The 72089-nt window shown below is 33.0% G+C and overlaps 11 protein-coding genes across 13 annotated transcripts; 5 read left to right on the plus strand and 6 right to left on the minus strand.

The window, feature by feature from the left end:
• Positions 1-3267: 3267 nt before the first annotated feature.
• Positions 3268-9767, plus strand: LOC108204718 (phospholipase D beta 1). 2 transcript variants are annotated; one of them, XM_017374285.2, is made up of 11 exons: positions 3268-3673; positions 3779-4808; positions 6265-6381; positions 7117-7311; positions 7612-7857; positions 7948-8016; positions 8089-8236; positions 8344-8492; positions 8655-8828; positions 8942-9139; positions 9277-9767. In XM_017374285.2, exons 2-11 carry the CDS (start codon positions 3846-3848, stop codon positions 9568-9570), a joined length of 2553 nt encoding a protein of 850 aa, XP_017229774.1. In that variant the 5' UTR covers positions 3268-3673; positions 3779-3845; the 3' UTR covers positions 9571-9767. The 2 variants fall into 2 exon arrangements, with proteins under 2 accessions (XP_017229774.1, XP_017229775.1); XM_017374286.2 differs by having other exon boundaries at positions 3535-3673; positions 3774-4808.
• Positions 9768-10682: 915 nt separating this feature from the next.
• LOC108212528 (large ribosomal subunit protein eL34) lies at positions 10683-12453 on the plus strand. Of its 2 annotated transcripts, XM_064091506.1 has the most exons (5): positions 10748-10766; positions 10797-10900; positions 10979-11058; positions 11954-12063; positions 12183-12453. In XM_064091506.1, the coding sequence occupies exons 2-5, from the start codon at positions 10822-10824 to the stop codon at positions 12274-12276; spliced, it is 363 nt and encodes a 120-aa protein (XP_063947576.1). In that variant the 5' UTR covers positions 10748-10766; positions 10797-10821; the 3' UTR covers positions 12277-12453. The 2 variants fall into 2 exon arrangements, with proteins under 2 accessions (XP_017239745.1, XP_063947576.1); XM_017384256.2 differs by having other exon boundaries at positions 10683-10900.
• A 9557-nt stretch (positions 12454-22010) lies between these two features.
• LOC108216975 (ripening-related protein grip22) lies at positions 22011-22430 on the plus strand. The gene has a single exon (XM_017389837.1). It carries the CDS (start codon positions 22011-22013, stop codon positions 22428-22430), a length of 420 nt encoding a protein of 139 aa, XP_017245326.1.
• A 1912-nt stretch (positions 22431-24342) lies between these two features.
• Positions 24343-24762, plus strand: LOC108216985 (ripening-related protein grip22). The gene has a single exon (XM_017389839.1). The coding sequence runs from the start codon at positions 24343-24345 to the stop codon at positions 24760-24762; it is 420 nt and encodes a 139-aa protein (XP_017245328.1).
• Positions 24763-29024: 4262 nt separating this feature from the next.
• On the plus strand, positions 29025-30962 carry LOC108205323 (bifunctional dTDP-4-dehydrorhamnose 3,5-epimerase/dTDP-4-dehydrorhamnose reductase). Its single transcript, XM_017375244.2, has 2 exons — positions 29025-29589; positions 30330-30962. The coding sequence occupies exons 1-2, from the start codon at positions 29143-29145 to the stop codon at positions 30780-30782; spliced, it is 900 nt and encodes a 299-aa protein (XP_017230733.1). The 5' UTR covers positions 29025-29142; the 3' UTR covers positions 30783-30962.
• Positions 30963-31066: 104 nt separating this feature from the next.
• Positions 31067-34366, minus strand: LOC108205322 (subtilisin-like protease SBT4.3). The gene is made up of 10 exons (XM_017375243.2): positions 34225-34366; positions 34054-34142; positions 33866-33963; positions 33636-33776; positions 33452-33551; positions 32833-33346; positions 32419-32741; positions 32222-32333; positions 31926-32139; positions 31067-31822 (listed from the first exon to the last, which is right to left on the minus strand). The coding sequence occupies exons 1-10, from the start codon at positions 34297-34299 to the stop codon at positions 31170-31172; spliced, it is 2319 nt and encodes a 772-aa protein (XP_017230732.1). The 5' UTR covers positions 34300-34366; the 3' UTR covers positions 31067-31169.
• A 3357-nt stretch (positions 34367-37723) lies between these two features.
• LOC108216993 (transcription factor TCP19) lies at positions 37724-38188 on the minus strand. Its single transcript, XM_017389848.2, has one exon. It carries the CDS (start codon positions 38186-38188, stop codon positions 37724-37726), a length of 465 nt encoding a protein of 154 aa, XP_017245337.2.
• Positions 38189-50230: 12042 nt separating this feature from the next.
• LOC108217002 (transcription factor TCP20-like) lies at positions 50231-50770 on the minus strand. The gene has a single exon (XM_017389855.1). The coding sequence runs from the start codon at positions 50768-50770 to the stop codon at positions 50231-50233; it is 540 nt and encodes a 179-aa protein (XP_017245344.1).
• A 7098-nt stretch (positions 50771-57868) lies between these two features.
• On the minus strand, positions 57869-58333 carry LOC108217011 (transcription factor TCP9). The gene has a single exon (XM_017389865.2). It carries the CDS (start codon positions 58331-58333, stop codon positions 57869-57871), a length of 465 nt encoding a protein of 154 aa, XP_017245354.2.
• Positions 58334-65826: 7493 nt separating this feature from the next.
• Positions 65827-66378, minus strand: LOC135149914 (transcription factor TCP9-like). The gene has a single exon (XM_064086060.1). It carries the CDS (start codon positions 66376-66378, stop codon positions 65827-65829), a length of 552 nt encoding a protein of 183 aa, XP_063942130.1.
• Positions 66379-68473: 2095 nt separating this feature from the next.
• Positions 68474-69013, minus strand: LOC108217028 (transcription factor TCP20-like). The gene has a single exon (XM_017389883.2). It carries the CDS (start codon positions 69011-69013, stop codon positions 68474-68476), a length of 540 nt encoding a protein of 179 aa, XP_017245372.2.
• Between the last annotated feature and the right edge of the window lie 3076 nt (positions 69014-72089).

Here is a 72089-nt window from a genome sequence, read left to right on the forward strand (position 1 = left end):
TGATAAAGAATATTTGATTCAGCTAGATACAGATGAACCAGACAGTACATTTGTGTGTCAGCTACTCAGATTAAATATTCTGCATCAACAATAGGTGGTCGTTCAATCAAGACAAAGAATCAGATCTTTTAAAGGAAGACAGAAGACCTGCTACTGAAGCTGTGCTCAATATAATTATTCTTTTAATTAATCCACATCTCAAAATAATTATATAAGTTATGTAATTTATTTATTAAATTAATTCACACTCGAATTAATTTAATTTATGAATTTATATAATTAATATAATTAAGTGGATAATTATTGAATTAATTATATAGGAAAAATCAATTGTAATATGGTTTTTGAGCACGGTATGACAATCTAATTGATTGTCATACCGCACTTTGCATTCTGCCTTAGTCAGGAGGCATGACAAACCAAAGGTTTGTCATACCGAATGACTTAGGCATGACAATTGATCATTGTCATACCGAAGTCACAAGGTATGACAATGCCTTGGATTGTCATACCGTTTGTCATACCACCTGATGACTTAGCCTCCAAGGTTCGATTGTCATACCTTCCCATGATTGTCATACCGTTTGTCATACGGATGTCATACCTATTCAAAATCAGCATGACAATGCTTGTAATTGTCATACCTTCCCACTGATTGTCATTCTGATTGTCATACCTTCCCTTAGATTGTCATACCTTCTCATTTGTGCCATGACAATGCTTGTAATTGTCATACCTTTTGTCATAGCACTTGTGTAATTGTCATAGAGCTTCCTAAGGGTTGTCATGCCTAGCTTTGTCATACAAGTTCAATGGTTTGCCTATATATATGGCTTCACCACTTCATTTGTTCAATGTTCATTGCCTTGTAAACTTTCAAGTTGTTTGTAACTTGCTATTCGTTAAATCCACAGTTTCCTGTGCTTTGATCATTCGGTTGTTTTAATCACTAAACTAGAATACATCCTGTCGAATTTATTCTACGAACTAGTGGACATTAAAACGAACCATATTAATTATATAACGACTTAAAAATTGTTATATTAATTAATTTAAATCTGATTAACAAGTTAAACTCCAATCAGATTATTCCGCCGCGATTATTTTGTGACGATTGTATTCAACCCCCCCTTCTACAATCGTATCTGGACCTAACATTATGACTTGATTCATATTTCATTTTTCATGATTCGGTATAATTGTGGGCTTAAATCTATTTTTGTATGGATTGGTTTGTATACAACTTCATCTTTTCATCCGTTTTAGTCCGATTTTGAGTAGTTTTGGATATGTGTTTTTAATCTTGTATTATATGATCAGTTTTTTAGGTATTCTATATCTTTTTTTGATTCTTTGTTTCGCTAGTGTTCATGATGTTTGCAGTTCTTAGATGGTTGTAGGGGAGATGGTGACCTAATTAGTGGGTGTGGTGTAATTAGATTTTTCAAATTAACTAAATTTTTGCTTGTTTTTAGTTTTAGTTTTGTAATTTGAATATTGTTAGGTTTTAATACTAGTAATTGTAGATCATAATTTTAGTATTTTTTGAATGGTAAGTTGACTTATTTAAATTCATTTATATGTGGAATTTGACTTTTCTCTTAATGATATGATTTGAATTTTGTTTCCTCATTAAAGATTAATTGATAGCCTTTATGGTTAATTTTTGTACCTGAATTTCATTATTCATGGGGGTCATAAAAGATGGCTTTATTGTGCCTTAATGAGGTATTACTGCGGCATTAATGGCTGTTTGTTTTATTGGTGTATACCAAATATATATCGTGTTGATAATGATTTTGAGCTAAAATCGCATCTTATGACAAGATTTTTGTCATTTATTTGAATAGATATATCTTAGCTATATTTTAATTTCAGTTTTTTTTCTTATTTATATTTTAAATTTTTATTATTATATCCATCAATTATTTTCTAATGAGATTTATATTTTAGATTTATTTTCTTAAGTATCTAACCAAAGAGATCTCATCGTCTCTTTGGTGTAGATTTTTTGACTTGTTTTACATATATTTTCATATTATATTTCCCTATTCTTTAGAGTGATATTATTTTCATAAACTTTTCTAAATTATGAGTTTGTTTGAATTTTTTCATTATCGTTTATAAGAATTTTATTATTGTATGTAAGAACTTATTATGTTCTTTTATTTTGTTGTGTTTTTTCAGGGTATGCGAGTGGAAGAAAGGATGGTAGCGGAACCTTTAGGGGTGTTTTCTTATCGAACATTAAAGCTTTATTGTCTAAGTGTCCCCGGTCATCTTTGCATGTCCGAGGGTTAGATGGTAAACTTTCTTGAACGAAAGGAACTCCTGGCAGCAGCTCTTGTATTCTGATACAATTCGTTATACGAGAAAGTATCTTGTGACAAAAAAAAAAAAGAAAAAAAAAAGAGTCTGTTGGAGGTGCTCTAAAGATACAGAGTGTCGAGCTTATGAGCAAAGTATTTCCCCTTTTAAATTCAAAAAAAATGAAATTAATTTGAATGTCATGTAACAAAATTTGAAAAGAAATGAGAATTATTAGAATATATACTAATTTGTAAAGCATGTAAGCCTGCATTGTCAAAAAGAAAAAAGAAAGAAATGAGTTTTGGTTTTGCTCTTGAATAATTGGATTTTCTTGTAAGGTAAATAATTAGATTTATAAATCTTATAAATTCATTAGAAGTGAAAAGGAAGAATTTTTTTTTTTTAATCCATTACCTGCAGCACTCAAACACAATATTCATCGTGATAACATATTTTTTAATTTTACTCTAATGAGGACTAAGTTTAAAAATATAACTTATTACGTTATTAATGTATTAAATTGAGAATTTAAATGTCTGTTTTGATGATTTTAAATTAATGATTTATGGATTACGAAAAATATAACAATAAAAATAAAAATAAATTATGGGTAATTTTTAATTTATGAATAATTTTTTTTATTTTTAAAAACTAAGTCACTGAAAATTATGTTTGATTTATTTCTAATTTTAAATCAATCTTAACTTTATCAAACAAACACAATTTTTTCAAAATCCTCATTTTAAATTCAGATAAACATGCTCTAGTAGAAACTAGAAAGGTTAGGCCGGAGCAGGACCACAAGATCTAGATGGATGATGAAACAGGAATTTCCGCGGAACTTTTGAAGTTAAGGTTTTTAATCCACCGTTTAATAAAATTTGCCAATTTGGTGTACTTTTATCACTTTACGTGGGCGAAGACACGTTTTATAGACTTTGTGTTGACGGACAAATCAAGAAAACAAAGCCAGTTTTTGACTCACTCTAACCGATGATGCATTAATAAATCTTGATGCTCTCATATGTCTTTGTAGATCACAATATTAATTTATTAAACCCACTTTAAGATTGATTATTTAATAATAATTCTTGCATATTCAGAGCCATCACTCCATTCAACCTGAGCCTGCTGGTCATCATAGAGTACAATTTTGCAATTCCACATTTTTCACTCTTTGCAGACTTTTACTCATTCAATTCCTTAGTGATAACAAAATCCACCTACATGTTTTCCATCTAGAAGAAGAGTAGTTGAGACTTGAGACCCTTCTTTCTTTCTTTATTAGATTTCCAAGAATTTGTTTTGGATCATCTGGGCTTTTGTTATTTGAGCATTCTCAGCTTTCTTTGCCTGATTTCTGGTAATTTTTTTGCTAAAGTTTGGAATTTTATTATAGTTAGCAAAAGGGTTTTTGTCAAAATTTTGTTTTGAGTTCTTAATTTGCTTGAATATTGTGTCAGTACAGATTGTTTACAGTTTGGCAGATCAGTGTAGCTTACAGGAAGTTCATATTCAGAGGAGGATCAAATTAGATGGCTGAACCTGTTTTTGCACATTCACAATCTGATGTCTCAAATCATGGCCAAGGTGTTCAAATTTTGCCATTTAAGACCTCTAAAGTTTCTTTAAAGGTTTTGTTGTTACATGGAAATTTGGATATTTGGGTAAAAGAAGCTAAGAACCTTCCTAACATGGACCTGTTTCATAAGAAATTAGGGGACATGTTTGGCCTGTTACCTGGTAATTTAAGCGGAAAGCTTGAAGGGAATGTGTCTCATAAGATAACAAGTGATCCTTATGTCACAATTTCTGTGGCTAATGCTGTGATTGGTAGAACTTTTGTGATCAGTAATAGCGAGAACCCTGTGTGGATGCAGCATTTCTATGTCCCTGTTGCACATCATGCTGCAGAAGTGCAATTTGCTGTTAAAGACAGTGATGTTGTGGGTTCTCAGATCATGGGAGCTGTCGGGATCCCTATCGAGCAATTATACTCTGGTGCAGTTGTTGAGGGTACTTTTCCAATCCTCAATGCAAGTGGGAAGGCATGTAAACCTGGGGCTGTTTTAACTCTTTCAATTCAGTATACCCCTATGGAAAAGGTACCCCTTTATCACGGCGGGGTTGGATCAGGTCCAGAATATCAAGGCGTTCCTGGTACTTATTTCCCTCTAAGGAGAGGTGGAAAGGTTACACTTTATCAAGATGCACATGTCCCAGATGGTTCCCTTCCAAACTTGAGGCTTGATCACGGTAAGCAGTATGTGCATGGAAGTTGCTGGCGTGATATTTTTACTGCTATAGGTCAGGCTCGTCGTCTTGTTTACATTACCGGGTGGTCAGTGTATCATCTGGTCAGACTTGTTCGTGATACTGATGATAAAGTTGACACCACTTTGGGATCCCTTCTCAAGACAAAGTCACAGGAAGGCGTCAGAGTGCTGCTTCTTGTATGGGATGATCCTACTTCAAGGAGCATTTTGGGCTATAAAACGGTAAGAGCAGATAATCTAATATATGTCTGATGACTAATTAGGTCATACATCTAACTTGTGCTATGTTCTGCTGATGCTGGTGAATGTGCATTATCAATATTTGTAACCCATGATGAATGTTGCATTGCTGCTCGGTCCTAACAAACATTAAATCACTAACTTGTGAGAACTTTATCTTTATTTGTTCATTTGCCATGTGAGTTCGAGAAAACACCATCAGCAACAATGGTTGTCTTTTTGGCGGTCTTTTAAAGGTATATAACTACTATTGTGATGATCTTGAAAATCGATCTATGAGCTGCAGATCTATGCAATGCACCAGTCCATAATTATGAATCCCATTTTGGAAGGCATCCAGGCTCTCAATTGCTAATTGATTATATGTTTTGTAATACTGTCAATATAAGAACATAAAGTGACAACCTTTTACTAGTGAAGAAGCTTATTTATATTTACTTCATGTTCTTTAGATTTTAAATGAACAATTTGATAAACTTTCTATGCACGGAGAACTTGTCATGCTTGTAAATTTTTATGAACAGTTAATCTCTGATATTTAGAATCTACATATACTGCAATTTTTGAATCATAATGGAATATTGAGAAATTTAGTTGGGGATAGTGAAAAAGGAAGAGATGAAAAAAAAAAAGGTATGATAAATAGATATAATAAGGAAAAGAGTTATGTTTTGCAGGTAAGTTGTAATGATTCACATTTGTTACTCTCCTTCTATTGATGAAACAGCCAAAAGGAATTAGCACCATCTATGATCTTCTCTGTATATTGTTCTATTTTCTCCATCTTTCCTTCTTCGCTATTGCATTTTTCATGTAATACAGGATAGTGCATATAAGTAGTCGTGCTTAATGTTTGGGCTTGCTTGAAAGACAGAAAAATAATGATATTATAATTCATAGATGGATGTTTGTCATTCACAACTGTACTGGCAATGCCAGTGAGGTCTTATGCAGAGTATTAGGGACTACCCTATGATTTTGTTACACATTATATCTATCCTGAACATTATAATATTCTGCAATATCATATCCTTCGTCGTCATTACTCTGATACTCTCCATATTGCTTGGTCACCATGCACAACTGAGTGATTTGGATCACTGAAAATTTTAGCTGAAAAAAAAGATGTACATAAACTGCTTTATGACTTTATCTGTCAAATAGCTTAATGTTATACTCAGAAAGTTTTTGCATGCCATCTCTTATGTCAACATGGGAAATGGCATGAAAATTGAATTCATGGGACAGGAGAAAGATTTCCTATTCTTCAGTACTGTAAAGTGTAAGTTGTATGCTTCTATTCTCTTAGATGTCATAGGTAACTTAATTTCGTCATATACTTGGACTTTTCTTGAACAGGCATCAGTTGGACATCTCTGTTTTATTGTAATGTTCTAGGTTTGTACTGAAGAGTTCTCATGACTATGATCATATGCAGGAAGGAATTATGCAAACCCATGATGAGGAAACAAGACGCTTTTTCAAGCATTCCTCAGTGCAAGTGCTTCTCTGTCCCCGAGCAGCTGGAAAGGGGCATAGCTGGGCCAAAAAGCAGGTTGGATACATATCACTAGTTGCTATTTCTCTTCTACTAGTATTAAAAATAATATAGGAACTATACCTATATAATGAAAGATTTAAAGTGTGAAATGTGCACTTTGGCTTGGCTGAACTTTATATATAGACCTCGGAATTCAGGTCATATAATATTTAAAACCAAGTGTACTTTTATAACAGTAATAAAAATGAAAGAAATAATTTCTAGTGTCGGTCCATTTTATGTCATTTACAAAAAGAGGGATGAGAGTTTCACATACCTGAACTTTTTTGCTGAGATGTGCAGTTGTGCACAGTAAATGTTTAACTGGTGGGATTAGTCATGAGCACGAATCCACAATTTGTCAGATATTACTTATATATTCATCAAGCGAAATATAGGCTCTCTGGCATGCTGATACTTGAGTTTAGATATTGTCTTGACGAAAGATTATAAATTTTCAATTGTAATAACAATAGTAGAAATAAGGGCTCAAGTAAAAACATAGCAAATTTCCAGGTACAAATGTGGGACTTGTTTCTGTATTACAAGGAGAAATTATCTCTGATTCTAGATGAGGAGTTTTGAAATGTCTCTATTTTGCTGTCAGGTAAGATATAAAAGGCCTTACATGTATATGTATCAGTACTGCAAGCGTTTCATCCTTAGCCTTCTTTATACCATGTTTTCTCGAATGTGTCATCTACATACAGAATTTGTCTACAGCACTTCATTCTGTGTTTTGGCATACAGGAAGTCGGAACAATCTACACTCATCATCAGAAGACAGTTATTGTTGATGCTGATGCGGGAAATTACAAGAGGAAGATTGTAGCATTTGTTGGGGGTCTTGATTTGTGCATGGGGCGATACGATACACCGCAACACCATATATTTAGAACATTGCAAACTGTGCACAAAGATGACTTTCACAATCCAAATTACACGGTGATTATATGTTTTCTGTTTATGTTAGTATTATATTTCTCTCTTATATTCGTTTCGGAGGATGATTGTTAGCCACATATCATTTAAAAATTTATTTCTCAACAATTTAAGCTGCACATCTTCACTGACATCTTTGTTTCTGTACAAACTGATGGATGCGTTACAGAGTTGTCTAAACATACAAGGCATTCTACATATATGCGTGTGTGTGTGTGTTAGACTTTGACTTGTTTTCTTGGAAAAAAAATCCCGAGTGCTATTTTAGATATATGTAAAATTTTTAATTTTTCATATGAATAGGGTCCTGCGGTTGGTTGTCCAAGAGAACCATGGCATGATTTGCACAGTCAAATTGATGGTCCAGCAGCTTATGATATACTCACTAACTTTGAGGAAAGATGGATGCGGGCTTCAAAGCCTCATGGGATTCAGAAAATAAAAAAATCGAATGATGATTCGTTACTGAGAATTGAAAGAATTCCTGACATACTGGGAATCACTGAAGGATCCATGAATGAGGATGACCCCGAATGTTGGCATGCACAGGTTATTTATCTTATTGGAGTTGTTAGCTAAGAAGTGTTGGTTATTCATTAATCCTCCCCCTTATTTTTAACATGATCAATTTGTATATAGGTTTTCCGTTCAATAGACTCCAACTCTGTTAAAGGTTTTCCCAAAGAACCAAAAGAAGCTCCCGGAAGGGTGAGAATTTTTGCATATGTCTTCTTCTTTGTGCTTTTATTGAATCAACTAACTCTTACTGTTTTGTGTCAGAACCTGGTATGTGGGAAGAACGTATTGATAGACATGAGTATACATACGGCATATGTAAAGGCCATTCGCTCTGCCCAGCATTTCATATATATCGAGAATCAATATTTTCTTGGTTCTTCATATAACTGGTCCAACTACAAAAACTTGGGTAAATAGCTCTGATATATTAGATACTCTATATGTTATGAATCATTATCTTTTAGTATAGTATATTATTAGTTAATTCAGATGCCTGAAGATTTCCCTTCTGTTTAGGTGCAAACAACTTAATACCTATGGAAATCGCTCTCAAAATTGTGAATAAAATTAAAGCAAATGAGAGATTTTGCGCATATATTGTAGTCCCTATGTGGCCAGAGGGTGTCCCTACAAGTACTCCTACTCAGAGGATTTTATTTTGGCAGGTAGTGTTCTTTATTACGAGACGATGTTTAGTTGTTTACACATAACAGAGAATTACATGTGAAGCTCAGATGCTTCAACTTTTCATGCATTAATAGTGAATGCTATGATACGAGCAAATTCTTGCATCATCTGAACTGGTTGGTGTTTTTGAAATTTTGCAGCATAATACCATGCAAATGATGTATGGAGTAATTTACAAGGCCTTAGTGGAGATGGGGCTTGATAAAACATATGAGCCTCAGGACTACTTGAATTTCTTCTGTCTTGGTAATCGGGAGGCTCAAGATGCAGGTGTTCCTCAAGCCAAAAACTCAAATGGCACCAGTACTCCCCAAGTAAGTCTGGCATATTATTTCTTAAGCTCTTCATTAAAATAGCGTGCTTATATCTTTCAGGAGCTTTCATTCATCAAGTTTGATATTAAACTGTGTTTCTATTCTGTACATAGGCACTCAGTACAAAAAGTCGACGATTTATGATTTATGTACATTCAAAAGGCATGATAGTGGATGATGAGTATGTATTACTCGGGTCTGCTAACATCAACCAGCGTTCCTTAGAAGGCACCAGAGACACTGAGATTGCGATGGGTGCATATCAGCCTCATCATACTTATGCACGGAAACGTAAGAGTCCACGCGGACAGGTATTAATCATATTGCAATAAGTATTTTTTTTTTTCATGTCTAACTTAAGCACGAGAAACTGGTCTAAATTAGATGAATGTAGTGTAAAGTCGGTTTATTACATATCTGACTAGTTTTAGTACACATCCACATGCAGATCTATGGATACAGAATGTCACTCTGGGCAGAGCACATTGGTATGCTCGAGCAATGCTTTGAGCAACCAGAAAGCATCGATTGTGCAAGACGGGTAATATACCTGAGTGAGTTGAACTGGAAACAATTTGCAGCAGAGGAAGTCACTGAAATGAAAGGTCATCTCATGAAGTACCCTGTGGAAGTGGATCGAACAGGAAAGGTGAGCCCTCTTCCTGGCTGCGCGACATTTCCAGATATGGGCGGAAACATTGTGGGCACGTTTGCCGGGCTTCAAGAAAATCTGACAATTTAAATAGCTAAAGCTCCTTGAGGGCATAAATTTTCATTCGAGGCATCTGTAGTTTTATTAGTATATGGAATCATATCATTCAAGATGTGTCGAATGTAGATGTTGTCATCTACTTAAAACACACAACAGTTTTGTCATTCGATAATTTTGGATAGACTGCTGACATTTATTTCTAAATAAGTTCAGGTTTGTTGCCGTAATACAGTCTCTAGCTTTTGAATGATGAATTTCAGATACATGAACCTTTTCTGCCAACTGTTGCTGCCCTTGCCCTCTACTAAACCGAATAAAAATTCTTATTTGAAGCCTACAAATTCTTGTTCGATAGACGGATCTACATTTATATTGTACTACCTCCATCCCAAATTAGATGTCCCCGTTAACTTTGGACACCTAACTTTAGGTGCATTGACCGTCTACTTTCGAAATTTATTTTTTTATTTTTTCTTTTATAAATGAAAATCTCATATTTTAATTTTTATTTGCAAAAATAAAATTTTAAAAATAAGTCACGTATCTATGCGGTCAATGAACCTTAAATTGTGTGCTCAAAGTCAACGGGGCCATCTAATTTGGGATGGAGGGAGTATGTATTTTGAGCTAATGTTAAAATGAATTTTAAAAGGGATATTTATTTTTAGAATACATATTTGGGGAACACATTCTCAGAATGTGTGCGGTTCTTTTTATGAATAATAGATAAATAAATTTAATTCCGACACTCATTTCAAAATTACGTTCCTCAAAATATTTGATTTAAAAATTCAAATTAAAAATAATAAGTTTTATATTAAAAACACCAATTACTGTTAGTCTTCATCTTGTGATATTCACACCGATCTATATATACTTATTTTATTATGAATTATTATGCACAGTCCATACAAAAACTCAATATATTATTATTTTGATTTATCGCACTTAAATTATAAAATATCAAATATGAATTTAAGATGTACTTATTAACGAGTTTGAGTATTGAAAAATCCTACTAGAATGAATGCCAGTACTTATTAGTTGACCGAGTGGATTTTTTTTTTTTCAGGACCGAATGGATTTTTTTGTTTGTCAATAAAATCATTATATACTTGTATAAACAAATCCAAACCGTCCAATCAAACACTGAGAGCCGTCAGATCTAGGGCAAGCGAAGATCAAGCAAGTCACTCATTCGCCTACACAAACACTCCCTTCCAGCGAGAGAGAGAGAGAGAGCGCGAGAGAGAGAAAGAGAGAGAGAGAGAGAGATTGAAAATGGTGCAGCGTCTGACCTACAGGAAGCGCCACAGTTATGCTACCAAATCCAACCAGCACAGGGTTGTTAAAACCCCTGGTAAGCCTCTTATATACTTACACAATTATTGTGTCTATATATGATGAATGAGTATGTAATGTTTGATTGAATGTCTAGGTGGGAGATTGGTGTATCAGACCACCAAGAAGAGAGCTAGTGGACCAAAATGCCCTGTTACTGGCAAGAGAATCCAAGGGGTAACTCATTTTTATCTCTATTATCTTATGATGTTTATTTTTGTATACTTCTTTACTGATTATTTATCTCTATTTGTTAAGCTGTACTGTAATAATGTAGTCTAGTTTGAGGTTGTTGGTATCATTTGCAGTCTAGTTTGAGGTTGTTGGTATCATTTGCGAGAAACCGCATATTCTTTTTGTTTTGGTTTTAGAATAGTTCGAGTAGCAAATTGGTTTTGTTTCTTGTTCTATTCTATCTGTTGCATTAGTTTGAATTTAAAGGGTACAATTGAAATGTTTTTTTTTCATTAAGCAAATATGTGTGTAAGCTTTAGGAAATAAGGTGAAATAATACCTTGAATTTCGTATGGTTTTTACAGTGTCATAGTCATGAAAGTATGTTTGCAGATTATAATTCCACAACCGTTCTTAGTGTTTAAGAACAGTAAATTAGAGAATTGAGAAATGGAATTGGGTAATGTGGCCTTTGAGGGGTTCTGGCATTAGATATTTTATTTTACAACTCTGGTGCCAATTGGGTCCGTTAATGAATCATACGTATATATCTTGAATACTTACTGTCATGTTTCCCCTTTAGATAAGTTTTATACTTATACTGGTAATTCTGGTATGCTTTCATGACAGAAATGAAAATGATGATATTTTGACATAAGTTTTGAATTTATCTTCACTTCCTTGTCCGTACTTTTAGGGCTTAGTCTCCTTGATTTGCATTGTCACATGTTCAGTTATGCCAAGCTCCTGGTGTTTCTTTGAAAGTGGTCCGTCTAATGTCTTATTTGACCTGTAAACTGTGTAATGACTTGATATGGATTTTTATGTATTATAAGTTCTATTTGTGTTCAATGCTTCTCTTTTCATGCTGTGCTTATGTCGGCATGTTCATTTTCAGATTCCTCATCTGAGGCCTGCTGAGTACAAGAGATCTAGGCTGTCTAGGAACCGAAGAACTGTTAACCGTGCCTATGGTGGTGTATTATCTGGAGGAGCTGTAAGAGAGAGGTCTGTTTTTATTGAGGAGCCCCTTTCTTATAGTTTTGCTATATTTTTATAGATTTATTGGCCCTATTTGTGCATTAGCCAAGTTTCCATATGCTTACTTTACAATTTTTGTGTGCCAGGATTATTCGAGCTTTCTTGGTGGAAGAGCAAAAGATTGTGAAGAAAGTTTTGAAGATTCAGAAGCTAAAAGAAAAGGTGTCCACAAAAAGTTAAGCGGGTTTTCCACCCTATATTAGTGTTTTAATGTGTTTTGAAAAGGAATTTTGACTTGAATAGTTGTTTACAAGTTATTTTGTCGTCATTATCCGAAAGTTATGTGGAATTCAATGAGCAATTATTATTTCCCCGATGTTTAAGATTATCCATGAAAGCATCAATCTCTTTGGTCAATTCCATTTCTCCATCTTTTCTAAAGTTTGATTTTCTCTGCTGTTAAGTATTTGTGATAATCAGAATGGTATGTAGTTTGAGCTTAAGTTGTACTATATGCTTTACTAATCTTGGACTAATTTTTGGAAAAACTCTGCTTTACCTGAAAGTTATTGTATGTTAATGTTTATATGGGCGTTACTTAAGCAATTTTGATACTAGTCTAGGCCGTCAATATTGATGGTGTTTTTGTGACCGTGTATCTTGTGACTTGTCATTTGATGAGAGGTTACTGTGGAATGCTGCGGTTTTTTCTACATAACATTTGGTTTATCTTTGTATATGCTGCAAGCCTGCAACACAATACTGAATAATATAACTAATCAAATCTCAAATACATCTTCAATTGAATAAGGTAGCCAATCAAATCTCAAATACATCTTAATTTTATATTCTCCCCCGTTTCAAGTACCTTGATTTTATCTTGTAAGAGCAAGTCCAATGGTGGTGATTCTGGTCAAATTTTGGAAAATCAATGCTTTAACCCAAGAGATGCTGATATGTTTTGACGTGTGATTCTGTAATTGTTATAGTTTGCATAAGTGATTTTGATACTAGCCCTATGCTGTCACTGTTGAGGGTGTATTTTTAACAGTCAACATCCTGTTACCGGGTCATGCAACGGAAGTTTGGAAACTCTGTTGACAGAAACAGTTTAATCTTTGTACATGCTGCAAACCTGCAACGCAATGCTGGTAAATACATTTGAATTATATGTTTTCTGTCAAGTTACAAGTATTCTTATTAGTGAAAGTGTAAACATCCTTAATAAAGAAGGCCTAGCTAACGAGCAAATGGATGGATAGCAGTTGCGGTTTTTCCGGTTTGTTTCAGTCCCCAATTAAAAGAGTGCAGCTTACCCCTTTAGTCTTAAAAACTATAGCTTAAATAGACGGAAAGGATGACCATCTTTTCTTCTTCATGAGATCTGTTAACCAACAAACTCAAACAAGAGCTGTGTGAAACCAGATTATATTGGAAGCCAAGATTCCAGAGATATTAGTGAGGGCACGGAAAGAAAATATTTAACTAATAAAAACAAATATGCAGAAAATTAAGTGAGATACTTTTTGATATATAATATTTCAATTTGCAAGTGGTCTTACAACCGAAGTGCATGTACACATAACTCCCCTTTAAGTTTAAATTTGAATGACTTGCAAGTCACAGCACTTGTTCTATAAGAAGGTGAAGCATAAGTCCGATAACATAAGCTACATAACCCAAGTGCCAAAGTCTAATATAAGCCAAGTTCAAGTCGAAAAGTTTCCAAAGTAAATATTAGCATACATTAACAAGTCTTCACCAGTACAAGAATCCATTGTTTTTGCCCGCTATAAATCCCTGTGGCCACCCTCTGCTGACCTTTTGGCTCCATGTAACCTGTTCAAAATTTTGACGGTCTTGATCAATTAAAAAGCTGTAACAAGAAGGGTTTGCATCTAAGAGTATCTCCAACCATACAAAACTTTTAGCAAAAAGGTGAGTTGTCATTCTAAATATAAAAAATTTAGCCAACATGTTGAAAAAATCACACTCCAACCACATGAATCTGTTGCCTATAATTTTAGCCAACCTCCTATGGTTGGCTATATTTGTCGAACCTCTACAAGTTTGTAAGAAAATCTGTATGAAGATTGCACATCATTTATTACCATATTAACTGATATATTCTATTTTAACAATATGAAATATTAATAACATACAATTTTTAAATTATAGCCAACCAATATAGCCAATACCATTGAAGCAAAATGTCTTACAGGTTCAGCAAATTTTACATAATGTCTTACAGGTGTAATTTAGCCAACGATTATAATTCTTATAAAAATATTGATGGGTAGGCTTCATAAAAGTAAGTGCCTAGTCAGACAATAAGTACACACAAGTATATGCCTAGTTTTTGCAAAAACATAGGCTGATACAGTGATAGTAAAACGTAATGCACACGAGAATAGGCCTGTAAATGGATCGGATATCCGATCCGACCCGATCCGATCCGTGGTTAAATAAATGGATATGGATCCTTATTAAAAAAATCCGATCTGCTAATAATCCGATCCGATAATAATCCGGTCCGATAATGAATGGATATGGATATGGTCAAATCCGATCTGTTAATGATCCGATCCGATTCATGCTTAACTATATTATATATTTTATATTATATTGTATTATAATATAATATATTATTATTAATATAATACATACAAAATAAAAAATTCCAAGGATACAAGACAAAACCCTAAATCATATTTTCTTATAATCGATCGGCCGCTCCTAATTCTTGACATGGCTCTCACTCTTGTTATCCGGTTAATCTAATAATCACTCTTTTTTTATGTAGAGTGAGTATAAACACATGATCTAACTCTTCCACTTAAAACCTCCTCAATCACCTGATCTTGTATTTAAGACATATTTATCAATTTTAATTCTTATTAATAGAGGAGCAAATCATAATTTGCTTTCTCCAAAAGTATTAAGCAACTTATTTATTATTTTTCTATTTACTTGATAAATTCTGTGTTGAAGTTTTAATAGGAACAATCAACAAAGTTTTTATTAAATACTGCTTTATTAGTTTTTTTACCTATTACGTTAAAGTTTATGAATTAATATAGCTAGAATATATCATTTTTTTTTGTATGGAAGTTAAAACATCGTTCACGATAAAAAAAATATTTCATGATTTTTTGTGGATCGGGGCTCCGATCCGATTATCCATGATCCGAGTGGACCGGATATGGATTGACTTGTAAAATATTCGACTCCCGATCCGATCCGATCCGAATCCGACAAATTTAAATGGATTAGGATATGGATTTAGCTAGATCCGATCCAAATCCGATCCGTTTACAGGCCTACACGAGAACATGGCAATTGTAAAAGCGAAACTGTTACCTATAATGAAAAATGGGAATGATAAAACATAGAGGGTCCGTAAATAACAAAGTTGAGCCGTCGATTTAAAATCTGAAATTTTTTTAAGTAGTGAGCAACGAGCTCAGGAAGAAAATTATTGCGATTTAGCAAAAAGAAGAAGAAGAAAATCATTTCGACTGACTACCAAACTTTTAAAAAAACATCGTATATATCAAGGAATAAAAATATTGCAACTCAAACAAAAATCAAGTAGACGATGAAAGTAGTTAAATAATTTATTTATTTCCAAATTAGAAAATATATAATAAGTAGTATTAAGATACATAAATATTATAAACCTTTGCAAAAAAAAAAATCACTCGTTAAAACATTTTTAAATACATACATGCATATTAGTGATGTATAAAAATACCTGCATATACAATTCTTAAGATTATGAAAAAAAAATGTAAAACAAAATAAACTTTAAAATATATATATTTTGATAAAGACTTTTTTTGTTGCAACATTATACACTAGGAAAAAAAAATGTGAGGGAGAGAATAACCAAGATTTAAGTTTATATGACTGAACAAATGCATTATCCTAAACTATCAGTACCAATCAAATTATGAAAAATACATATTGGATTTTAAATAGTACAATTACTTACATTTTATACTATTCTGAAATTAGAAAATTTATTTAAATATTGAATAATAAATACTATCCTAAAAAGTTACACAAGATATATATCATATATATATCATAAATAAACAAAAACTGTGAATATTATATAAACCCTTGATCCTGAACTTGTGTCTGAAAAGTAAAAATGACAAGCACCGAACTTTCAAAAGAATAAATAATTTCATACAAGTACCAAAATGATATAATTGCATAAATATTCCACCAAAATAAATTTTATATATCCAAATAAAGTAATTCTTATAGAAATACCTAACATCATACCATCATACAAAAAGAACTTTTAGACGATATTTTACAAGAAATTGTAGTAATATAATGATTTCACCCATACTAATCCTTTCAATTCTATACTTGATGAATGTCATCTTTTTTTTGATTTCACTCTCTCTCACCTAATATATTTGGATAAAATTCACATGCATTTTTTTTACCAATGAATATTGTCAAAATTTCAATCCATGATCCGCCGACCTTTTATTACTTTAAGAACAATACCTCTCTTTGCATTGCAATAACCACAAAATTGTCAAACAATTGAATAAGTTTCAATTAGAAATTTCATATGAAACATTTTAATAAACATAATCATCGGCTTATGCGATGGATCGATGATTTAACTAAATATGGTGTCTCACATCTCAGCTATTGCAAAATCTCTCATATTTATAGGTCTTCTTTGCAAACATTTCAATTATTCGTTGTTCAAATCGTAAACTTTTCAGTTATTCTCTATTCAAATCTCTAAGTTCTTGTAAATATCACTCAAACTCAACATCCATTAGCAAACCTTGATAATTAGAACAGTCAAGAGAATCACTAACCCCTAAATTTTTATACCTACTAAAACCTTAAATCATACTACTTCCACACCGTCTATCTAGTTTCGAATTATTTCTACATGTTTAACTTCAAGTTCAATAAATCTCCTCACATTGTTTTCGTTCACTATAAGAAAAAAAGATATATCTCGTAATATTATATCAGACTCATAATTTCGCAAACAAGAACACATATATCATGGTAAGTGTCCTTATTACGAGACGAATGCAGATTTGTAATACTATTCATAAGTACAAAATACGAGAAATAGGTTGGACAACAAATAGCTTACAACGACTACTATATTTAAGTTTTTTTTTAATTATTATTTTAGAATCAAAAGTAGTAATTTCATAAAAAATTGTGTTCTCCAAACTCTAATAGCACAAGCATACACTCGAGGTTTATATATAAACACTTTAATCTAATAAGAGTTTACAAAGCACAAAACACTAATAATGAAAAGATTATCATAATCACTGTTTAAAAAAACTAAAATTCAAAACATTTGTTTACCGATGCACACTCATAAAAATTTGTTTATATTTGCTCAATGTTTTCTAATACTATTCATAAGTACAAAGTACAATAAATAAATTAGACAACCATTAAATTTACAACGACTAATACGTTTAAGGTTTTTTTGTATTTTTTATGGAATTGAAAGTAGCAATTTCATAAAAGTTTGTGACTTCCTACCAAATTTCTACAAGTCCAATAGCATAAGCATACATCCGAGATTTATATATCAAAACTTCAATATGATAATAGTTTTTAAAACACAAAACACTAATCATGAAAGGATTATCATATGATTTATGTTGTTGTACACGATTTCAGATCAAATTTTTTCCCAGTCAATTTAATACTCTATGCCCAAGTGCATCACAAAATCTTAATTGTTGAATATAACATCACAAAATCTTAATTGTTGAATATAAGCGATAAAGTTATACCTTGCATGTTGCATGCATATCATTCTCTTTCACATTAAACAAAAACTTATCTTTGGGTAGTTTTGTATCCGGATCGATATGACGATAGCTACCTCCCTTCCCATATCTTCTATGTAGGTAAAAGTGAATGTCAGTTTAGTGCGGTTTTTGAGTAAAAACACAACCGGAACCGTATTTACTTCCGGTTTTAAAAATTAGAAACCTTAACCGAAAACTTATCGTCGGTTTCGGTTTGAAAACCTCGGATTCAGTTTCTATCTGTTCAGTTTCGGTTAAAAAACCGTATAAAAAAAGTAAGAGTTAGTATACATGAACAATTAAAACGTAGTTAAAAATTATATATCCATTCAAAGTCTAAACAAACAGATAACATGAAAATCTGTAAGTTTAATTTAGTTCTGTCTGTTGATGCATATTGTAGCCTGCTATTTTGCTCGCTACATTTTGCAAACCAGCACTGAATCAAGCAATTTACAGGTTAAACAGCTAATCTAATCTTCATCAATGTTCACTTGCTGAATCGAAGCTCTAACAGCAATCAGCTTATCTGAAAAAATAGAGATAACAATTAGCCTATTGTCGTACAGAGATGACAAGTATCAACATTTAGCACACAAGATAATTCAGTTCTTAAAGAAAAAAACAAGATGATTGAGCCATTCAGGCTTCAACACTGCCTGCACCATACCAAGATAATGCTAGGAAATAGGGTTTTATATCAAACTGACCACCCATTTCGTCAAAATTTCTCACTTGACCCACCCATTTAATTTCGGACTCATTTAAACCACTATAAACCAAATATATATCATTTTACCCACATCACTATTCATATTTCTTCACTTAAACATTTATCAAAAATCAGCCGTTTGTTTTTTTACTACAAAACGGCTTCGAGTATTTTCATAATTGTCTCTAGTATTTATCAAAATAATTTGGGAATTTTTAAAATAACATAGCTAGGGTGATCATATAATTATATATTTTTAACTTTATATTTTTTAAACTACCTAGTTATGTTGTTCTAAAAATTCCTAAATTATTTTGATAAATACTAGAGACAATTATGAAAATACTCGAAGCGGTTTTGTAGTAAAAAAACAAACAGTTGATTTTTGATAAATGATTAAGTGAAGAAATATGAATAGTGATGAGGGTAAAATGATGTATATTTAGTTTATAGTGGCTTAAATGAGTTCGAAATTAAATGGGTGGGTCAAGTGAGAAATTTTGAATAAACGAGTAGTCAGTTTGATATAAGATCATAGAAAAATAAGATATATCACTCATTATATAAGCTAGCGACACTACACCATATTTCAACGGTTGAAAATTCAAAAGTCTATCGAAAATTTGCAATTTGCATGGTAATCAAGTATAATTTATGAGCTTATAAGTTTCGCATATATAGTCAAAGACTCAGAGGTGAAGTGAGTAAAACCTCACCCTTTCCAAACATTTATATAGATAGCTTTCGGTTGGGTATTTTAAAGCATGGTTGGATTTGTAATATAGTATATAGCAGTTGAATATATTTTTAGTGTACTAGATAGTTTTATAGCTTCTCATTGGCTCCACCCAAAATAAGCAACTAATAAAGTCTCTAGGACTCATATAAGCATGGAAATAACCTAGCATAGTTTTTTATTATTACTAATACACCTACTGACAACAGATCCAGAAATTGCTAGGATTAAAAAAGATAGAATATATGACTTCACTGGGATTTAATATGTGTTCTAAAGTAATACAATGCATTCTCGTGTGGCGGCAATGATGTGAATGCTATAGGTCGCGCTCAAAAGATAACCCGTCTTTAAAATTGAACCAGAAAACTTTAAATTTTAAGCAAAATTTTAGCATCTAAATTGTGTGTTCAAAAATATTTTTAAAACATATAATACATAGATAGTGACAATTTTTTGCATGTTCTGTTACAGAACCCTAACTAATAGTAGAAATAAGGTAATAGTTTTATGGGTTCTCTCAAATGGTTCTCTCTCGAACATGACCCTGTGTTTTATTTAGAAAAGCAATTCATATATATATCTATTATATACTCCCTCCGTCCCAGCAGATTCTTTACAGTTTCCTTTTTGGGATGTCCTATCCAATTCTTTACATTTCAAAACTTACCAAAAATAGTAAATGGGTCCCACCACTTCCCAACTTTTCCTTCCTTTTCACACTACTTTTACTCACTTTTCACACTACTTTTACTCCACTATCTCTCTTTTATACATTAAAAATTGATGGGTCCCGCCACTTCACCCACTTTTCTTTCTCTTTTCCACTATTTTATACATATTTCTTAACCTCCGTGCCCAAACCAAACGTAAAGAATTGGCTGGGACGGAGGGAGTATTTAATAGAACAACCATGAGTAATTTAATTCAAAATGACGAATCTACCCCTCACGCATTTTACATATATTTATATATTTGAAGATCATTATTGACTTTTATTACTAACGTATTTATTAGACATTAATGTCTAATCATTAATATACATTAAATTACTTCATAATTAAAATTCCAATACATAAGTAATATATTTATATTCATGATTTAATAATAAGTAAATAAATAGCCAATGTTATAAAAAGCGGAAATCAGAAAATCGGCGATTAATCAAAATGATGAATACATTATTCAGAATTAATTTAATTTTATATATGTAAAAATAATAAATATATATAATAATTTTTAAAATTTTAATTTTCCCCACAAATTTTGTAATTTTCAACCAATTAATCCATTTTTTCCCAATTAGTCATCGATTTTAACCGAATTTTGTCAAATTCTATTATATATCTAATACAACAATAATGTGCACTTAGCAAAAAAAAAGAAGAGTAATTTTAGGTGGTTGATAATTTAATTATATAATAAAATTAATAGTGTATATTTTTTTGTATTTATAATTTAATAAATATCATTATTGTGAGGATATGTTTACATATAGATATCAATATAATATGACTTAAAATACAAATAAATTTAAATTATTTTTATAATATAAATAATCTCAATTTAAAAAAGATGAACAAAAAGATATACCATATATTAAAAAAATAATTTAAAGAAAACTCGTGCTTTTCACGGGTTAAGAAGCTAGTTATTAGAGAATTGCACACATGGGGTTTATATTTTTGTTGGGTTATTGAATGAGAAATGAGAGATGAAATGAAATTAGTAAGAATTAAATTCTTGTTCCTCTTAATTAAAGTATTCGATCAAATTTATGTTCTTTATTAATAAGATTTGATGGTGGAGGAACTTTTTTATTTCGACAACTAATACAAGAAATGTTGGAAGAAACTTGTGAATTTTAACTTCCCCCCTCTAATTTTGATATTTATATCCACTATATTAGTTAAAAAACATAATATCTATATACATTGTTGAAGTTTAAAGTTTTAAAAATGTTACAGAGTTATAGTGAATAGATTCTAAAAATATAAATTATTGTAAGAGCTCAGCATCAAAGCCAAAAACCACTAAATGTTTTTATCAATCAGTTAAAAAAGTGAATCCCAATGCACTAAGCACATCTTGAAAAATTAGCAGCAAGAAGATTTTAACACTGAATGATTCCTGAAGGCGCCAAACAACATAGATATTGGGGTGTTTGCCCGGGGCTTAAAAGCCCGGCTTGTGAGTTTATAAGTTAGAAGCACTTATTGTTATTTGTGTAAAAAGTGAAGAAGTACTTATAAAAAACATCACTTTAATCACTTATAAGCCTTAACTTGCTTTTAACTTCTACTTCACTTTTTTACTTTAAACAAGAAGCACTTATTTTAAGCTCAGCCAAACGGTCCCTATTTTGTCGTGTAATTCATCAACTTTGGTTGTCAACCGCCTACAATGTTTCAAATATTCTTATTAGCTCGTTTATATGATGCAGTTGTCCGCTTATGTTCTTGTTAGTTTGCACTGGGGAGTGCTTACCGATGAAAAAGCATTTCAGTTCCTCCCATTTTTTGTTTGATCCTCATTTCTAGACATTTTAAAAAGCTGTAATAACATTAAAGTACAATGTTTTTGATATAGACCTCATAACTTATTCGACCCCTAGACCTATATATAGCTTGCATTATGATGTAGTTTCCTCACAACAAAAGCCAAACACAATACAGATACAAGTGAGAAAAGAAATTTAGAAATGAAGAGCTTAATTTTCGCATCCCTTGTTGCAACACTGCTCATTCTTCTCAGTACACATGCTGAAGCTAAACAGGGGAAGCTCCACCCCACTGACAGATGTTCAGTAAGTAAACATACCAAGGCAACTCTAACTGTAAATAGCTTTGAAAAAGGCGGAGGTAGCGGCCCATGTGCATGCGACGGTCAGTTCCATGACGACGATACTCGTATCGTGGCACTCTCCCCTTGCTGGTACAACGGAGGATCAAGATGCATGAATACAATCATTATAAATGCTAATGGGCGGAGCGTGGATGCTATAGTTGTTGACGAATGTGCAGGTTGTAATGCTATAGTGGACGCTTCGAAAGCTGTTTGGAAAGCTTTAGGCCTGGATACAAATGTTGGAGTGTATGGTATCACCTGGACTGATGCTTAAGCGCCTTTTTGTTTCAGACTTGATAAGCTCAAAGTGATTGCCAGAGAGGTGGCTTGTTAGATCAATCATGCACTTCCTTGAGCCCGCCTTATAATGAATAATGATTTTCATGATCCTGTCATAAATAAAAACATTAGAGTTCATAAATAAACCTTCTGTAAGAAAACAGAGAAGCTATCACATCTACAATGATGTTGAGCAATGCTGATTGTCGCTATCAAATGTGAAATGAATATTTCAGAATTTTACTCTATGTAGCATAATAAATTTATGCAGAAACCATGCTAATTCCAAGCAACAGTTATCAACAGCCTCAAGACACCAATTACAATTGTCCTTGACAAAAATTTTAAAAATGAAGCTGATGCATAAACAAAAATACAAAAATAGATATGTCTCTTCAAAACAAACTCAATATCTATAAAATCTTGTTTTCTAAGTCTCACCAAGAGAATCATAATGCAGAAAATGAAATGTAAAAATATACTTGTCTTTGCAGATGCAACTTTACAGATTTATTATTTTGATAGAGTGGTAGAGATTCAATCAGAATTTTCACTACTCACATATATATACATATTATCATATATGACATGAAAGATGAAAAACAGTACAAACGGAAATAAAGTATTTGAATCCATCTTAATGATATGGAAAAACCTTTCCATGCGTCCGCAATAGAAATGTCCACATAATCACTAGGAATGACCATCGAAGATTCTTTAAATTGAAACTTCACAATTTTTGCCACATGGTGAGTACTTTTAGCAGTTTGGAAAGATAGGTTTACTTCGGCGAGCAAGGAGGAAGTCATGGGCACAGCTACCAGATTTTTTGTAAGCATGAATTTCTCCTCTCTTTCTAAAACGTCTCTGAGATCAACTAATATGAGAAACGTCATCCCTGGTCTAAAAGCTCGTTCAGGCCCTTTCATGGTAACAAGTTGCATCCGCGAGACATGAAGTATGTGCGTCATTATGTGAATCAGATGGCAGCACAAATAGCATAAAAGAACAAAAATAAAAAATCTTCTAAGAATATAAAAGTTAGAGTTTCTTCTATTGCCACAAAACAGAGCTATAAAACAGCCGGTCCGTGTATATCAAAAAGGTTTGCTTATGTTCAGGCAATTCCTCCCTAGTAACTTGAAGTATGTCCCGGAGCAACACCGAAACACCGAAGTTTAGTAAAATAAGAAAAAAAAACAAAAACATACAGAAGACAAGTGTAAACAGGACAATACACACTATATTCTTTAGAAAACATAATACATATATACATGTTGGAAGTTTAAAGTTTAAAACCGTGAATAAATTAAAATAAATAAATTATTGTAAGAGTTCAGCATCACCAACCAAATGTTTTTATCAATCAGTTAAAAAAGTGAATCCCAATGCACTAAGCATATCTTGAAAATTAGCCGCAAGAAGATTTTAACATCTGCATGATTCCGTGAACACGCCAAACAACATAGATGAATGTTCTGTTTTCAGATACTGTCATATGCAAGATTCAGTAAGACACAATCACTACTACTAGAAGATGCTATATTTCATTAAAATGCATATTTTGTCTTCTAATTCATCAACTTTTGTTGTCCACCGCCTACATTAATGTTTCAAATATTCTTACTAGCTCGTTTTTATGACGCAGTTGTCCGCTTCTGTTCTTGTAAGTTTGCACTGGGGAGTTCTTACCGATGAAAAAGCATTTCAGTTCCTCCCACTTTTTGTTTGATTCTCATTTCCTATATATTTTAAAAGGCTGTAATAACATTTAAGCACAATGTTTTTGATATAGACCTCATAACTTATTCGACCCCTCGACCTATATATAGTCTGCATTCTGAAGTAGTTTCTTCACAACAAAAGCCAAGCACGATACAGACAAAAGGGCGAAAAGAAATTAAGAAATGAAGAGCTTGATTTTAGCATCCCTTGTCGCAACACTGCTCATTCTTCTCAGTACACATGCTGAAGCTAAACACGGGAAGCTCTACCCCGCTGACAGATGTTCAGTAAGTAAACATACCAAGGCAACTCTAACTGTAAATAGCTTTGAAAAAGGCGGAGGTAGCGGCCCATGTGCATGCGACGGTCAGTTCCATGACGATGATACTCGTATCGTGGCACTCTCGCCTTGTTGGTATAACGGAGGATCAAGATGCATGAATAGAATCATTATAAATGCTAATGGTCAGAGCGTGGATGCTATAGTTGTTGACGAATGTGCAGGTTGTAATGCTATAGTGGACGCTTCGAAAGCTGTTTGGAATGCTTTAGGCCTGGATACAAATGTTGGAGTGTATGATATCACCTGGACTGATGCTTAATCACCTTTTTGTTTCAAGTTGTATCATTGACTTGATAAGCTCAAAGTGATCGTCAATGAGGTGGCTTCATAGATCAAAGTGATATGCACTTGCTTGAGCCCACCTAATAATCAATAATGATTTTCATGATCCTGTCATAAATAAAATGATGCAAAACTTATTGTTCTTTTCTCTAATAAAATATGGAATAATCACTTCTTCATTGTCTGAAATCATGGAAAAATAAAATGCCTTCATATCTGCGTTATATTGTCTTGAAAATCTATGGTTTCAACCCGTATACTTTTGATAAGCTTAAAAACTTTGTCTTCTGCAATTGAACTATAATCATACAGAACCTTTAGATATACTTTATCATCCAAATATCCAGGTAAGAAGCACTATTTATATTTGATTGGTGCAATTTCCAATTTTCTTAAGTAGTGCAATGAGAATCCTTATTCTTACAAATTTTGCAACAGGCGAAAAGGTTATGTTGTAGATTTTGATCAGCTTACACTTAATAAAAGTCTGCAACCAGAGCTGTGTATTTGGTGAGTATACTACGATAAGGAGAGAAAAGATAGAAAACACTGCAACAAAGTGCAAAACATTAATGTTTTAAACAAGTTGCAAAAATCTGTTAACATTGTTAGGAAAACTCGGCAATCGACTTCACTTCTTCTGAGCCATCATCAATCCTGAGTGATTTATTAAAGCTTTCAAGAACAAGCATGACTATTTTTCCCCAGAAAGTTGCGGTAAAGGAACCTTTAACAAAAAATTGAATAAAGTTAGCGATGGATGGAAACTGTAAAATATGGAAGCCTCGGAATGTATGATACAGTTTCCATCCATCGAAGAAATCGCAAATGCTTACACTGAGCTGCATTTGGTCAAGAAAACTCTCTTGAGGTGAACTTTTTTACTTTTGGTTTTTCAATGCATTTATTCTGGTAATAACAAGTTTTTAAATGAATCTGATAGGAGAAGTTGTGCCAATTGAAATTGGTTACTTTTAATTCTAGGAACTATACTACAAAACATAGCTCAGAAAGCCTGCCACAAAGCAAATTTTCAGTTTCGTGAGCCACAAATCAGTACTCTAAGTGGTTTGACTTTTTAACATATTTCTAAGTCTTTTAACCGCATAGTTAAAAAAAATTATTATTATTAATTTTTTTAAAATAAAAATATATGATTAATATTATAGTTTGGAAAAAGAAAATTTTATAAATAAAAATTTTAGCTAAGCGGTCAAATGACTTGGAAGTGTATGCCAAAAATTCAAGCGACTTATATTTCAAAACTGAAGGATACTTAACTAAGCAGTTTCAAAATTTCAGACGCACGAAATGGAATAAGAAATACATGTAAATAAATTGGTCTCATTCAATATTTCAAGGACTGCAGGTTAAATTGAACAAAACTATAAGAGTATCTCCAACCATACAAACCCTTTAACTAAAAAATGAGTTTGCATTCTAAATATAAAAAATTTAGTCAATATGTTGAAAAAATGTACTCCAACCACATGTACATGTTGTCTATAATTTTAGCCAACCTCGTATGGATGGCTATATTTGTCAAACCTCTACAAGGCTGTAAGAAATCTGTAGGATGATTGCACATCATTTATTACCATATTAAACTGATATATTCTATTTTAACAAATTAAAATATTAATAACATTCTATTTTTAAATTATAGCCAACCAATATAGTCAATACTATTGAAGTACAATGTCTTATAGGTTCAGCAAATTTTACATAATGTTTTATAGGTTCAATTTAGCCAACGATTATAGCCAACACCGTTCTAACCCTCCTTTAACACCCAGAAATTACATAAAACCAAGTCTACAATTCTAATCTGTGCTAAAGAGAGTAGAGTCTTATCAAATAAACTGTTTTCTTTGACCCACCATACAAGAATCTTCCAAAACTCTCAAGAAAAAAGGGTTAATTATCAAACTCATCATTAAAGTCGACAAATAGTATCAACTTCATCATTGAAGTCGACAAATAGTATCAACTTCATCACTGATCTCCACCGAGTCTCAAGTTGCTCATTAAACTCGCTTAATAGTATCAAACTCATCACTGCCGTTAAAAAAAGTAACGGAAGTATAGACGGAATGACAAGCTGTTGACGTGGCACATTAATAAAAAAGACTAAAGAAAAACAAATGAAAGAAAATAAAAAAAGAAGAAGAAAAAGTAAAAAATAGAAAGGAAGAAAGTAAACAACAAGAGTAAAAAAACGTGAATAGTAGCTTAAGTCTAATTTTTATCTGAAGTGGACTACTGTAATATTTTACCAGTTCGAAGTGATCGGGATTGTAAAAATTAAAAAATATTTTTTTGCCAACAATAATATTCACATAAATAAAATTTATTAAAAGAGAAAACATTTCAATATTATTCAAAAATAATTATAATCTAATAAAAAACATAAAAGTTAATCTTGGATGTTTAGTTAATTATATTTTAAAATTTAGTTCCATGCATTTATTTAGATAATTATATCCTAAAATTAATTTAATAAAAAGATTGCATACTTTATTTTTATATAAACTTCAAATTATGTGGTCTGCCACGTGTCAAACCCTACAGCCAATCTGTCATTCCGTTATACTTCCGTTACTTTTTTTAACGGCAGTGATGAGTTTGATATCATTAAACGAGTTTAATGAGCACTTGAGACCCCGTGGAGATCAGTGATGAAGTTGATACCATTTGTTGACTTGAGTGATTAGTTTGATAATTAACCCCAAGAAAAAGTTCTCACCGGTCCAGATATGCATAAAATAAAATTTATTATTAATGCGAGAATAGGGGTGTTAGACCCATTATCACAAATTTATTATTAATGTCCAGAATATCATGATTTAAAAAATAAATTCGAATACCATTTATTAATACTATATCATCTCAAAGTTAAAGAAAGAATAGAATCTTACTTCTTAATGATCGAAAAACACTAAACCAGAATGCGAGAATAGGGGTGTTAGACCCATTATCACAAATTTATTATTAATGTCCAGAATATCATGATTTAAAAAATAAATTCGAATACCATTTATTAATACTATATCATCTCAGAGTTAAAAGAAAGAATAGAATCTTACTTCTTAATGATCGAAAAACACTAAACCATCCGGCGTTTTCTTCCAAAATTAAATCCAATGCTAATAACTGCTATTTGAGACATTTTTTATTAACTATGTTATTTTGAACATTACTTATGTAGTATTTTATATCGTAAAATATACAGTTTTATCAGTTTTCTTAAAAGAGTACTCCCTCTGTTTTTTAATATATTATTTTTTAAATTTTCCTTTTCTAAATTAAACTATCCTTTACCTACTTTTATTCAAATTTTTTTTTTAAAAAATAATAGTTTTAAGGGTCCAATCAAAACACATTGAAATATGTGCAAAAAGTCAAACGTCATATTAAAAAAAAAAGGAGTAAATAAATACACTGTATATGACTATCTTCCAGGATATCTAATTTAAAAGTACGTATCTGAGATATTAATTCATCCGTACACAATAAAATTCAAAATAATGATAAGAAAAAGGTGATTTCGTCTTCGCAAAAAGAACGAAAGAATTTTTATGTCTTTAAATATGTCCACGTTGTATTAAAAAAAAACAAACAATGCGCACGTTGTTAGCGAGTCCAATATATTTATTCAGGAGACACCTCACCAAATCAGATATACATGTTAAAATATCAAAACCGAGACCAACAATTCCGATCAATACATATTTAAAAAATCTTTATAATTCTGTACTCCCTCTGTCCCTCTAGATTGTTTACAGTTTCCTCTTTTGGATGTCCCCCTTATTTTTTTACATTACACAATTTTCCTAAATTAGTTAATAGGTCTCACCACTTTCCCACTTTTTCTTACCTTTCACACTATTTTTACTCCACTAGATCCTTTTTATATATTAAAAATCAATGGGTCCCACCACTTCACCCACTTTTCTTTCTCTTTTCCAATACTTTATACATATTTCTTAACCTCCGTGCCCAAACTCAATGTAAACTATTGAGAGGGACGGAGGGAGTAACATTTTGTTAAAAATTCATACAAAATCAAAATAAGATGCAACCGAATTAAATATATAGATTGAAAATGAATACACACTTTAAAATTAATTAAAAAAATATGAATATTACATGGATCTCAAAAATCCGATCCGCAGATCTGCAAGTGACACCTCCCACGTCACCCCACACGCATTTACTACAACTGCTGTAATAATTGGGCCGTAAAATCTCTACTCATAAACACACATGTGTCAACTCTACTCTGGAAACACATAATCCCCAAACATAGGAATCAAGAACCTCAATTCCCTCAGATCCAATCACCCCAACCTCAACCATGTCTCTCTCAGTCAACGGCTCCTCGCCCAAACTCAACTTCTTAATCTACGGCCGCACAGGCTGGATCGGTGGGCTCCTCGGCAAGCTCTGCGAATCCCAAAACATAAGCTACTCCTACGGCTCCGGTCGTCTCGAGAACCGCGCCTCGATCTTATCCGACATTGATACCATCAAACCCACCCATGTTTTTAATGCTGCTGGTGTCACTGGAAGACCCAATGTTGATTGGTGTGAGTCTCACAAAGTGGAGACTGTCCGAACTAATGTTGTCGGCACTCTTACACTGGCGGATGTTTGTAGAGAGAAGGGGCTTGTGGTGATTAATTATGCGACTGGGTGTATTTTTGAGTACGATGAGAAGCATCCACTTGGGTCGGGTGTTGGGTTTAAGGAGGAGGATGTTCCTAATTTTGTGGGCTCTTATTATTCCAAGACCAAAGCTATGGTATGTGTGTTTTAATGTTCTTGTGTTTAAGATCATGTTTTTTTTTTATTTTAAATTTATGGTTGCATGTCTTGTTTATGTTATTGTTAGACCTTGGAGTGTTTGATGATGGGGGTATGATTAAGTTATTGTTTGTTGGGGGTGATTATGTTTGGAGACCTTGTGTGGCTTTGATTCTTGTTGGAGCGGCTTTTCGAGGTTTATTATGTGTAATTGAAATTGATTGTGGTTTTGAATGGGAATTTGTGGCTACTTTGTGTTTAAAGGAGCTGGAATGATGAGTTGATTGGTTTGTGGTTTATTGTCGGAGATTGTTGTAGCTTAGCTCTTGATTAATCTTGATTAAGCTATTGATTAATGCATGATCCGAGCTTTTGCAACATGAGTACTGAAGTCCTTTAATGTTGCATAGTAAGATATGAGTTTGAATAAGGTATTGATTAATGCATGATCCGAGGTTTTGCAACATGATACCAAAGTCCTTTAATGTTGCTTAGTAAGATATGAGTTTATACGATAAGACAATTGGTCATCCGGTCTTGTTTTGGAAATGTTGTTTTGTTTGAACTTTTGTAACTATTATGTTCTGATAAACATTGGTAAGATAGAATGATAGAGTAATAGGTGTGATTGTATACATGTTATATGTGTGAATGGTAAAGTTATTTTCTCAGTCCTTGAAAATTTGAACCAGTCCTATTTTGCTGATACTTGTTGCTTATTTCCCTGTTATTTTGAAGGTCGAGGATTTGCTTTCAAATTATGAGAATGTATGCACTCTGCGTGTCAGGATGCCAATATCATCTGATTTGTCTAATCCTCGAAATTTCATAACGAAGATCACTCGATATGAGAAGGTTGTAAACATACCAAACTCAATGACAATCTTGGATGAACTTCTCCCCATTTCCATAGAGATGGCAAAAAGGAACCTCACTGGAATATGGAACTTCACAAATCCCGGGGTAGTCAGCCACAATGAGATTCTAGAGATGTACAGGGATTACATTGACCCATACTTCACATGGAAGAACTTTAATCTTGAGGAGCAGGCAAAAGTGATTATTGCCCCAAGGAGCAACAATGAGCTCGATGCCACCAAACTGAAGACCGAGTTTCCAGAACTCTTGTCCATTAAGGAGTCCCTTATACAAAATGTATTCAAGCCAAATCAAAAGACATCCGTGGCTTGACAATCGTAGCTGTGTTTTTGTTGCCCAATTATATTATTACGATTTGATTATAGTTCAGGAGATTGATGGATCTCGATTTCCTACTGTCATTTTACATGCATATTACTATATTTTGATATTGAATGTTGTATTTGTGTTATATGATGATCAATAAATTATAAATGGAGTGTTATTTTGATATCTTTGTTTTGCCGTTATCCGCTCTTGTTTGTTTGTAATACATACAGATTTATTAAGTGTGTATTTTAGTTTTGCAGTCATTTTATCTGTAAAAAATACATGTAGGCGAGCAAATATACCCTCTGATTTTATTTCTTTAGGATTTCAGACACACTCTGGATGTTGAGTTACAGTGTTAACCTTCATCTTGTTGGTATTTTATCTGATTTACTTGTGTCTGAATGTTGCTTTCTTCTTGTATAGAGAGGAGTTGCCGAAAGTCTTCTTTTTGCCAGGCTTGGAGAAGGTCTCTGATTCCGGATTGTAAGGGAGATAGTTATACACAACAAGCGGAGCTCTTACCACATAATCTTCATTAAACCATAATATGGCACCTGACATGATTGGCTGTTGGCAGATCTTTGGTCCATTGACGGTCACGGTGAATGATTTTGTTTCCCCAACTTCGGTAAATGACAGGGTAGAAGGTTCGACGGTGATATTGATGCTACTAAAAGGCGAATATATGGTAGCACCAGGTGGAATGACGGCAGAGAAGTAGGTTGAGTTCGGTGCCCCTACATTAGTAACTGTCCTGGTAAATTCAGCCTGAATCAGATCACCGTCTAGCACATATAGAGAGAACGATGGGTAATTGAGATCCCATCCTCTTCCGGGGACTGTGTTATTACAAACACTATCATCACCACTGAGAAGTTGCAAATTAGTTGTGTTGTATCCTTGTTTGCATAGGAAGTTAATATAATCTGCCTCGGATGCATTATAAACAAGTCCCGGTCTCACGGCCTCAACTGGGTTTATTTGACCAGAACCATATGCGAATTCTAGGTCTTCCTGCTTCCTTGGGTCCATAATAGTAGCTGATAGTATGAAGATAAGTTTGTAATCAAAAAATTATTTAATGGGAGTACTGGTTTATTCAGGTATGAGGAATTGAGGACTAGTTAAGTTTGTAACTTTTACCTGTTGTCATGAGGGCAGATTTAATAGCAGCAGGAGACCAGTCTGGATGGACAGCCTTGACATGAGCTGCAGCACCAGCAGCATGTGGGCAAGACATGGATGTGCCAGAAATTATGTTATAATCGACACTCCTGGTATCAGCGTAGTAAACTGAGGGAGGTGCCACTGGAGACCATGCAGCAAGAATGTCCACACCAGGAGCAGTGATATCAGGCTGGCCGTGTGGTAAAAAAGACAGTTAAAAACAGCAACGACTAGTTTATTAAGCACTAAACTACAAGAAGAAATTACATTACCTTCAAAATATCCGGGCTAATAGGGTTGGGTCCTCTAGAAGAGAAAGAAACAACAATAGGAGCCATGACATCGTCTGGTGTATCTGATACCAGAATTGTAGCAATTGGTGACCTGAAACATTTGGTTTATTTTAGTCAAAATGTAATACAACCAGTTCTGTAATGAAATTCTCTTTGTGAAAATGGAATATATGTACTCTGTTGTTCTGATGTAATCAAGAACTTTGATGCCATCTTCTGTGCTGATTACAGTTGCTGGTAAAGGGTAATTGAAGGCTAAATCACTGTAATATGAATCAGCCATTATAGCACCCACACCATTGGCTAACAGAATGCCAGAACCATCATCGATGGTCTCACAAAAGACCATTTTTCCTTGAACAATCTCTGAATTCATTGTACCCTCTGCGCATAGACTTGAGATATATGTGTTGGAACCGACTGTATAATTTACGGCAGCTCCTCCCCAAACTAATGGGTATGTGGTCCCGTTAAGATCAAAACTGTTGATGGATAGTCCCTGCATTTGTTGGAAGCAATTATATGAGGAGATTTTACTTGGGATCAGTTTGATAGTCGTATCTATGAAAGTTAGTGCCTTCTCTATTTACCTGAAAAACTTGTCCATTGCCAAGCACTGCCTTTGCTACAAATTTTCTATCAATGGTGCTGGCAGCAACAGTCAAAGTCCAGGGTGCAAAGTTTGCGACTGAAACTGGAAAAGGACCCGAATTTCCTGCTGAATTTGAGGTCAAAATTCCATATTTCATGGCGTGGAAAGATCCAATAGCAATTGGGTCTTTAAAGTAATCTGTTGGAAAGTCTGATCCTAGCGATACTGATATAATATCCACACCATCTGCTATGGCATCATCAAATGCTTTGAGAATATCTGCTGATGAGCATCCAAAAGACCAGCAAACTTTATACATAGCGATTCTTGCACCAGGTGCTCCTCCTCTGGCAGTCCCTTCGGCTAAGCCAAGGTAACTAGCTCCATCCACCTCGCCTCCTGCAGCTGTTGAAGAAGTATGTGTTCCGTGTCCTTCTGCATCTCTTGGAGATTTAAAATCCGAATCACCATAAAAATTGTCGCTGTTGTAGTAGCGTGCCCCTATGATCTTGCTGGCATATCACATATTATCAGAGTTTAGTTCAGTTAAATGCAAGAATGTTGTAGTTCTTTTATTTTCCTTTAGTCATAGGAAAGTATTGACACATGATCCTTACTTGCTGCAGTTGAAATTGGGACCCTGACATGTTCCTTTCCATCTTGAAGGTGGAGAACCTAGATTGGTGTCACTGAAGCTTTCAGACTCCGGCCAGATTCCTTCAAAGTCCCGAAAAACATGAACTGTCAACTTCCAATATAGAACAGACGCACTATTGGAACAGAGGATGTTCACAATCTTACCTGTGTCTAGAAGCCCAATAATGACATCTCCTTCTAGAGGACCTCCAACTTGATTTCTAGCTAATCCAACAAAGTCCCAAGACCTTGTAGTATGCAGCTTTAGGGTGCGACTTGGAAACACTGAAAGGACTCCTTTCATTCCTACATACCAGAACATTCTCTGTTAGTATAGCAACCATTTTGGAAGCACCTCAAATCCACATATAAATTTGCATAAAAATTATATGCACCTGAAACCCTTGCGGCTTCTTCATCTGTCAGCTTGGCTGCAAATCCGTTAAAGCTTCTCCCATAACTGAAAACTAGTGTTTTCTTGGCAACTGAGGCACTGGCATGCATAATGCAGCATAAAGTGTTAGGAGTACTCATGTGTAAATCCCTTATACAAGTGTGTATTTACATGGTGAACTGATCACACCTTCCGTGTGCACTTTGAAGCATCGCGTGGTGTGAATGTGCAACAGATACATCTTCCTGAGGAAGATCTCCCATGTACACAATATGAACCTACAGAAACACATAATTGCATTAAGATTTTGTACTCTTTGTCAGAAAAATAAATGCAATTGCTCTATTGAAGTATAATTACCTTCCTTTCTTGGCCTTGAGCATTAAGCACTAAAGTTGCAAGGAAGAGAAAAGAAAGAAACAATGACTTATCCATTGTTGTACTGAACACTGTCGATGAGCAAAGTGAGATATGATTTTTGAGTTAAAAGACTTGACTATTTATAGAGCGGGCTAGCTTTGATAATAGTGATGTCTATATCATGCCTCCGACCTTTGCTGGTAAGTTACTTGTTGCTAAAAAATGTTTCTGTTCAGCGATCATCGCCGCCTTCTTTTGATATTATAACAACATTTGGTTTTCTGGATGGATTTTCTTCTGGTCTTGGTTATGAATATGTAACATACCTTTGTTTTTACCTAACAAGCCACGAGATTGGTCTTTTTATCTTTTATGGTTTCAACAATGCTGGAGGAAACTCATATGAATCGGATAAAACATCAATAAAGCAAACCAATGCGATTGCCAGGCAAATTATTTTAAACAGTCTCTTTATGCAGAAAGATATTTTAAGATAAAATGTATCATGTTCGCTTAGGATTATTTAGAGGAAAAATGCGAGGTACCCCAAAAAATTAACCCAAATTCTTTTCCCAAATAACATCTCGAAATATGATTGGCTGTATTCACTCCAATGATAACGAGATTCCCCTTGTATATATACATTAATCACCCGATCATAATTTTCCACTTGTCTGTTATATCATTTGGTAAAGAAATTTGGGAAATTTTTTTGGGGCACGGTTTAACTTGTAATGAAGAGCGACATTGATAGATCAACACATGAAATCATAACAAAATACGGGGTTTACAACGTACTGAAAGGTATGATAATCCTGAAGGCAGAAGTTCTGGTGTAATTTGTTGTGAAGTGCTTGTTTTAAGCTTGATTGTACACAAGGAAATGTAGCTATCACTTGTGTTTCATTTGTATCATCGAACTAGCTAGTTATATATAGTGTTTCTTTGGACATTCTGTAACCAGTATGGCAATGTCTTTCATTCTTTTTACTCTTCTTAAGTTAGCAACACAATTCCGAGAATACACAAAGTACAGGTCTGAAGATCCAAAGTTCTTGATTTAAAATTTTTTAGCTAAACTATTATGCGCCTGGTATATGCGAAACTGGGGTGTTAATTGACCAATTCTTCTAAAATCTCAGGAGGGCTTAACATGATCATATTACATTCTAACATTCCCTCTCACCCGAAAGTCCATTTATGGGTTGAGAGTGGATCACCACGCTCATCTTTTGGGGCATAACATCGCCTAACTCGAGTCTCCCACGAGCCTAAACTCTAATATCATGTTAAGGAGCCAATTCTCCTAAAATCTCAAGATATTAGGATGAGGATTTACCAAGATCATATTATATTCTCACATAAGGCAGTGCACGTGTATTAATATCCAAATATTAATACACATCATGTCATGCAGGGGAACTGTTCAAAACCTGGCCGGAGCGAACCTGATATTTTCGGTACTGATACTGGACCAGATCGGAAAAGAATCGACCCCGACCAGCCTAGACCGGAAAGGACGGTAGGTGATAATGACACTTTAATATTATTATGAAAACAATTATCTGATCATACGTTTTAATTTTAATCGTTCAGCAATGTGTGTGATGAAAATTAAGTATCTATATTGAAGGCTAAAATGCCTGTTGGGTGTTGATTGTTGCGTGGTGCAATCAGCTGGTTCTGGTATTAATTTCGACGAGATAGTACGTCGAAAATAATTAATTTCGATCATATCCTGGATGTTATAGGCGTCGAAATTAGTTAATATATCAAAAAATGTAATGACAACACTGCACATGTCATAAACAACATGTGCACATAGAAATATTAAATAACACAAATAAAAATAAGGAAACCGGTCCATTCCGGGGATTTTCCGGTTGGACCGGACCACATATACATTATACAATGTTTTTAAATAAAAAATTAATGTTTAAATTTTTATTTAATAAAGAAAATTTGTAAAAATAAGTTTTAAGACTATTTTATATACATCTTGTAATGCATGTTAATCAAAGAAAAAAACTTTAAAAAAAATGGGACGGAATAAATATTACTCCCACTGTCCCTTTCATTTTTTTTACGGTTCTTTTACATTGCTCGGAACGCATTTTGAGGCGCATATAAAACACAGTTTCATAATTTATTTTTCAAACTTTTTTTATATTAAAATTTAAACATTAAATTTTTGTCCAGAAAAAAAAAAGTTCAAAATAATTTATCAAACTATATTTTATGAGAGCATTAGAATGTATGTCAGAGTCCTCATCTCCCACTAAACAATTGAAGGGGCGAATGGAGTATTTAACAATAAAATTGAACATGTTTAGCAAATGTATTTTAAAGCTATATACATAAGTATCTAACACATTTAGGTACTGTTTGGGGTTGCTGTTGCAGACAGCAACAGCAGCTTTTTGCTGAAAAACAGGTGAAAAACTGTTTTATAAATATAAAAGCAGCTTTCCCGAACATCAGTTTTTAGCTGAAAAGCTGCTGTTAGAAAAAGCAGACCCTCCCATTCTTTTAGAAAAAGCTGCTTTTCAGCTTTTGCAGAATACTGTTATAGATTTCATTATAAAACCTCACCAAAATCATTATTTTTTTATATTATAACTCAAAATAAGTAAATATCAAAAATTAGTAAACAGTTATCTGATTTCCACAACAGCACTTATTTTACCAACACTTTTTCTGACAACACAGCAATTTTTAACAGCACTCCCAAACAGACCCTTAAAGCAAATTAAAATAAATAGTAAACAAAAATAATTGTATTTGGCATATTAAACGATTCGGAAACAGAATCGCTCATCATATAGCTTATTTATTTGATTTTCAATACGATTGCATAATCAATTGGATATTTGTCTAACGAAGTTTATTTCAAATTAGTAAAATTTGGTCCCAATTTGTTAAAAAGAGGCCCACAAATCAAATACTCCCTTACCAAAATCATCATTATTTAATTATCAAAAATTGTCCTATTATACAATTATATACTCTTTAGATATGCAACTAGACAATATGCAAAGATTTGTTAAAAATACATATCTAGAAATCACAAAAATTTCACATATATATATATAGATGAAAAACACACAAATACATGTAAATTGTCATACAAAAATGATGAAGACAACAACATATTACAGATATATAAAGAGACTAATTAAGTCAAGTTAATCAAATGACACATATTTGATAAACAAACTCAAAAGTTTGAGATTATTATCGTGGATAATAAAAACTCAATTTTGAGATGAATGAAGAAGACTCAAGTTATCTTGAAAAATTGAAGTGTTTCTAGCCAATTTCATTTATATGATTTTCGATTATTATTTTTATAAGTTACGAAACAAATTATAGAAATACGACACACACAAAACTCCCTTTAAAATAAAATTATTCAAATTAAAGGATTAAGGACCCACCAAAACCCTTAAAACATTCAAATGTCTCCAATACGAAACAAAAACATGTCATTTCATCGGACCTAAGGCTTCTGGTTCTGGTCTGACGACCCCGGCGCATACGGACCCTGCATCCTCATGCCAATGCCACGAGTGAGAGCCAACGGCACAGGCCACACCTGCTGTGGCTTGCCTCCATCATTAGGCACCATCCAAAACCCTTTCCCTGGTATAAACACGGGAGTGGGACCCACAAGCGCAGATCCCGAGGTCTTCGGAACATCATCCTGGTGAACAGGCTCAGCTTTCTTTTTCTCAGGCACTTTGGGGGCCTCAGAAGACGCCCCACCAGTAGCATTAGCAAACTGATTCGCAGTGCCACGCCCCTCCGCACGGTCTAGAAGCCACTGAAGAGTTTCATCTTCGGACTTGAAGCCCAAATCTTTCGTCAACTGGGAGATGTGAGCAGCACATGAAGCGGACATTTTGATCTTCTTGCCCTGACCCTGCATCTTGTTGTGCTTGTCACAATCTTTAACTGGAGACATGTTTGCTACACACAACTCTCTGGCAATGGACAACAGTCATTATATAGTAGCTGGACCAGGCGTTACGTGCACATATCAGAATCTGCTAGATATTATTTTGATACTGCATTTAGTTAGATTTTGTGGGTCCAATGGTATATTATACGTTTCTGATGTTAACTGTCGAATAAATGTATTCTTTTAGTGGGTTTTTATTATATAGTCGATTATCTGTTTCAATATTTGATTTTCTAAAGAATTATCTACTTTATGTAACGGCTTCATGCCAACAGTAATGACATAAAATATATAATAAAATATACTGAACAATCTCTTGAAATCCATCATTTTATGAATTTCAAAAATATTCATCAGTATTTGAATATTTAACGGATTTTATGGATACTAAATAATATAAATTATCATCGAATTTTAAGAATAATTTGAACTCCTGATTAAATACGATCATATTTTGTACCATAACTTAAAATCCTAATTAAATACTCCAAGATTATGATACATTTTTTAAAATCTGAGTTGAATGCTACCAAATTTCATAAATGAAGTCTGTAAGGGTTGGTTCAGCTGTTTAAAGAGGGGACTTGTATCTTTTTGGTCACGGGTTCGACTCTCGAAGGGAGGAGAATTCGTGATTATACCTCGTGGTCAGAGCCGTTTAAGTACGGTTTACCTCGTTTGAAGGCTATTACGTGAGCTTTTGCTCAGTGCGCTGTAGCGGCTGCGGGTTCCCACGTTAAAAAAAATAATTTTTTTTTCATAAATAAAAAAATCTTTTAAATCTCAACTGATTACACTATACCCTTAAAACATGATATATTGATTTTTTTATGTGGTAAAAATAATGTAAAGCTGACATGTTTAACTCAGAAATGTTTGCTACATACAATTCTATGACAATGCGTACAATTAGGGACAGCAAAATAATCTCATCCGACGGATATTCGATTTGAAATTCGAAATTTTGGATATACCGAATCCGAAATTTTAGATTTGAAGAATTTAGATTTTTTTGTATTTGTATTTTGATTTAAGTATTTACTGATCTGATATTTGATGCGAGATCCGAAATCCAAAATCGATTCTGTAATTGTTTTTAGTGTGTGTATACGCTAATGATCATATATAAACCACTAAATGCGAACTTTAAATATAAATCAAGGAAAACTAGGCCCTAATTAGCATTCAACTAATTTTTTAATAATAATTTATTTATATATTTAATAATTAATTATTAAATATTTTATTAATTCACTAATGTGGGGCCCACGCGTGGGCCCACTTAGCATTTACTTAATTATATTAAAAAAATTAAATACTTATTTATTTATTATGAAATTATTAATTTAGTCACTAATGTGGGGCATCCACGTCGGGTCAACTTAGAATTTAATTAATTATTTAAAAATTAAGTAAAAAATATCAATATATAATTATTAAATTATAAATTAATTCACTAATGTGGGGCCCACATGTGAGGTCCGCTCACCATTAAATAATATATTAAATAAATATTGAATAAATAATTAACTAATTCACTGATGTGGGACCTATATGCGGGGCCACTTAGCATTGAATTCATTACTTGATATGTTAAATAATTAATTTATTCTAACGTGGGGCCCACATAGTATTTGATTAAATATTTAATAATAACATAGATAAATATTTAAATTAAATTATTAGTTAATTCACTAATATGGGGTCGCTTAGCATTTAATTAATTATTCATTCATTAATTAATTCACTAATGTGGGACCCACATGTGGGACCCACTTAACATTCAATTAATTATTTATTTAACGATTTAAATAATTATTTATTAAATAAGTAATTAATTCACTAATATGGGGCCCACACGTGGGGACCACTTAACATTTTATTAATTATTTGATAATTTAGTATTTAAATATTTATCGAATAATTATTAAATTATTAACTAAGTCAGTAATGTAGAGTCCACGCATGGGGCCCGCTTAGCATTTATTTAATTAAGTAATAATTATTTATTTAAATATATTAATAATTATTTATGAATTAATTAATTAATTCACTAATGTGGTATCCACTTAGCATTTGGTTAATCATTTAATAATTAATTACTTAAATATTCATTAAATAACTAATAATTATTAATTAAGTAACTAATGTGGGGCCCGCACTTGTGGTCGAATTAATTAAATATTTGCCATTACTTATTTAAATATTGAAATAATTACTAACTAATAACCAAATATTTAAATATTTAAATATTGAACCACACATGAACCACTTAGTAATTAATTAATTATTTGTAAATTAGTTAATATATATTATATAAATATTATGGGCCCACTTGCCTTAAAGTAACACTAGCCTTACAACACAAAAGCAAAAGACGTGTACCATAAGTGGGGACCGCCCCCAGTCTCCACTTGACAGTGTAGGTCCATCTGTGGGGTTCACTTGTCAGAGTGGGACCCACTTTTTTGGAGTAAAATTTTGTGGGTCCCACTTTTGGGACCACTTTTGCTGACGTGTATGGTTGTGGTGCCCAATAAAAATAATAATTAACTAAAATATTTGCATAATAATAATACGAAGTGTTACAACATGACGGCCTTATTGTAACACTAGCGTTTTACTACAACACAAACGCTCTATAATAATTGTAAGTGGACATGTAATTAATGTAACTTTATTTCATTAATGTAACAATAGGTCCAAAAAGTATGTCTCCGGTAACACAAAATAAGCGTTACAGTAGAAAAGAGAAAAGTGTCTTATTTGCTCATCTATCACGTAGTGTATACCAGTGGTAGGTATATTCCCATTTCTCTTTTGAATTTTTTGATGAAATTCAGCTAACAAAATACATATAAAATCGCGAATTTTTTTGGATACATATCTGACTTGTAAAATATCAAGAATATCCATACTCACGATATATCTTTCTACCTTCTCAATATATTTAAGAAAATTTTAAATCTCAAGATTTCCACCAATTGTATGAAGATCCATTTCTTTTCATAAGTTTTTTACCTTCTCAATATTCTGATTGTGAATGTCTATATAGGTTATCACATACATGCAAGAACCTTATTCTTTTTATAATGATCAACATCTCTTTATTTGTTGAAGCAAAATCCTTCAAATCTATTTTTCGTTTGCTCTAGTCTTTATGTCCTTCACATATTGTTGACTCTCTATGTCACAAGCCAATAAATCAGGTGATTGAGAACAACAAATAGTGTGAATGAACGTCAATACGTAATAAAAATACATGAATCCACCCGACCAAATTCGAACATGATAGATCTTGAGTCCATAAAAAATTAGAGAATATTTGAGGTTTTTTTTTATTTTTTCAAAGATTGTTTAGAATACATCGTCTATTGTTTATACAAGGACGTACAAGACTGATATGAAATAAAAAAAAAACTAATTGAAGTCAGATAATATTAAAATAGCATGATCATGTAGTTTTGAGTAAGATCATGAACACAGTCCAAACCCAACGACCGAATATTGTGAGAAACACTTATTTGCCGTGATTGTGCGTTAGTTCTCAACATGATCATGTATTCTGTAAATACCTTCTTACTATTCATTGCATTCTCAACATAATTTTCGGGCAAACCCTTTTATGCCAAGTTTTTCTTCGAAATAAAGGAGATCTTGTCCAAAATCAGTCCCTTCCACTTGTGAAAAACTCGACATCTAATTAGCATATGAATATAAAAGAACGTAACCATAATCAAGTTCAAGTATTTTTTTCCCTCCATTTCCCTCTTTGATGATATTTTATCTGAAAAACACCTAAATAGAGTTCTATACTTTAACTCCTCAAAAATTTCATCTGACGGTAACGACATTTCTAGAGTTAGCATAAAATAATCTTGATTAATGTCATTAAGTATGAATCTTAAATGTCATCATTACAAAGCTCATTTATTGTACCAAGTCAAGTCAAAAATACAAATGATCAATATAATACACACTAATTTTCCAACGAAATCAAAGCATACATCATATTATTTTTGTCATCGATGAATTCAATAGTGTCCAATCCACCTTACAAAAAAAATGGTATCCTTTCCATCAAGTTCTATCCGACTAATATATATGGTCCATCCAATTCTATTTTACATGCATCTATATCAATATCAACAAAAACTGTAGTATTGATCTTGAAATTTTGAGAACTCACCATGCATAATTCTTGAATTAAATTTTGATGATCCAAATTCCCAATCAAATTATAAAATATCCAAGGATAGGTTTTACATGCTTTTAATAAGATATTCAGCATCACTCCTATCCTCATCTTCATAAGCATTTTAAAAGTTTTTTAAATAATATTTTTTATCCTTGTACTTATCTTCTTCTTTTTAGATACAAAACTTCATCACTCAATGTCTTACCTCTCTTTTTTTTTTTCCAGTCTTTTTTCTTGTACTCTCTACAATATTATCTTTTGCTTGAGAACATTAGTTCATCAAACACATTATTACGAGGACCATAGTAATAAACGTATCATCCCCTCCTTCATCTAGCTATAAATCTCTTGGTTATAATTTTTCTCAATAAACATATTTAAATTTTAAAGTTATAGAAATATACATAACCTCAAAATGTCTACGTACATCCTTAGTGCATTCACGAATATATTTAATTTACAAAGTATCCATTAAAGGACATAAATTTCATTTTTATTTTTTAAGATTTTTTCACAATCATCCTAATAGTGAATCTGTATATGAATTATCACGTAGAAGAATCCTATTTTCTTTAGAACTACAAATATCATTATATTTTACATAATAAAAATTTTCAACTTTATTTTTATTGTCTTTAATTTTTTCTCTTCAATATGTTGTTGAAACATACATGTGTTTTCACTCGCTAATATAGATACACCTTCAAATTAACTTTCCACATAAAGCCATTAATCATTAAAATCCTTAATTATACTATCATTTGACAGTAAAAAAGGTTGGATGAAGTATATTTTAATTGGTAGCCGAATACATGAATCCATCATTATGAATTCGAACACTATAAATTTATAAATAATGGAAAAAATTAGCAAAATCTCAAGATTGTCTTGATATTGTTTGTACATACCAAACAATTAAAATGAAAAATCGAATTAATTTACTTAAATCGTAAAGTCAATTCTAAAAATTATTTGTTTGGTATAATAAATAAAAAATCTATTAAAAAGATTAGTCACATCATCAATAAAAAAATGATATTTACATGCCTCATATATTATAATTATTCATACACATATATAGCAATACTCAATACGTCATGTTCAATCCACTTTTTTTTTTTTTTTTTTTAAAATATTGAGATGATAAATGAAACAAACGATACTTGAAATATATAAAATATTCATTTCTGCGTTTCATGTATAATTATAAAAGGGGAGAAATTCATTTTGATGCAAATTTTGTAAAACATAAAATATCCTAACCATGTAAATTCTCATCACTCTCCTCATTCAACGTTAACTCCTCTATAATCAAATACCTTTCACCAAATCAGATCCCCGCCCCCTTCACTAAATCGGACCTAGTGATCTTGTATCATTCAAAGGCCCCCTTTACGAAACATCCTCAGCAGCTCCCTCTTTCCTCTCCCGGACTCTGAGGGTCCCATCAGCAGTTACAGTAGTAATAGCAGGCACTGTTCCCGTACCTGTAGCCCTAATAATGGCGGGCTCCGCTTGTTGAAGAAGCCACTGGATTGTTTCACCATCTGTGGCCAAACCCAACTCTTTGGTCAGTTGGAAGATCCGAGCAGCACAAAGAGTGGGCATTCGGGTCCTCCTGCCCCGACCCTCCACCTTGGTATGCAGGTCTTTCCTTGGTGCCGGTTGAGAAGGACCACCGCTCACTTGAGAATCACCCTTGAAATCTTTTTGTGAAGACATGTTTTGATACATACATACAATTGTGGTATGTACAAATCTATACATGTACTTGAAACGTAATTTTTTGCTATCGTTGTGGACTACTTAAAAATCTTTTTAAAACAGATATTATTTTTTATATTCTTAAAATGATTAGTAACATATGCTTTGTAAAAGATCATATAAAATCTACCAGGAAGTTTTATTACTACCACCTATAATTAGATTCATATGATCATTTGAAATAAAATATGTATCTTACATTTTCAATATTATCTCTTTATTTGATTATGATAGTGATTTTATCACTAAGCTTCTATTTTTAATTTTACTTAAATATATAATCGTAACCATTTCAAAGAGAATAAGATTTTCAAGGATAATTTTGCATGCCTTTAATAAGATATTCGGCATCATTCATATCCTCATTTTCATAGGCATTTTCAGAAAAAATTTAAATATTATTTTCGACATTCTTGTATATATCAAATGTCTCACCTCCTTTTTTAGTCTTTTTTTATACTTTCTAGAATCATATTTTGCTTGAGAACATTAGTTCATGAAACACATTGTTACGAGGCCCAGAGTAATAATCGTATAATCCCCTCCTTGCATCCATAAATCTCATGGTAATAATTTTTCTCAATAAACATATTTAAATTATAAACTTATAGAAATATGCATAACCTCAAAATGTCTTTGTACATCCTTAGTGCATTCAAGAAAATATTTAATTTCAAGGTATCCGTTAAAAGACATAAAATCCACTTTTATTTTTTAAGGATTTTTTCACCATCATTTTAATAGTGATCTGTATATGTATATGGATTATCCGGCGGAAGAATCCTATTTTCTTTAGAATGACTAAAATCATTACATTTTATGAGAAAAATTTTCAACTCTATTTTTATTGTTTTTAGTTTTTTCTCTTTCATTTTTTGTTGAAACATGCGTTTTCACTCACTAACATAGGTACACAGTGAAAAAAGTTGGATGGAATATATTTTAATTTATAATAGAATACATGAATCTATCATTACGAATTCGAACACGATAAATTTATAATTATTGAGAAAAATTAGAAAAGTCTCAAGAGTGTTTTGATATTGTTTGTACATATGAAATGATTAAATGAAAAATTGCATCAATTTACTTAAATGATAAAATCAATTCTAAAAATTATTTGTTTGGTATATATAATAAATAAAAAATATATTAGAAAGATTAATTAATCACACCACTGAAAAATAGCCATCAATATTAATAAAAAGTGATATTTACATGCTGCATATATTAAAATTATTGATACATATCATTCAATATGTAATGTTCAATCCATTTTTAATTATTTTTTAAATATTGAGATGATAAATGAAACAAACTATACTTGAAATATATAAAATATTCATTTCTGCATTTCATGTATAATTATAAAATGAGAGAAATTTATTTTGAAGCAAATTTTGTAAAACAAAAAATATCCTAACCTTGTAAATTCTCATCACTCTCCTCTCATTCAACGTTAACTCCCTTATAATCAAAATTCTCTTCACCAAATCAGACCCGCCCCCTTCACTAAATCAGACGTAGTCTTGTATCATTCAAATGCCCCCTTTACGAAACCTGATCTTCTTGCCCATCAATACCACCTCATCATACTCTTCCTCAGCATCAGAGCTCACCCTCGCTTCGCTGGTCTGGTTTTGGTTCGGCTCCGCCCCATGCGGTCCACCCATCCTCATTCCATTTTCCGCCGCCATCCCATACCCTGGCACAGACACGGGGCTGGGGCCCACAGGCGCAAGTCCCGAGGTCTTGGAAACATCCTCAGCAGCTCCCTCTTTCCTCTCGGGGACTCTGAGGGTCCCATCAGCAGTTACAGTAGCAATAGCAGGCACTGTTCCTGTTCCTGTAGCCCTAATAATTGCGGGCTCCGCTTGTTGAAGAAGCCACTGGATTGTTTCACCATCAGTGGCCAAACCCAACTCTTTGGTCAGTTGGAAGACCCGAGTAGCACAAAGAGTGGGCATTCGGATCCTACTGCCCCGACCCTCAACCTTGGTATGCAGGTCTTTCCTTGGTGCCGGTTGAGAAGGACCACCGCTCACTTGAGAATCACCTTTGAAATCTTTTTGTGAAGACATGTTTTGATACATACATACTATCATGGCGATACTCATGTGTATATATATAGCAGTCGACAAATCTATACATGTGTTATGTATATGAAACGTAAGTCCAGATTTTTGTTATATGATGCGGACGGTATCTGGCCATATCATATGTTTTGTGCAATGTTTACTACTTAAAAATCTTTTTAAAACAAAGATATTATTTTTTATATTCTTAAAATATTAGTAACATATGCTTTGGAAAGAATCATATAAAATCTACCGGGAAGTTCCAGTGCTACCACCTATCATTAGATTCATACGTATTAGTGGATCATTTGAAATAAAATATGTATCTTACCTTCTCAATATTATCTTTTTATTTGATTAAGATGGTGATTTTATCACTGAACTTTTATTTTTACTTAAATATATAATCATAACCATTTTAAGGAGAACATGAGATTATTATTATTATTATTATTATTATTATTATTATTATTATTATTATTATTATTATTATTATTATTATTATTATTATTATTATTATTTCATGAGCCTCTCACAGAAAATATATATCATGGATCCCAGAGCTCGTTATTTAGCTCAAAATGAGTTGTCCTTTGCAGAAACATAACATAGATGACTAAGTATTTTTTGTATTACAATGTATTTTTAATATTTTTATTTTTATAATTGATATCACCTTAATATAGTTTATTTTGATGAATCCACCCAAAAACAATGAGTGCTTGACAATTAAAAAAATTATTAATATAGTTCAACAATATTAAATTAGTTGTTACAAAGTTATCTCTTATATTTAATATTTAATTTTAATAATAATAAAACTAATATATTTATATGACAGTTCAATATATATAAGAATATAATTTTAGATATTAGTTTTTAATTTCTATATGACGTATTATTAACTAATAACATGTATAATATTTTTTAGTTTTCTCAGATATATACAAATATTTGTCTAAGCCTAACACATAAAATATAAAATAGGCAGCTCGTTATTGATGAGTTCAAAGAACTATACGTATATATGCACGTGCCCACCTACTTTTCATATATTAATAACTAGTTGAGAAGCCGCGCGTTGCGGCGGGCTATAAAAATTATATTAATGATTTAATATTAATATTTGTAAAATAAAATAATTTTGTGGCTGTATATAAAAAGTATATTAATGTTTCAAAATTAATATTTGTAGAATAAAACAAATTTCTTTATAAAAATCTTGATGTAATGCCAATACTAATATATAAAATTGCAAAATTGGACTATAATTCATGGTGAAAAAATGAAAATAAATTTATACACGTAAGTAATAATTTAAAGCATGACGAATCTTAATTTTTTTTGTTTTTTTTGTGAAACGTAAACATGTTCTTACATTATCACATTCCTCCAATTTTTTTTTGAATTGATTGTGCACAATAACATCTAACTTAAATCTGTGCTATCCTCTTAAAAGTTGCTTGAATGGAGCAAACATATAATGGATGAATAATTTTTTTCATGTATACAAAGTAAATCATATAAAAATTAACCATGTCCGATAAACTAAACAAATATTATAAGAGAATAACCAACAAACATACATCAGTAATAACAATTTATTGATATCAACCATCAATATCATGTCAAGACTATATTCTTCAATATCATGTCAAGACTATATTCTTTTCCCTTGTTTGGATTTCTCGACTCCAATATAACGGTCTATAACTACCTTTGCTTGCAAGAACCTTTATCTTTTTAATACTGTATAAACAGCCTTCACTTATCATTGAAGATTAACGGCACCTCCGAGTTAGAAATCGAGCAAGAGAACTATCACCAGAGAGAGGAGGTTATGTTTAGATGATCCAATATCCTATAATATATAGGGGTATTTATAGGTCACTCTTTCCCATAATTAAATAATCTGAAACAAATTCAAATTAAAACTTTCAAGCTATTATATTCCATAAATAATTTGAAACAAAATCAGATTCTAAAACTTGCTTCTAATATACCCGAAACTAAAAAAGGTAGTTCTAATTTTTGATATTTTTCATCCAAAAATTTCAGAAAATTAAAAAAATAGAACGGAGCGATGTGAGAGCGTCACCTACACACCACTCGCTTCTTTTTTTAAAATCAAGCAAGAGAACTATCACCAGAGAAAGGTATAGGTTTGTGGTATACACGCCACTCGCTTCTCTTTTAAAAATCGAGCAAGATCACCAGAGAGAGGTAGGTTTGTGGTATAGAGAGAATGAGGAGGTTGTGTTTAGATGATCCAAAACCCTACGGGTATTTATAGGTGTGGGGAGACTTGTGTGCTACACTTTTCCATAACCAAATAATCCGAAACAAAATCAGATTAAAACTTTCAAGCTACTATATTCCATAAATAATCTATCTTTCCCATAATTAAATAATCTGAAACAAAATTAGATTAGAACTTTCAAGCTACTATATTCCATAAATAATTTGAAACAAAATCAGATTCTGAAACTTGCTTCTAATATACCCGAAACTAAAAAAGGTAGTTCTAATTTTTGATATTTTTCATCCAAAAATTCCAGAAAATTAGAAAAATAGAACAGAGCGATGTTAGAGGCGCCACCTACACGCCCCTCGCTTCTCCTTTATATAAGTATTTTGATTCCATAACTAAATAATCCGAAACAAAATCAGATTAAAACTTTCAAGCTACTATATTCCATAAATAATCTATCTTTCCCATAATTAAATAATCTGAAACAAAATTAGATTAGAACTTTCAAGTTACTATATTCCATAAATAATTTGAAACAAAATCAGATTCTGAAACTTGCTTCTAATATACCCGAAACTAAAAAAGGTAGTTCTAATTTTTGATATTTTCATCCAAAAATTCCAGAAAATTAGAAAAATAGAACGGAGCGATGTTAGAGGCGCCACCTACACGCCCCTCGCTTCTCCTTTATATAAGTATATTGATTTAGGAATCGGCTTTTATATATATATTTAATATTTAATTTTTTTGAATCCTTTGTAAGTGGATATATATTATTTTGTATTGCAAAATGTAAACTATGTTAATGTCTTTATGTATTATTTATTTAAATTATTATGCCCTTTCTAGAGAGTGTCATATGTGATGATTTTTTGATCGTTTATGTAGTTTTTTTGTCATTAATTAGAGATTGTATAATTTTTAAATAACTTTGTTTCGTTGTGATTCCTTATTTCCCTTCTTTTCTCTCCCTGGATCTTTATTTTTTCATTTTCGTGGACTTTATATATTTTAATTGGGTTTTCTTTTCGTTCATTAAAGAAAAGTAACCAAATTTCCGGTGCCATCTGCATCACCTTTGATTAATCGTAGACTTATTTGAATAAGACTTCTATTTTTCTTTTTTTGATTCGCGAATTTAACTTTTACTTCAAGTTAAATTTTTTATCTAAATTTTTGTGAGACATCTATAATGCCCTCTGGTTATATGAAAGATCTTATTATTATGAAAGAAATTCTTGCTTTTAGTATTGTATTCCCATACAATTAATTGACGTGAAAGTATCAAGTATATTAAAAATATATGATGTAGTAAAATGTATCAAATATATCTTATCTAATTGTGTTTTATTAGTAAGAAGGTGAAATGATATTCTATCAATTATTTTTTTATTAATTAAGGGGTCATTTTCTTTTTCTTTTAAGGAATTAAAGGGTCATTTGGTTAACCTTAAATTAAAATAAGTGTTTTTTGCGATTAAAGTATTTGATAAATAAGTAGAACTCGTAAAATAAAAGACAATATTCTCAATTTTTATAAGTATTTCTTGAGTTTTACATAGAAAATACGAATAAATACTTATAACTCGCTAGAAACGGGATTTTTAAGCCCCACCAAACAACCCCTACCACTGAAGCAAACCTTAGAAATTCGACACACACGACACTTTATAAAATAAAATAAAATTGAGGACCCCCAAAACTCTAAAAACTCTCCATTCCTCCCCGGACATTCAAATGTCATTCCATCCGAGCTAACGCTTCTGGTTCTGGCCTGACCACCCCGGGGCATACGGACCCGGCATCCTCATGCCAATGCCACGAGTGAGAGCCAGCGGCACAGGCCAAACCTGTTGCGGCTCGCCTCCATCTTCAGGCACCATAAAAAATCCTTTCCCTGGTACAAACACGGGATTGGGATTCCCAGGCGCAAATCCCGCGGTCTTCGGAACAGCATCCTGGCCAACAGCCTCAGCTTTCTTTTTCTCAGGGACTTCCAGGGCCTCAGAAGAGGCACCAGCAGCATTAGCAGACAGATCTGCAGTGCCAGGCCCCTGAACCATGGACTCCTCCGCACGTTCTAGAAGCCACTCAACAGTTTCACCTGCGGACTTGAAGCCCAAATCTTTTGTCAATTGGGAGATCTGAGCAGCACATGCAGCGGGCATTTTGATCTTCCTGCCCCGACCCTCCACCTTGGTTTGCTTGTCCTTCATGGGTTTTGGACTAGAACTGGTTTGTTGGGATCCGCTGTTGGCTTGGGAATCACTGTCATAATCTTTAACTGTAGACATGATTGCTTAATACAATTCTCCGGCAATGCGTACAACATTCTTTATATAGTACTCTGGACGAGGTGTTATTAATTACGTGCATATATCAAAATCTGGTAGATATTATATCGATACTGTATTTTGTTAAATCTGGGGGTCCCATGGTATATTATACGTTTCCGGTGTTGATTGTCGAACAGATATAATCTTTTAATGGATATTATTATCCGGTCAATTACCATTTTCTATATTCGATTATCTAAAAAAATTATCTATTGTTATGTAAATTGTAAGGGGTCATGCTAGCTCGTAATTACGTATTCAGTTGAGATTTTAATGATTATTATATAGTCTATGAATTTTAATGTATTATATCTGATTTTGATTTTATGCGGATTCAAGATAAAATCTCGCGGAGTTGATGTAGAGTATTTAGGATTTAGGCACAATACTTCAAAATCTCATCAATTTTGGTATAATTTCAAATATCATAAATAGACTGAACAATCGTACAAAATTCATCATTTTATGAAGGTCAGAATAATCCATCAACATTTGAATATCATCATATTTTAATATTTTGTAAATAATCTCAATTGAATAACATGCATTGCTTACTATGGATTTAACTTTTTCAGAATTTACGCAAGCTGTAAAAAGCATGCATCCAGACAAGGCCAGTGGTCCGGATGGATTGAATCCAGCCTTCTTTCAGCATTTTTGGGGTCTACTTGGTGAAGAAGTTTTTAAATGCTGCTACCAGTGGTTGGATGAGGGTATTTTTCCAGCTGAAATGAACGACACTACCCTGGTCCTTATTCCTAAGAAAGACAATGTTGATGATCCCAAAGATCTTCGGCCAATAGCCTTGTGTAACGTGCTTTAAAAAATTTTATCTAAGGTTTTGGCGAATCGACTACAAAAGATTCTTCCAAACATCATCTCTGAGGAGCAGTCTGCGTTTGTGTCGGGGCGTAATATCACAGATAATATTCTTGTGGCTTTCGAAATCCTTCACTACATGAAACGGAAGCACAGTGGGCAATAGGGGGAGGTTGCTTTAAAGTTAGATATCAGTAAAGCCTACGATCGAGTGAGTTGGAACTACTTAAGAAGCAGAATGAATGGTATGGGTTTCTCGGAGAAATGGATCAAATGGGTCATGCTTTGTGTTTCAAAATTGTCATACTCCATAGCCTTTCAAGGCTCATATATCGGTCCCATAATCCCAACTCGTGGACTCCGTCAGGGTGATCCTTTGTCACCTTATTTGTTCCTGTTATGTGTAGAAGGGTTATCTAATTCTCTAAAGGAAGCAGCTGAGAGTGGTCGTTTGAAGGGTTGCCAAATTAGCAATTCTGCTCCCTCGATAACTCATCTTTTGTTCGCCGATGATAGCTTCCTATTCTTTAAAGCCACTAACTGTGAGGCCTCATCAGTGAAGAACCTGCTAAATGCTTATGAACTGCGGTCTGGGCAAGCTGTGAATTATCAGAAATCGGCTATTTTCTTTAGCTCAAATGTTCGCATGGATAAGCAACTGGAGATCAAACAAGAGCTTGAAGTTTTTAAAGACATAGGTGAGAGTAAGTATCTGGGTTTGGCTTCGTTAATTGGCCGATCCAAGAAAACTGTCTTCAGATATCTAAAGGACGAAGTGGTTCAAAGAATCAAAGGGTGGAGCTCGAGATTGTTGTCCCGTGCTGGAAAGTTGGTGTTGCTGAAGAATGTAGTGCAAGCTATTCCTGCTTATGCCATGTCCTGTTTTCTTATTCCTAAGTCGCTGGGTCAAGAGATTCAAAAGGCAATGAATGCTTTTTGGTGGCAGACTAGCTCGACAAACAGCAAAGGCATACGTCTTCCGGCAGAAGAGCGCGGCTCGAGACTACTCTTTCAATTCAATCAAAATGAAAGGCAAGCAGGAATTTCACCCACAGGCTAGCTTGGAATTGAATATGTACTTCAAAAAACAGCGGGGGTCTGGGATTTCGTGATATTCATGGTTTTAATTTAGCACTCTTAGGGAAGCAGTGCTGGAGCTTGATTACTAGACCTGATGCTCAAGTAACGAGAATATTAAAAGCCAGGTATTTCCCTTCGTGTCATTTTCTTCAAGCAAGCAGAACAGGGGGGCGAGTTATACATGGTCCGGGATTTGGGATTTGGGAGGCGAAAGAGGAAATGAAGAGTGGGTTGGGGTGGGTTCTGGGGGACGGGAAATCCATTAACATTGGTTTGGACAAATGACTGAGGTGTAAGGAGAATTTCTATGTCAATGACTTAGCCACAAGTAGTCAAGCCAAACGCTCGAAAGTGTGTGATTTTTTCAAAGAGAACAGTAAGGAATGGGATGTGGACAAAGTTAATCTCCACTTTAGTTCTGAAGATGCTGCAGCTATTGTTCGTACCCGTATTCTACAAGGGTGTACTAGAGACAGGATTGCTTGGATCCATTCTAACAATGGACAGTACACAGTGAAATCAGCGTATTATCAATGGTGTAAAAATCAGACTAGGGTTGACGATTGTATGCCATCAGGGGGTGGAAGAAGATATGGTCTTTGCCTGTTCCTCATAAGGTTCGAGTATTTATTTGGAGACTCTGCAGGAATAATCTTCCTCTTCGCTACATTTTAAGAGGGAAAGGAGTGCCGGTCACCATAAGCTGCCCTATGTGTGAGGGAGAGGTGGAACACTTGAGGCATCTCTTTTTTGAATGCAGGTATGCTCAGGAGTGCTTGAATCTGAAAGGCTTAAATTACGATTTGAGTAATGTGGAATATGTTTCAAACTGGCTGCTTTCTGCTCTGGCTAATAACTCATCTGATGAAATGGTAAACTGTCGACGGCTCTCTGGGGTATATGGTTTGCTAGGAATAAATGTATTTTTCAGAACAAAGTTATGCAGCCAGCAGTGAATATTTCTTGGAGTCAGAAACAGGTGGATGATTGGCAAACGGCAAACAGGAAACCCAGTAGTAATCATGCAGCTGGAGATACCATTCGAGAAGAAAGGGTTCACAGAGGGAGGCCTCCGGACGAGGGATGTTTCAAGGTCAATGTCGATGCGTCAGTGGTGGAGGGGCATAACTCTTTTGCTCTTGGCATGGTTCTTCGGGATGATCATGGGCCGTTTGCTGCAGGAAAAACAATGCAAGTAGCAGGGAACGTGTCTGTTATGGAGGCTGAGCTAACATGAATCTTGGAAGCTTTGATTTGGGCTAAGGAGATGACGGAGGGGAAGGTGATGATTGAAGGTGACTCACTCTTGAGTGTCACAGCAATTAAGCAAGGTCAGTGTAATCTTCTGGAGATTGATGATCTTCTGCAGCAGTGTGATGATTTGCTAAGTGGTGATGGTCGTTTCTCTATTAATCATGTTAAAAAGCAGGCAAACAAGGTAGCTCATAGTTTAGCTAGATACCCTTGTGAGCTCAATGGCTTTATCTTTTTTTCGTCTCCTCCATCTATATTGTTGGAGACTCTATTGTTGGAGGATTTGATCTATTAATGAAATCTCATTTTGTTTCAAAAAAAAAAAACATCAGTTTATTGATCATAAGTTAAAATCATGATTGAATACTACCATATTTTTTAGCATAATTTAAAATCCTAATCGAATACTCCAAGATTTTGATACATTTTTTAAAATCCGAGTTGAATATCTTCGGATTTCATTAATGAAATAAATATTTTATAAACCGAATTGAATACACCCCCCAACATGATATATTGATTTTTTTTATGGAAAAAGAATGTAATGAGAATAATATGCTCAAATGTTTAGCCATACATTAGCATAAATTTTAAATTCATTAGAAAAGATATATATAGTACTATTATAAATTTCTTATTCACGCTACAATAGAGCGGCTAATTTCGACTGTCAGAAAAGATATATCATTTATCAATATCTCTCTTCCATATGTTGGGTATAGTAAATGTGTCAAAATGGTCAAATCCCAAATATTTCTTCAAAAATTTGGTCAAGCTCCGATCTCTGAATCAAAAATATGTTGATCCAAATGCAAAAACTTGCCCATCAAAGACTCCAAAAAGATCATGATTTGTTAGATGTATTTTCTAATTATACTTGTAAACTCACTTGAAGTCTTCACGCTACTCGATGTGGGACTCAGATATTACAAACTCTTTCATTTGAATTCCTAACGGTCTCGTCTTACTAAAATGGATAGACCGTAAACCCATATAGTACCTGTCTTCATCTTGGCAAAACAAATAGCACATAGCTCAGATTGTACATTTCCAACTATAATTAAATAATACAGATTCCAAGTCTTTTCCCGTAAATAGGGCCAAATTCCAATTCCGAATTCGGTAAGTTGCAATATAATGACCTAAGTGTACGTTAAGCTCTCTATAAGTCCATCTCAAACCCAAGAAGATATGATCTATTAATGAAATCTCGTTTTGTTTCAAAAAAAAAAAAACATCAATTTGTTGTGAAGTGCTTGTTTTAAGCTTGATTGTACACAAGGAAATGTAGCTATCACTTGTGTTTCATTTGTATCATCGAACTAGCTAGTTATATATAGTGTTTCTTTGGACATTCTGTAACCAGTATGGCAATGTCTTTCATTCTTTTTACTCTTCTTAAGTTAGCAACACAATTCCGAGAATACACAAAGTACAGGTCTGAAGATCCAAAGTTCTTGATTTAAAATTTTTTAGCTAAACTATTATGCGCCTGGTATATGCGAAACTGGTGTGTTAATTGACCAATTCTTCTAAAATCTCAGGAGGGCTTAACATGATCATATTACATTCTAACATTCCCTCTCACCCGAAAGTCCATTTATGGGTTGAGAGTGGATCACCACGCTCATCTTTTGGGGCATAACATCGCCTAACTCGAGTCTCCCACGAGCCTAAACTCTAATATCATGTTAAGGAGCCAATTCTCCTAAAATCTCAAGATATTAGGATGAGGATTTACCAAGATCATATTATATTCTCACATAAGGCAATGCACGTGTATTAATATCCAAATATTAATACACATCATGTCATGCAGGGGAACTGTTCAAAACCTGGCCGGAGCGAACCTGATATTTTCGGTACTGATACTGGACCAGATCGGAAAAGAATCGACCCCGACCAGCCTAGACCGGAAAGGACGGTAGGTGATAATGACACTTTAATATTATTATGAAAACAATTATCTGATCATACGTTTTAATTTTTAATCGTTCAGCAATGTGTGTGATGAAAATTAAGTATCTATATTGAAGGCTAAAATGCCTGTTGGGTGTTGATTGTTGCGTGGTGCAATCAGCTGGTTCTGGTATTAATTTCGACGAGATAGTACGTCGAAAATAATTAATTTCGATCATATCCTGAATGTTATAGGCGTCGAAATTAGTTAATATATCAAAAAATGTAATGACAACACTGCACATGTCATAAACAACATGTGCACATAGAAATATTAAATAACACAAATAAAAATAAGGAAACCGGTCCATTCCGGGGATTTTCCGGTTGGACCGGACCACATATACATTATACAATGTTTTTAAATAAAAAATTAATGTTTAAATTTTTATTTAATAAAGAAAATTTGTAAAAATAAGTTTTAAGACTATTTTATATACATCTTGTAATGCATGTTAATCAAAGAAAAAAACTTTAAAAAAAATGAGACGGAATAAATATTACTCCCACTGTCCCTTTCATTTTTTTTACGGTTCTTTTACATTGCTCGGAACGCATTTTGAGGCGCATATAAAACACAGTTTCATAATTTATTTTTCAAACTTTTTTTATATTAAAATTTAAACATTAAATTTTTGTCCAGAAAAAAAAAAGTTCAAAATAATTTATCAAACTATATTTTATGAGAGCATTAGAATGTATGTCAGAGTCCTCATCACCCACTAAACAATTGAAGGGGCGAATGGAGTATTTAACAATAAAATTGAACATGTTTAGCAAATGTATTTTAAAGCTATATACATCTAAGTATCTAACACATTTAGGTACTGTTTGGGGTTGCTGTTGCAGACAGCAACAGCAGCTTTTTGCTGAAAAACAGGTGAAAAACTGTTTTATAAATATAAAAGCAGCTTTCCCGAACATCAGTTTTTAGCTGAAAAGCTGCTGTTAGAAAAAGCAGACCCTCCCATTCTTTTAGAAAAAGCTGCTTTTCAGCTTTTGCAGAATACTGTTATAGATTTCATTATAAAACCTCACCAAAATCATTATTTTTTTATATTATAACTCAAAATAAGTAAATATCAAAAAATTAGTAAACAGTTATCTGATTTCCACAACAGCACTTATTTTACCAACACTTTTTCTGACAACACAGCAATTTTTAACAGCACTCCCAAACAGACCCTTAAAGCAAATTAAAATAAATAGTAAACAAAAATAATTGTATTTGGCATATTAAACGATTCGGAAACAGAATCGCTCATCATATAGCTTATTTATTTGATTTTCAATACGATTGCATAATCAATTGGATATTTGTCTAACGAAGTTTATTTCAAATTAGTAAAATTTGGTCCCAATTTGTTAAAAAGAGGCCCACAAATCAAATACTCCCTTACCAAAATCATCATTATTTAATTATCAAAAATTGTCCTATTATACAATTATATACTCTTTAGATATGCAACTAGACAATATGCAAAGATTTGTTAAAAATACATATCTAGAAATCACAAAAATTTCACATATATATATAGATGAAAAACACACAAATACATGTAAATTGTCATACAAAAATGATGAAGACAACAACATATTACAGATATATAAAGAGACTAATTAAGTCAAGTTAATCAAATGACACATATTTGATAAACAAACTCAAAAGTTTGAGATTATTATCGTGGATAATAAAAACTCAATTTTGAGATGAATGAAGAAGACTCAAGTTATCTTGAAAAATTGAAGTGTTTCTAGCCAATTTCATTTATATGATTTTCGATTATTATTTTTATAAGTTACGAAACAAATTATAGAAATACGACACACACAAAACTCCCTTTAAAATAAAATTATTAAAATTAAAGGATTAAGGACCCACCAAAACCCTTAAAACATTCAAATGTCTCCAATACGAAACAAAAACATGTCATTTCATCGGACCTAAGGCTTCTGGTTCTGGTCTGACAACCCCGGCGCATACGGACCCTGCATCCTCATGCCAATGCCACGAGTGAGAGCCAACGGCACAGGCCACACCTGCTGTGGCTTGCCTCCATCATTAGGCACCATCCAAAACCCTTTCCCTGGTATAAACACGGGAGTGGGACCCACAGGCGCAGATCCCGAGGTCTTCGGAACATCATCCTGGTGAACAGGCTCAGCTTTCTTTTTCTCAGGCACTTTGGGGGCCTCAGAAGACGCCCCACCAGTAGCATTAGCAAACTGATTCGCAGTGCCACGCCCCTCCGCACGGTCTAGAAGCCACTGAAGAGTTTCATCTTCGGACTTGAAGCCCAAATCTTTCGTCAACTGGGAGATGTGAGCAGCACATGAAGCGGACATTTTGATCTTCTTGCCCCGACCCTGCATCTTGTTGTGCTTGTCACAATCTTTAACTGGAGACATGTTTGCTACACACAACTCTCTGGCAATGGACAACAGTCATTATATAGTAGCTGGACCAGGCGTTACGTGCACATATCAGAATCTGCTAGATATTATTTTGATACTGCATTTAGTTAGATTTTGTGGGTCCAATGGTATATTATACGTTTCTGATGTTAACTGTCGAATAAATGTATTCTTTTAGTGGGTTTTTATTATATAGTCGATTATCTGTTTCAATATTTGATTTTCTAAAGAATTATCTACTTTATGTAACGGCTTCATGCCAACAGTAATGACATAAAATATATAATAAAATATACTGAACAATCTCTTGAAATCCATCATTTTATGAATTTCAAAAATATTCATCAGTATTTGAATATTTAACGGATTTTATGGATACTAAATAATATAAATTATCATCGAATTTTAAGAATAATTTGAACTCCTGATTAAATACGATCATATTTTGTACCATAACTTAAAATCCTAATTAAATACTCCAAGATTATGATACATTTTTTAAAATCTGAGTTGAATGCTACCAAATTTCATAAATGAAGTCTGTAAGGGTTGGTTCAGCTGTTTAAAGAGGGGACTTGTATCTTTTTGGTCACGGGTTCGACTCTCGAAGGGAGGAGAATTCGTGATTATACCTCGTGGTCAGAGCCGTTTAAGTACGGTTTACCTCGTTTGAAGGCTATTACGTGAGCTTTTGCTCAGTGCGCTGTAGCGGCTGCGGGTTCCCACGTTAAAAAAAATAATTTTTTTTTCATAAATAAAAAAATCTTTTAAATCTCAACTGATTACACCATACCCTTAAAACATGATATATTGATTTTTTTATGTGGTAAAAATAATGTAAAGCTGACATGTTTAACTCAGAAATGTTTGCTACATACAATTCTATGACAATGCGTACAATTAGGGACAGCAAAATAATCTCATCCGACGGATATTCGATTTGAAATTCGAAATTTTGGATATACCGAATCCGAAATTTTAGATTTGAAGAATTTAGATTTTTTTGTATTTGTATTTTGATTTAAGTATTTACTGATCTGATATTTGATGCGAGATCCGAAATCCAAAATCGATTCTGTAATTGTTTTTAGTGTGTGTATACGCTAATGATCATATATAAACCACTAAATGCGAACTTTAAATATAAATCAAGGAAAACTAGGCCCTAATTAGCATTCAACTAATTTTTTAATAATAATTTATTTATATATTTAATAATTAATTATTAAATATTTTATTAATTCACTAATGTGGGGCCCACGCGTGGGCCCACTTAGCATTTACTTAATTATATTAAAAAAACTAAATACTTATTTATTTATTATGAAATTATTAATTTAGTCACTAATGTGGGGCATCCACGTCGGGTCAACTTAGAATTTAATTAATTATTTAAAAATTAAGTAAAAAATATCAATATATAATTATTAAATTATAAATTAATTCACTAATGTGGGGCCCACATGTGAGGTCCGCTCACCATTAAATAATATATTAAATAAATATTGAATAAATAATTAACTAATTCACTGATGTGGGACCTATATGCGGGGCCACTTAGCATTGAATTCATTACTTGATATGTTAAATAATTAATTTATTCTAACGTGGGGCCCACATAGTATTTGATTAAATATTTAATAATAACATAGATAAATATTTAAATTAAATTATTAGTTAATTCACTAATATGGGGTCGCTTAGCATTTAATTAATTATTCATTCATTAATTAATTCACTAATGTGGGACCCACATGTGGGACCCACTTAACATTCAATTAATTATTTATTTAACGATTTAAATAATTATTTATTAAATAAGTAATTAATTTACTAATATGGGGCCCACACGTGGGGACCACTTAACATTTTATTAATTATTTGATAATTTAGTATTTAAATATTTATCGAATAATTATTAAATTATTAACTAAGTCAGTAATGTAGAGTCCACGCATGGGGCCCGCTTAGCATTTATTTAATTAAGTAATAATTATTTATTTAAATATATTAATAATTATTTATGAAATAATTAATTAATTCACTAATGTGGTATCCACTTAGCATTTGGTTAATCATTTAATAATTAATTACTTAAATATTCATTAAATAACTAATAATTATTAATTAAGTAACTAATGTGGGGCCCGCACTTGTGGTCGAATTAATTAAATATTTGCCATTACTTATTTAAATATTGAAATAATTACTAACTAATAACCAAATATTTAAATATTTAAATATTGAACCACACATGAACCACTTAGTAATTAATTAATTATTTGTAAATTAGTTAATATATATTATATAAATATTATGGGCCCACTTGCCTTAAAGTAACACTAGCCTTACAACACAAAAGCAAAAGACGTGTACCATAAGTGGGGACCGCCCCCAGTCTCCACTTGACAGTGTAGGTCCATCTGTGGGGTTCACTTGTCAGAGTGGGACCCACTTTTTTGGAGTAAAATTTTGTGGGTCCCACTTTTGGGACCACTTTTGCTGACGTGTATGGTTGTGGTGCCCAATAAAAATAATAATTAACTAAAATATTTGCATAATAATAATACGAAGTGTTACAACATGACGGCCTTATTGTAACACTAGCGTTTTACTACAACACAAACGCTCTATAATAATTGTAAGTGGACATGTAATTAATGTAACTTTATTTCATTAATGTAACAATAGGTCCAAAAAGTATGTCTCCGGTAACACAAAATAAGCGTTACAGTAGAAAAGAGAAAAGTGTCTTATTTGCTCATCTATCACGTAGTGTATACCAGTGGTAGGTATATTCCCATTTCTCTTTTGAATTTTTTGATGAAATTCAGCTAACAAAATACATATAAAATCGTGAATTTTTTTGGATACATATCTGACTTGTAAAATATCAAGAATATCCATACTCACGATATATCTTTCTACCTTCTCAATATATTTAAGAAAATTTTAAATCTCAAGATTTCCACCAATTGTATGAAGATCCATTTCTTTTCATAAATTTTTTACCTTCTCAATATTCTGATTGTGAATGTCTATATAGGTTATCACATACATGCAAGAACCTTATTCTTTTTATAATGATCAACATCTCTTTATTTGTTGAAGCAAAATCCTTCAAATCTATTTTTCGTTTGCTCTAGTCTTTATGTCCTTCACATATTGTTGACTCTCTATGTCACAAGCCAATAAATCAGGTGATTGAGAACAACAAATAGTGTGAATGAACGTCAATACGTAATAAAAATACATGAATCCACCCGACCAAATTCGAACATGATAGATCTTGAGTCCATAAAAAATTAGAGAATATTTGAGGTTTTTTTTTATTTTTTCAAAGATTGTTTAGAATACATCGTCTATTGTTTATACAAGGACGTACAAGACTGATATGAAATAAAAAAAAAACTAATTGAAGTCAGATAATATTAAAATAGCATGATCATGTAGTTTTGAGTAAGATCATGAACACAGTCCAAACCCAACGACCGAATATTGTGAGAAACACTTATTTGCCGTGATTGTGCGTTAGTTCTCAACATGATCATGTATTCTGTAAATACCTTCTTACTATTCATTGCATTCTCAACATAATTTTCGGGCAAACCCTTTTATGCCAAGTTTTTCTTCGAAATAAAGGAGATCTTGTCCAAAATCAGTCCCTTCCACTTGTGAAAAACTCGACATCTAATTAGCATATGAATATAAAAGAACGTAACCATAATCAAGTTCAAGTATTTTTTTCCCTCCATTTCCCTCTTTGATGATATTTTATCTGAAAAACACCTAAATAGAGTTCTATACTTTAACTCCTCAAAAATTTCATCTGACGGTAACGACATTTCTAGAGTTAGCATAAAATAATCTTGATTAATGTCATTAAGTATGAATCTTAAATGTCATCATTACAAAGCTCATTTATTGTACCAAGTCAAGTCAAAAATACAAATGATCAATATAATACACACTAATTTTCCAACGAAATCAAAGCATACATCATATTATTTTTGTCATCGATGAATTCAATAGTGTCCAATCCACCTTACAAAAAAATGGTATCCTTTCCATCAAGTTCTATCCGACTAATATATATGGTCCATCCAATTCTATTTTACATGCATCTATATCAATATCAACAAAAACTGTAGTATTGATCTTGAAATTTTGAGAACTCACCATGCATAATTCTTGAATTAAATTTTGATGATCCAAATTCCCAATCAAATTATAAAATATCCAAGGATAGGTTTTACATGCTTTTAATAAGATATTCAGCATCACTCCTATCCTCATCTTCATAAGCATTTTAAAAGTTTTTTAAATAATATTTTTTATCCTTGTACTTATCTTCTTCTTTTTAGATACAAAACTTCATCACTCAATGTCTTACCTCTCTTTTTTTTTCCAGTCTTTTTTCTTGTACTCTCTACAATATTATCTTTTGCTTGAGAACATTAGTTCATCAAACACATTATTACGAGGACCATAGTAATAAACGTATCATCCCCTCCTTCATCTAGCTATAAATCTCTTGGTTATAATTTTTCTCAATAAACATATTTAAATTTTAAAGTTATAGAAATATACATAACCTCAAAATGTCTACGTACATCCTTAGTGCATTCACGAATATATTTAATTTACAAAGTATCCATTAAAGGACATAAATTTCATTTTTATTTTTTAAGATTTTTTCACAATCATCCTAATAGTGAATCTGTATATGAATTATCACGTAGAAGAATCCTATTTTCTTTAGAACTACAAATATCATTATATTTTACATAATAAAAATTTTCAACTCTATTTTTATTGTCTTTAATTTTTTCTCTTCAATATGTTGTTGAAACATACATGTGTTTTCACTCGCTAATATAGATACACCTTCAAATTAACTTTCCACATAAAGCCATTAATCATTAAAATCCTTAATTATACTATCATTTGACAGTAAAAAAGGTTGGATGAAGTATATTTTAATTGGTAGCCGAATACATGAATCCATCATTATGAATTCGAACACTATAAATTTATAAATAATGGAAAAAATTAGCAAAATCTCAAGATTGTCTTGATATTGTTTGTACATACCAAACAATTAAAATGAAAAATCGAATTAATTTACTTAAATCGTAAAGTCAATTCTAAAAATTATTTGTTTGGTATAATAAATAAAAAATCTATTAAAAAGATTAGTCACATCATCAATAAAAAAATGATATTTACATGCCTCATATATTATAATTATTCATACACATATATAGCAATACTCAATACGTCATGTTCAATCCACTTTTTTTTTTTTTTTTTAAAAATATTGAGATGATAAATGAAACAAACGATACTTGAAATATATAAAATATTCATTTCTGCGTTTCATGTATAATTATAAAAGGGGAGAAATTCATTTTGATGCAAATTTTGTAAAACATAAAATATCCTAACCATGTAAATTCCCATCACTCTCCTCATTCAACGTTAACTCCTCTATAATCAAATACCTTTCACCAAATCAGATCCCCGCCCCCTTCACTAAATCGGACCTAGTGATCTTGTATCATTCAAAGGCCCCCTTTACGAAACATCCTCAGCAGCTCCCTCTTTCCTCTCCCGGACTCTGAGGGTCCCATCAGCAGTTACAGTAGTAATAGCAGGCACTGTTCCCGTACCTGTAGCCCTAATAATGGCGGGCTCCGCTTGTTGAAGAAGCCACTGGATTGTTTCACCATCTGTGGCCAAACCCAACTCTTTGGTCAGTTGGAAGATCCGAGCAGCACAAAGAGTGGGCATTCGGGTCCTCCTGCCCCGACCCTCCACCTTGGTATGCAGGTCTTTCCTTGGTGCCGGTTGAGAAGGACCACCGCTCACTTGAGAATCACCCTTGAAATCTTTTTGTGAAGACATGTTTTGATACATACATACAATTGTGGTATGTACAAATCTATACATGTACTTGAAACGTAATTTTTTGCTATCGTTGTGGACTACTTAAAAATCTTTTTAAAACAGATATTATTTTTTATATTCTTAAAATGATTAGTAACATATGCTTTGTAAAAGATCATATAAAATCTACCAGGAAGTTTTATTACTACCACCTATAATTAGATTCATATGATCATTTGAAATAAAATATGTATCTTACATTTTCAATATTATCTCTTTATTTGATTATGATAGTGATTTTATCACTAAGCTTCTATTTTTAATTTTACTTAAATATATAATCGTAACCATTTCAAAGAGAATAAGATTTTCAAGGATAATTTTGCATGCCTTTAATAAGATATTCGGCATCATTCATATCCTCATTTTCATAGGCATTTTCAGAAAAAATTTAAATATTATTTTCGACATTCTTGTATATATCAAATGTCTCACCTCCTTTTTTAGTCTTTTTTTATACTTTCTAGAATCATATTTTGCTTGAGAACATTAGTTCATGAAACACATTGTTACGAGGCCCAGAGTAATAATCGTATAATCCCCTCCTTGCATCCATAAATCTCATGGTAATAATTTTTCTCAATAAACATATTTAAATTATAAACTTATAGAAATATGCATAACCTCAAAATGTCTTTGTACATCCTTAGTGCATTCAAGAAAATATTTAATTTCAAGGTATCCGTTAAAAGACATAAAATCCACTTTTATTTTTTAAGGATTTTTTCACCATCATTTTAATAGTGATCTGTATATGTATATGGATTATCCGGCGGAAGAATCCTATTTTCTTTAGAATGACTAAAATCATTACATTTTATGAGAAAAATTTTCAACTCTATTTTTATTGTTTTTAGTTTTTTCTCTTCCATTTTTTGTTGAAACATGCGTTTTCACTCACTAACATAGGTACACAGTGAAAAAAGTTGGATGGAATATATTTTAATTTATAATAGAATACATGAATCTATCATTACGAATTCGAACACGATAAATTTATAATTATTGAGAAAAATTAGAAAAGTCTCAAGAGTGTTTTGATATTGTTTGTACATATGAAATGATTAAATGAAAAATTGCATCAATTTACTTAAATGATAAAATCAATTCTAAAAATTATTTGTTTGATATATATAATAAATAAAAAATATATTAGAAAGATTAATTAATCACACCACTGAAAAATAGCCATCAATATTAATAAAAAGTGATATTTACATGCTGCATATATTAAAATTATTGATACATATCATTCAATATGTAATGTTCAATCCATTTTTAATTATTTTTTAAATATTGAGATGATAAATGAAACAAACTATACTTGAAATATATAAAATATTCATTTCTGCATTTCATGTATAATTATAAAATGAGAGAAATTTATTTTGAAGCAAATTTTGTAAAACAAAAAATATCCTAACCTTGTAAATTCTCATCACTCTCCTCTCATTCAACGTTAACTCCCTTGTAATCAAAATTCCCTTCACCAAATCAGACCCGCCCCCTTCACTAAATCAGACCCAGTCTTGTATCATTCAAATGCCCCCTTTACGAAACCTGATCTTCTTGCCCATCAATACCACCTCATCATACTCTTCCTCTGCATCAGAGCTCACCCTCGCTTCGCAGCTAACGCTGGTCTGGTTTTGGTTCGGCTCCGCCCCATGCGGTCCACCCATCCTCATTCCATTTTCCGCCGCCATCCCATACCCTGGCACAGACACGGGGCTGGGGCCCACAGGCGCAAGTCCCGAGGTCTTGGAAACATCCTCAGCAGCTCCCTCTTTCCTCTGGGGGACTCTGAGGGTCCCATCAGCAGTTACAGTAGCAATAGCAGGCACTGTTCCTGTTCCTGTAGCCCTAATAATTGCGGGCTCCGCTTGTTGAAGAAGCCACTGGATTGTTTCACCATCAGTGGCCAAACCCAACTCTTTGGTCAGTTGGAAGACCCGAGTAGCACAAAGAGTGGGCATTCGGATCCTACTGTCCCGACCCTCAACCTTGGTATGCAGGTCTTTCCTTGGTGCCGGTTGAGAAGGACCACCGCTCACTTGAGAATCACCTTTGAAATCTTTTTGTGAAGACATGTTTTGATACATACATACTATCATGGCGATACTCATGTGTATATATATAGCAGTCGACAAATCTATACATGTGTTATGTACATGAAACGTAAGTCCAGATTTTTGTTATATGATGCGGACGGTATCTGGCCATATCATATGTTTTGTGCATTGTTGACTACTTAAAAATCTTTTTAAAACAAAGATATTATTTTTTATATTCTTAAAATATTAGTAACATATGCTTTGGAAAGAATCATATAAAATCTACCGGGAAGTTCCAGTGCTACCACCTATCATTAGATTCATACGTATTAGTGGATCATTTGAAATAAAATATGTATCTTACCTTCTCAATATTATCTTTTTATTTGATTAAGATGGTGATTTTATCACTGAACTTTTATTTTTACTTAAATATATAATCATAACCATTTTAAAGAGAACATGAGAATATTATTATTATTATTATTATTATTATTATTATTATTATTACTATTATTATTATTATTATTATTTATTTAATATTTCATGAGCCTCTCACAGAAAATATATATCATGGATCCCAGAGCTCGTTATTTAGCTCAAAATGAGTTGTCCTTTGCAGAAACATAACGTAGATGACTAAGTATTTTTTGTATTACAATGTATTTTTAATATTTTTATTTTTATAATTGATATCACCTTAATATAGTTTATTTTGATGAATCCACCCAAAAACAATGAGTGCTTGACAATTAAAAAAATTATTAATATAGTTCAACAATATTAAATTAGTTGTTACAAAGTTATCTCTTATATTTAATATTTAATTTTAATAATAATAAAACTAATATATTTATATGACAGTTCAATATATATAAGAATATAATTTTAGATATTAGTTTTTAATTTCTATATGACGTATTATTAACTCATAACATGTATAATATTTTTTAGTTTTCTCAGATATATACAGATATTTGTCTAAGCCTAACACATAAAATATAAAATAGGCAGCTCGTTATTGATGAGTTCAAAGAACTATACGTATATATGCACGTGCCCACCTACTTTTCATATATTAATAATTTAGGAATCGGCTTTTATATATATATATTTAATATTTAATTTTTTTGAATCCTTTATAAGTGGATATATATTATTTTGTATTGCAAAATGTAAACTATGTTAATGTCTTTATGTATTATTTATTTAAATTATTATGCCCTTTCTAGAGAGTGTCATATGTGATGATTTTTTGATCGTTTATGTAGTTTTTTTGTCATTAATTAGAGATTGTATAATTTTTAAATAACTTTGTTTCGTTGTGATTCCTTATTTCCCTTCTTTTCTCTCCCTGGATCTTTATTTTTTCATTTTCGTGGACTTTATATATTTTAATTGGGTTTTCTTTTCGTTCATTAAAGAAAAGTAACCAAATTTCCGGTGCCATTGCATCACCTTTGATTAATCGTAGACTTATTTGAATAAGACTTCTATTTTTCTTTTTTTGATTCGCGAATTTAACTTTTACTTCAAGTTAAATTTTTTATCTAAATTTTTGTGAGACATCTATAATGCCCTCTGGTTATATGAAAGATCTTATTATTATGAAAGAAATTCTTGCTTTTAGTATTGTATTCCGATACAATTAATTGACGTGAAAGTATCAAGTATATTAAAAATATATGATGTAGTAAAATGTATCAAATATATCTTATCTAATTGTGTTTTATTAGTAAGAAGGTGAAATGATATTCTATCAATTATTTTTTAATTAATTAAGGGGTCATTTTCTTTTTCTTTTAAGGTATTAAGGGGTCATTTGGTTAACCTTAAATTAAAATAAGTGTTTTTTGCGATTAAAGTATTTGATAAATAAGTAGAACTCGTAAAATAAAAGACAATATTCTCAATTTTTATAAGTATTTCTTGAGTTTTACATAGAAGATACGAATAAATACTTATAACTCGCTAGAAACGGGATTTTTAAGCCCCACCAAACAACCCCTACCACTGAAGCAAACCTTAGAAATTCGACACACACGACACTTTATAAAATAAAATTGAGGACCCCCAAAACTCTAAAAACTCTCCATTCCTCCCCGGACATTCAAATGTCATTCCATCCGAGCTAACGCTTCTGGTTCTGGCCTGACCACCCCGGGGCATACGGACCCGGCATCCTCATGCCAATGCCACGAGTGAGAGCCAGCGGCACAGGCCACACCTGTTGCGGCTCGCCTCCATCTTCAGGCACCATAAAAAATCCTTTCCCTGGTACAAACACGGGATTGGGATTCCCAGGCGCAAATCCCGCGGTCTTCGGAACACCATCCTGGCCAACAGCCTCAGCTTTCTTTTTCTCAGGGACTTCCAGGGCCTCAGAAGAGGCACCAGCAGCATTAGCAGACAGATCTGCAGTGCCAGGCCCCTGAACCATGGACTCCTCCGCACGTTCTAGAAGCCACTCAACAGTTTCACCTGCGGACTTGAAGCCCAAATCTTTTGTCAATTGGGAGATCTGAGCAGCACATGCAGCCGGCATTTTGATCTTCCTGCCCCGACCCTCCACCTTGGTTTGCTTGTCCTTCATGGGTTTTGGACCAGAACTGGTTTGTTGGGATCCGCTGTTGGCTTGGGAATCACTGTCATAATCTTTAACTGTAGACATGATTGCTTAATACAATTCTCTGGCAATGCGTACAACATTCTTTATATAGTACTCTGGACGAGGTGTTATTAATTACGTGCATATATCAAAATCTGGTAGATATTATTTCGATACTGTATTTTGTTAAATCTGGGGGTCCCATGGTATATTATACGTTTCCGGTGTTGATTGTCGAACAGATATAATCTTTTAATGGATATTATTATCCGGTCAATTACCATTTTCTATATTCGATTATCTAAAAAAATTATCTATTGTTATGTAAATTGTAAGGGGTCATGCTAGCTCGTAATTACGTATTCAGTTGAGATTTTAATGATTATTATATAGTCTATGAATTTTAATGTATTATATCTGATTTTGATTTTATGCGGATTCAAGATAAAATCTCGCGGAGTTGATGTAGAGTATTTAGGATTTAGGCACAATACTTCAAAATCTCATCAATTTTGGTATAATTTCAAATATCATAAAATAGACTGAACAATCGTACAAAATTCATCATTTTATGAAGGTCAGAATAATCCATCAACATTTGAATATCATCATATTTTAATATTTTGTAAATAATCTCAATTGAATAACATGCATTGCTTACTATGGATTTAACTTTTTCAGAATTTACGCAAGCTGTAAAAAGCATGCATCCAGACAAGGCCAGTGGTCCGGATGGATTGAATCCAGCCTTCTTTCAGCATTTTTGGGGTCTACTTGGTGAAGAAGTTTTTAAATGCTGCTACCAGTGGTTGGATGAGGGTATTTTTCCAGCTGAAATGAACGACACTACCCTGGTCCTTATTCCTAAGAGAGACAATGTTGATGATCCCAAAGATCTTCGGCCAATAGCCTTGTGTAACGTGCTTTAAAAAATTTTATCTAAGGTTTTGGCGAACCGACTACAAAAGATTCTTCCAAACATCATCTCTGAGGAGCAGTCTGCGTTTGTGTCGGGGCGTAATATCACAGATAATATTCTTGTGGCTTTCGAAATCCTTCACTACATGAAACGGAAGCACAGTGGGCAATAGGGGGAGGTTGCTTTAAAGTTAGATATCAGTAAAGCCTACGATCGAGTAAGTTGGAACTACTTAAGAAGCAGAATGAATGGTATGGGTTTCTCGGAGAAATGGATCAAATGGGTCATGCTTTGTGTTTCAAAATTGTCATACTCCATAGCCTTTCAAGGCTCATATATCGGTCCCATAATCCCAACTCGTGGACTCCGTCAGGGTGACCCTTTGTCACCTTATTTGTTCCTGTTATGTGTAGAAGGGTTATCTAATTCTCTAAAGGAAGCAGCTGAGAGTGGTCGTTTGAAGGGTTGCCAAATTATCAATTCTGCTCCCTCGATAACTCATCTTTTGTTCGCCGATGATAGCTTCCTATTCTTTAAAGCCACTAACTGTGAGGCCTCAACAGTGAAGAACCTGCTAAATGCTTATGAACTGCGGTCTGGGCAAGCTGTGAATTATCAGAAATCGGCTATTTTCTTTAGCTCAAATGTTCACATGGATAAGCAACTGGAGATCAAACAAGAGCTTGAAGTTTTTAAAGACATAGGTGAGAGTAAGTATCTGGGTTTGGCTTCTTTAATTGGCCGATCCAAGAAAACTGTCTTCAGATATCTAAAGGACAAAGTGGTTCAAAGAATCAAAGGGTGGAGCTCGAGATTGTTGTCCCGTGCTGGAAAGTAGGTGTTGCTGAAGAATGTAGTGCAAGCTATTCCTGCTTATGCCATGTCCTGTTTTCTTATTCCTAAGTCGCTGGGTCAAGAGATTCAAAAGGCAATGAATGCTTTTTGGTGGCAGACTAGCTCGACAAACAGCAAAGGCATACGTCTTCCGGCAGAAGAGCGCGGCTCGAGACTACTCTTTCAATTCAATCAAAATGAAAGGCAAGCAGGAATTTCACCCATAGGCTAGCTTGGAATTGAATGTGTACTTCAAAAAACAGCGGGGGTCTGGGATTTCGTGATATTCATGGTTTTAATTTAGCACTCTTAGGGAAGCAGTGCTGGAGCTTGATTACTAGACCTGATGCTCAAGTAACGAGAATATTAAAAGCCAGGTATTTCCCTTCGTGTCATTTTCTTCAAGCAAGCAAAACAGGGGGGCGAGTTATACATGGTCCGGGATTTGGGATTTGGGAGGCGAAAGAGGAAATGAAGAGTGGGTTGGGGTGGGTTCTGGGGGACGGGAAATCCATTAACATTGGTTTGGACAAATGGCTGAGGTGTAAGGAGAATTTCTGTGTCAATGACTTAGCCACAAGTAGTCAAGCCAAACGCTCGAAAGTGTGTGATTTTTTCAAAGAGAACAGTAAGGAATGGGATGTGGACAAAGTTAATCTCCACTTTAGTTCTGAAGATGCTGCAGCTATTGTTCGTACCCGTATTCTACAAGGGTGTACTAGAGACAGGATTGCTTGGATCCATTCTAACAATGGACAGTACACAGTGAAATCAGCGTATTATCAATGGTGTAAAAATCAGACTAGGGTTGACGATTGTATGCCATCAGGGGGTGGAAGAAGATATGGTCTTTGCCTGTTCCTCATAAGGTTCGAGTATTTATTTGGAGACTCTGCAGGAATAATCTTCCTCTTCGCTACATTTTAAGAGGGAAAGGAGTGCCGGTCACCATAAGCTGCCCTATGTGTGAGGGAGAGGTGGAACACTTGAGGCATCTCTTTTTTGAATGCAGGTATGCTCAGGAGTGCTTGAATCTGAAAGGCTTAAATTACGATTTGAGTAATGTGGAATATGTTTCAAACTGGCTGCTTTCTACTCTGGCTAATAACTCATCTGATGAAATGGTAAACTGTCGACGGCTCTCTGGGGTATATGGTTTGCTAGGAATAAATGTATTTTTGAGAACAAAGTTATGCAGCCAGCAGTGAATATTTCTTGGAGTCAGAAACAGGTGGATGATTGGCAAACGGCAAATAGGAAACCCAGTAGTAATCATGCAGCTGGAGATACCATTCGAGAAGAAAGGGTTCACAGAGGGAGGCCTCCGGACGAGGGATGTTTCAAGGTCAATGTCGATGCGTCAGTGGTGGAGGGGCATAACTCTTT

Source organism: Daucus carota, chromosome 1, assembly GCF_001625215.2.
Source record: "Daucus carota subsp. sativus chromosome 1, DH1 v3.0, whole genome shotgun sequence".
NCBI lineage: Eukaryota > Viridiplantae > Streptophyta > Magnoliopsida > Apiales > Apiaceae > Daucus > Daucus carota.

Bases quoted from the DNA above. Each gene is read 5' to 3' on its own strand.
- LOC108217011 (XM_017389865.2), bottom strand. From the start codon at position 58,333: ATGTCTCCAGTTAAAGATTGTGACAAGCACAACAAGATGCAGGGTCGG.
- LOC108205323 (XM_017375244.2), top strand. From the start codon at position 29,143: ATGTCTCTCTCAGTCAACGGCTCCTCGCCCAAACTCAACTTCTTAATC. The intron at 29,590-30,329 runs GTATGTGTGTTT...GTTATTTTGAAG, and splicing joins ATTCCAAGACCAAAGCTATG to GTCGAGGATTTGCTTTCAAA.
- LOC108217002 (XM_017389855.1), bottom strand. From the start codon at position 50,770: ATGTCTACAGTTAAAGATTATGACAGTGATTCCCAAGCCAACAGCGGA.
- LOC108216985 (XM_017389839.1), top strand. From the start codon at position 24,343: ATGAAGAGCTTGATTTTAGCATCCCTTGTCGCAACACTGCTCATTCTT.
- LOC135149914 (XM_064086060.1), bottom strand. From the start codon at position 66,378: ATGTCTTCACAAAAAGATTTCAAAGGTGATTCTCAAGTGAGCGGTGGT.
- LOC108216975 (XM_017389837.1), top strand. From the start codon at position 22,011: ATGAAGAGCTTAATTTTCGCATCCCTTGTTGCAACACTGCTCATTCTT.
- LOC108204718 (XM_017374285.2), top strand. From the start codon at position 3,846: ATGGCTGAACCTGTTTTTGCACATTCACAATCTGATGTCTCAAATCAT. The intron at 7,312-7,611 runs GTGATTATATGT...TCATATGAATAG, and splicing joins TTCACAATCCAAATTACACG to GGTCCTGCGGTTGGTTGTCC. The intron at 9,140-9,276 runs GTATTAATCATA...ATCCACATGCAG, and splicing joins GTAAGAGTCCACGCGGACAG to ATCTATGGATACAGAATGTC.
- LOC108217028 (XM_017389883.2), bottom strand. From the start codon at position 69,013: ATGTCTACAGTTAAAGATTATGACAGTGATTCCCAAGCCAACAGCGGA.
- LOC108212528 (XM_017384256.2), top strand. From the start codon at position 10,822: ATGGTGCAGCGTCTGACCTACAGGAAGCGCCACAGTTATGCTACCAAA. The intron at 11,059-11,953 runs GTAACTCATTTT...GTTCATTTTCAG, and splicing joins CTGGCAAGAGAATCCAAGGG to ATTCCTCATCTGAGGCCTGC. The intron at 12,064-12,182 runs GTCTGTTTTTAT...TTTGTGTGCCAG, and splicing joins GGAGGAGCTGTAAGAGAGAG to GATTATTCGAGCTTTCTTGG.
- LOC108205322 (XM_017375243.2), bottom strand. From the start codon at position 34,299: ATGGATAAGTCATTGTTTCTTTCTTTTCTCTTCCTTGCAACTTTAGTG. The intron at 32,742-32,832 runs GTAAATAGAGAA...CAACAAATGCAG, and splicing joins GCAATGGACAAGTTTTTCAG to GGACTATCCATCAACAGTTT. The intron at 31,823-31,925 runs GTAAAAGTTACA...TCATACTATCAG, and splicing joins ATCTGCCCTCATGACAACAG to CTACTATTATGGACCCAAGG.
- LOC108216993 (XM_017389848.2), bottom strand. From the start codon at position 38,188: ATGTCTCCAGTTAAAGATTGTGACAAGCACAACAAGATGCAGGGTCAG.